Source organism: Erythranthe guttata, chromosome 2, assembly GCF_056151865.1.
Source record: "Erythranthe guttata isolate IM_541 chromosome 2, IM_541, whole genome shotgun sequence".
NCBI classification, from domain to species: Eukaryota; Viridiplantae; Streptophyta; class Magnoliopsida; order Lamiales; family Phrymaceae; genus Erythranthe; species Erythranthe guttata.
Genome location: NC_142534.1, coordinates 5,422,566 through 5,494,654, shown reverse-complemented (window position 1 = coordinate 5,494,654; position 72,089 = coordinate 5,422,566). Strand labels below are relative to the sequence as shown.

Here is a 72,089-nt window from a genome sequence, read left to right as displayed (position 1 = left end):
ACATTCTTGAAATCTGCCTTTAGAATATTCGAACATATTACTCCCATATAAATTAATATTTTGACGTGCCGTAAGAATAATTTCATTATTGCCTCTTCACTCTTGACTAATTATATAAGTAATCATGTAGAATCATATCAATTTTATTTAATCCCATCTGTTTTTTTCTCCCCAATTTTCATCAACAGTTGATTCATTAATTTAATTTCATTCATATAATCCTCCACATGAGATATGGCCTCTAAACTTTTGAATCATATGATAGGTGATGGTGATAAACATAAAAACATACTGATACGATCTCTTGTGTATCATAAGATTTCTTTACTGAACGTAAGAAAACTATTCTTTATTATTTCTCTTTTCATAATAAAACCCTAGCATAAGACGACTATTTAAAGATAATAAAACCCTAGAATCCTGATCTAACTAGAAAAGATAATTACCTATACTAATTAAATACCTAATAATCTCCTAACCACTACTAACTCACGGCTATATTCAATCTAATTATACTATGCTAATTAATTAATAATAAAATACTAACTAAACAATTAATTAAATAATATATTAAATTGTATGTCGTATCAAACCACCCCTCTTGAAATGAACCTTGTCCTCAAGGTTCGAGTCAATTTGCGTTTCCACCTATGTTTGACTTCATCGACTTGCTTCCCGATTGACTCCGACTCTGACTCCGAAAAACATGATGAACGATCAAGATCTTTACCACACTGTTTATGTTGATCGAACGAACTCCTAAAGGCTTTTGGAAAGATTCTCAATATTTTTCCCGATAAATAAGCCTCTTCAATTACCTTTTCAGATTCCGGTTCATTCACAATCACCAATTCTTGTTCGTCTTTTTTCCTTTCAACATCATGGAAATCTCTCAATATCCATTGTAGTTCTTCATTCTCATCTTTGGTTAATTCCTCATCTTCGTCCCAAATTACCTCAGTTAAGACGAGTGATTCTTCGTTCTCCTCCTTGGTTGGTTTCTCGTCTTCATCCCAAATTACTTCAACTGAATCCAATAATTCTTCTTTCGGCGAACTTACAAAAAATTGGGGCTCTTCGAAAAAGTCATCGTCTTCTTCCTCTCCCTCCGACGATAGGCTTGGCAGTGGCGGTGGTGGCGATGGCCGTGGCGGTGACGGGCAGCGGTCCCTTCGGCAGCGGTCCCTTCGGCTTTTGTGATGGCGTTGACGTCGTCCTTGACTTTGTTCGAGCAATTTCTGAAAATTAATGCGTAATTTCTCTACGGATTTCTCCAATCGCTCTAACCGTCTTGTTTCTGACATCGTGATTTTCACAAAGTTTTGATGTGATCTCAACTTTGCTCCAGCGTAGCTTTGATGTAATCGCTGCCTTGCTAACGAAGCGTTGGTGTTAATCGCAACTTCGCTCTGATACCAATTGATGCGATCTCTTGTGTATCATAAGATTTCTTTACTGAACGTAAGAAAACTATTCTTTATTATTTCTCTTTTCATAATAAAACCCTAGCATAAGACGACTATTTAAAGATAATAAAACCCTAGAATCCTGATCTAACTAGAAAAGATAATTACCTATACTAATTAAATACCTAATAATCTCCTAACCACTACTAACTCACGGCTATATTCAATCTAATTATACTATGCTAATTAATTAATAATAAAATACTAAATAAATAATTAATTAAATAATATATTAAATTGTATGTCGTATCACATACGTCGTTACCGCCCAAACAAAGATAGACCACTAATTCTCCGATATTTTTGTTCTTCTAATCATCTGAAAATTTCCATCATCCATGGGGAAATTGAAAGGGAGTGCAAAGTGAATGGCCTTAAGTCCGTAAAAACGGCTTATTTTGTCGGTTGTTGCGGTTCAGATGCCTTGTTTACGTCCGAAAACCCTTCACATCGACACATTGTTGTCAATGCTTCGTCGCTTTCGTCAAACAATCCACTGATGCAAATAGACGATGCTTTTAAGGGAGGTGACCTATGTGGGTTTTTCTATCATCCTTTGGCAAAAGAAAGCAGGATTCTTAATGTTCGAAAAATAGAAAATAATAAATACGAGTACCGCATTTACCTATTTAACAGACGGACTTGGCGAAGAACCTTAACTCCCTATTTTTCATTCCAACCTACACGCCGTGTGAGAAGTTTCAACAATGAATGTCCTCCTCGAGAAAGAGTTTGTGGTAATCCAGCAATCGCGAATAATGCTCTGCATTGGGACATAGGTCGAATTATGGTGTTTGACATGGTTACTGAAGCGTTCTCGATCAAATGCCTTCCTTTTATAGAAGGCTACAGTGGAAGTTGTCGTATGCGGCATCTTTTGGCGATAGAGGACAACTTATGTTTTTGCTATATGGGTTATGAAGAGCCGTTGATGGATATATGGGTTTTGGGGAACTATCAGAAGTGGACTTGGGTTAAAAGGTACACTGTTAATCTCGATTGGGATATGAAAAAGTATCCCATGGAAGAAGGTTTCAAATTTGAAACATTATTGGAAATAATGGGTTATATAAGAGTTATCGGCATCCAGAATGGTGAGTTGGTATTGTTTTGGAAACATAGAGGAATGTTTTGCTATCATTTAGGGTTTGGTACTTTGGAGAAAATTAATGTGAAGAAGTCTGAAATGGACAATGGTATTCATGACAATTATGATTGGTTATGTGGTTTTGAGGCTTATGATGCAGCTTCGTTTTTTTAAGCAATTCGTTAGTAGTTTGTATTTTTTCTAAATAAATTATGTTATGTAGGGTTGGCCTAAACTACATAGAGATAATTGTGTTTCATAGTTTTGTTGGTTAAATTACAACCACCATTTGATGTATGGTTAATTTAAGAAAAAATCCCTCTTGTTTGGATAATTACATTTACCCCGTCAATTATGTTTTTTTCTTGCACCTCCACCTTTATGGTGTCAAATTCAACATAATTATCTAGATTTCATGGAATGTGCTCTAGTTTGTACTCGTTTTGTGTAAAAATACAGTGTATGATGCACCACAATCTGTTATATACGGTCAACGACGGTGACGGAAGAAATTGTCCATAAAAATGTGTTTTGGGTCAAAATTGAATAATTTGTGAAATTTGGGGTCAAATTGAGGTTAGATTAAATTAAAGGATGAAATTGGAGCATATGAAAGTATAAAGAGCTATTTTAGTCTTTTACAAACATCTGTATCATGTGTGTATTTTTTTTAAAAGATTTTTTTATCTGAACCCCTTTATGAATATATACCCATTCATAGACTTATTTGTAAAGTGCACACATATATATATATATATATATATATATATATATATATATATATATATATATATATATATATATATATATATATATATATATATATATATATATATATATATATATATATATATATATATATATATATATATATATATATATGACTTTTTACAAATAAGCCCATCGTTGGGTACTTATTCGTAAAGGGATCCAGACAATATACTTTTGGGTAAATTCATTTTGCACCCCTGTACTATGTGAAATGTATTATTTACCCTACTAATGTATAGAAAACATCAAACATCCCCTATTTTTTACGGTCAATGGTCAAATTTTTAACGGTGCTAAATGTTGAGTGAGCAATGACTCTTTTACCCTATTTTTATGTTTGATATAATTCCTAATTTTTTCTAGGCATGTTTTTTTGGGATTGTTGACGATTTCTAGCGTTCGTTCAAAATAGGGCTTTTTGTCGATTTTAGAATTTGATTTTATTTTTGGTTTTCTTTTTCGAGGATTTTTCCATTATAGTATGAAAAGCTTTGTTTTTCATTTGCAATTCTTTCATATAGGTTTGATTCCAATTTTAGGATTTCTTTTAGATTTCAGGACTTTTAGTTTTCCTTTTTTGGGTTTTACATTCATAATCTGCAAAGCTTCATTCTTATTTATCGACTATTCAGCTTTTTTATAAGAAAAATGGCTGAAAATGTTAAAAAAAATGATTGAAAAAAGTGAAAAAAGAAAGGGCGGAAAAAGTGAAAAATCCGGTGAACATTTGTCAAAACGAAGCATCCTATATATAGAAATTTTTGGGGTATTTTCGTTAAAAAAATAAAGCCAACATTTCTTTGCAATAGTCGGTCAAAGGGTTTGACTAACGGAATTAGAAAAAAAACTAACGGCAGGGGGGTGTTTGATGTTTTCTATACTTCAGGGGGGTAAATGATACATTTCGCATAGTACATGGGTGCAAAATGAATTTTTCCCTATACTTTTTTACAAAAACAACCACACATTGTCCAGATGTTTGTAAAAGCCTAAAATAGCCCATCATATTTTAATATGCTCCAATTACATCATTTAATTTAATATAACCTCAATTTGACCACAAATTTCACAATTTATTCAATTTTGACTCAAAACACAATTTTATAGACAATTTCGTCCGTCACCGCCGTTGACCGCCGGACCGACGTTGGCTTATTCGATTTTTTTTCTCTTCCTGGTTTTTAATATTAGGATTACGGTCAACGTTTAGAGGCGGGCGAAAAAAAATCAATAAGTCAACGCCGAAAACCGGCAGCAAAAGATAATTCTAAAAAAATGTTTTTTTTAAAAAAGAATCAAAATTAGATTTTTGTTGTCAAAATTGATTAAATTGGGGTTATAATTAAGAATTAGGTGTAAAGGATTGGGGGTAATTTTGTCATATAGATTAATTTTTCATTTATTTATAATACATATTAAAATAATGGGTTTATTGACGAAAGAAATATAGCCCATGATACTAGAATAATAAGATGACTGGTCAGGAACTTATGCACGAAAACTCCTTAAAGGTTCAACTCAATGTACGATTCTTTTCATCCTCAAATCCCTTCTTTTAAGTAGTAATGAATAAGGCAGGTAAATGGAGAAATGAATTCCACACATTTACGCATGCTTTCAATTAATTATTCGATATATTGTACATTCTTGAAATCTGCCTTTAGAATATTCGAACATATTACTCCCATATAAATTAATATTTTGACGTGCCGTAAGAATAATTTCATTATTGCCTCTTCACTCTTGACTAATTATATAAGTAATCATGTAGAATCATATCAATTTTATTTAATCCCATCTGTTTTTTTCTCCCCAATTTTCATCAACAGTTGATTCATTAATTTAATTTCATTCATATAATCCTCCACATGAGATATGGCCTCTAAACTTTTGAATCATATGATAGGTGATGGTGATAAACATAAAAACATACGTCGTTACCGCCCAAACAAAGATAGACCACTAATTCTCCGATATTTTTGTTCTTCTAATCATCTGAAAATTTCCATCATCCATGGGGAAATTGAAAGGGAGTGCAAAGTGAATGGCCTTAAGTCCGTAAAAACGGCTTATTTTGTCGGTTGTTGCGGTTCAGATGCCTTGTTTACGTCCGAAAACCCTTCACATCGACACATTGTTGTCAATGCTTCGTCGCTTTCGTCAAACAATCCACTGATGCAAATAGACGATGCTTTTAAGGGAGGTGACCTATGTGGGTTTTTCTATCATCCTTTGGCAAAAGAAAGCAGGATTCTTAATGTTCGAAAAATAGAAAATAATAAATACGAGTACCGCATTTACCTATTTAACAGACGGACTTGGCGAAGAACCTTAACTCCCTATTTTTCATTCCAACCTACACGCCGTGTGAGAAGTTTCAACAATGAATGTCCTCCTCGAGAAAGAGTTTGTGGTAATCCAGCAATCGCGAATAATGCTCTGCATTGGGACATAGGTCGAATTATGGTGTTTGACATGGTTACTGAAGCGTTCTCGATCAAATGCCTTCCTTTTATAGAAGGCTACAGTGGAAGTTGTCGTATGCGGCATCTTTTGGCGATAGAGGACAACTTATGTTTTTGCTATATGGGTTATGAAGAGCCGTTGATGGATATATGGGTTTTGGGGAACTATCAGAAGTGGACTTGGGTTAAAAGGTACACTGTTAATCTCGATTGGGATATGAAAAAGTATCCCATGGAAGAAGGTTTCAAATTTGAAACATTATTGGAAATAATGGGTTATATAAGAGTTATCGGCATCCAGAATGGTGAGTTGGTATTGTTTTGGAAACATAGAGGAATGTTTTGCTATCATTTAGGGTTTGGTACTTTGGAGAAAATTAATGTGAAGAAGTCTGAAATGGACAATGGTATTCATGACAATTATGATTGGTTATGTGGTTTTGAGGCTTATGATGCAGCTTCGTTTTTTTAAGCAATTCGTTAGTAGTTTGTATTTTTTCTAAATAAATTATGTTATGTAGGGTTGGCCTAAACTACATAGAGATAATTGTGTTTCATAGTTTTGTTGGTTAAATTACAACCACCATTTGATGTATGGTTAATTTAAGAAAAAATCCCTCTTGTTTGGATAATTACATTTACCCCGTCAATTATGTTTTTTTCTTGCACCTCCACCTTTATGGTGTCAAATTCAACATAATTATCTAGATTTCATGGAATGTGCTCTAGTTTGTACTCGTTTTGTGTAAAAATACAGTGTATGATGCACCACAATCTGTTATATACGGTCAACGACGGTGACGGAAGAAATTGTCCATAAAAATGTGTTTTGGGTCAAAATTGAATAATTTGTGAAATTTGGGGTCAAATTGAGGTTAGATTAAATTAAAGGATGAAATTGGAGCATATGAAAGTATAAAGAGCTATTTTAGTCTTTTACAAACATCTGTATCATGTGTGTATTTTTTTTAAAAGATTTTTTTATCTGAACCCCTTTATGAATATATACCCATTCATAGACTTATTTGTAAAGTGCACACATATATATATATATATATATATATATATATATATATATATATATATATATATATATATATATATATATATATATATGACTTTTTACAAATAAGCCCATCGTTGGGTACTTATTCGTAAAGGGATCCAGACAATATACTTTTGGGTAAATTCATTTTGCACCCCTGTACTATGTGAAATGTATTATTTACCCTACTAATGTATAGAAAACATCAAACATCCCCTATTTTTTACGGTCAATGGTCAAATTTTTAACGGTGCTAAATGTTGAGTGAGCAATGACTCTTTTACCCTATTTTTATGTTTGATATAATTCCTAATTTTTTCTAGGCATGTTTTTTTGGGATTGTTGACGATTTCTAGCGTTCGTTCAAAATAGGGCTTTTTGTCGATTTTAGAATTTGATTTTATTTTTGGTTTTCTTTTTCGAGGATTTTTCCATTATAATATGAAAAGCTTTGTTTTTCATTTGCAATTCTTTCATATAGGTTTGATTCCAATTTTAGGGTTTCTTTTAGATTTCAGGACTTTTAGTTTTCCTTTTTTGGGTTTTACATTCATAATCTGCAAAGCTTCATTCTTATTTATCGACTATTCAGCTTTTTTATAAGAAAAATGGCTGAAAATGTTAAAAAAAATGATTGAAAAAAGTGAAAAAAGAAAGGGCGGAAAAAGTGAAAAATCCGGTGAACATTTGTCAAAACGAAGCATCCTATATATAGAAATTTTTGGGGTATTTTCATTAAAAAAATAAAGCCAACATTTCTTTGCAATAGTCGGTCAAAGGGTTTGACTAACGGAATTAGAAAAAAAACTAACGGCAGGGGGGTGTTTGATGTTTTCTATACTTCAGGGGGGTAAATGATACATTTCGCATAGTACATGGGTGCAAAATGAATTTTTCCCTATACTTTTTTACAAAAACAACCACACATTGTCCAGATGTTTGTAAAAGCCTAAAATAGCCCATCATATTTTAATATGCTCCAATTACATCATTTAATTTAATATAACCTCAATTTGACCACAAATTTCACAATTTATTCAATTTTGACTCAAAACACAATTTTATAGACAATTTCGTCCGTCACCGACGTTGACCGCCGGACCGACGTTGGCTTATTCGATTTTTTTTCTCTTCCTGGTTTTTAATATTAGGATTACGGTCAACGTTTAGAGGCGGGCGAAAAAAAATCAATAAGTCAACGCCGAAAACCGGCAGCAAAACATAATTCTAAAAAAAGTGATAATATTCCATATAATCTCAAAGATTCCACTAAATTTGAAACTGCAAGGGGGACGTGTAAGAAGTTTTATAGCTGAAGGGTGGTGGTAATTACTCAAACAAAAGGGGATTTTTCGTAATTTGACCCTACCTCATGGTTGGTTGTAATTTACCCTAGTTTTGTTTACTGCGGAAATTTGCTAAACGTACCGTACTACAAATTTATGTTGTTACAAGGTGAATCGTCCTTTTTTTCCTTTGCTAGAAATATTTGTTTTCCATTGCAGGGTCTTTCTTAAGGGTGAAACTCGGATGGATCATATCGGAATTAGTCTTTTCGGAAATTTTTCAAAAAAAAAACTCGGAAGTACAATATCAATTCCAATTCCAATTTCAAAATTTTCAGAATCTAAAAATTCATTCAAATTCCAAAAGGCCCGGAAATTTCAAAATTTCGGAAAAAAATCAGAAATCACATAAGCTTTAAAAATTCAAAACTTAGTGAAAATTTTCGAAAATGTTCATAATTTTTAAAAAATATGAACATCCACGTCGATAAAAGTAAAACTAATAATTACTAAATTTCAGTTAAAAAAATAAATAAAAATAAACAGAGCATAATATCGGGATAATTACAGTTTTGGTCCCCTAAATTTGCACGTTTTTCACTTTTTGTCCCCCATTTACCGTCGTCAACAAAATACACACTAATGTTGTCACATTTTAACACATTTAGTCCCTCTGTCTGTTTGACCGTTAAGAAGTAACGATCAACGGTTGAATGTTGGGTTTTTCTTTGAGAAATTTGCAATAAGACCCCTGTATTCTTTCAAAATATTCTAAAACCCCTAAAGTTTTATCCAATCATAATTTAACCCCAATTTCATCAATTAAACAATTTTAACCAATGACCCCGATTTTTCAAAATCGGGTAATCCGACGTTGACTTTCTTTTTAACTCGGTTGACTCTTTTTTCGATTGATCTTTTTTCCCGTTGTTGACCGATGTTGAATATCGGGTTAACAACGTTGACATTTTTTTATTGATTTTCATTTAAATTGTTGAGTAGTGGGAAAAATATAATTTACAAGAGAAAGTCAAAGTTGATAATCGACGAGAAAAGTAATATCATAAAAGAAGCCAAAATAAAATAAAAAGGGAAAATTTCAATGCAGGTCAATGACAGAAATTTTTTAAAACAAATAAAAAAAGATAATAATTAACGGCCGGTGTTAACCCTATAAACCGTTGTACTAGAGTGGTTATCTCATTTCCAAATTACTTCACACATGCCTAATTCATCTTCTTCATATTTTTCTGAGAATAATTTTGGGATGCATTGGCGGTTCCACGAAAAAAAAATGAGGGGAAGATATTACGGATTTCAGATTTTTTTTAAATTGTATTTAGGCCCCAAAATTCTAGATAAAAACATTGTTAAAAGTTTGTAATATTAATATTACGATACTAGATATTAATATAATATTATTATTGAAACACGTGGATTATTTCCACATTTTGTTTTTAACTTTCTTATTTTCTAAACTAAATTTTAGTTACGGAATTAATAGTGCTTAGTGGGTTAAGTATAGTGCTTAGTGGGTTAAGTATAATGCTTAGTGGACTAAGTATATTACTTAGTGGGCTAAGTAGTGCTTAGTGGGATTAATTATGGATATTATTCTAACTCCTTAAACTAACCCACTAACCCATTTTCTTGAGTGCTCTTGTGGTTGGTTTTCTTGCAGATCATGGGCTGAGTAGTGGAAGCTTGGAAAGTCTATAAATACCAAACTCAAGACTCCAGAAATTAATCGATTCTACAAAATAAAAAACCGAGAGCTGAAAAGAATACATGAGTGTTTTAGAGTGGTTTTAGAATCGGTCGTTTGTACTCCTCATGAGTACAATCTTTACGTACTCCTTATGAGTACATTCTTTACGTACTTCTCATAAGTACATTCTTTGTAGTCTAGATTGTTTAGTATATATGTTTCTAGACTTGGTTGTAAGAATGATCAAGATAGTGATTCATTCATAAGTTCTTTACGTACTCCTCACGAGTACATCTTTGAAATCTAGAATTTTTAATATTTTTCTTTTTGTATCTAGATTTGAATGTAAGAATGATCATGAGAATGATTCATTCATAAGGAAGAAGCTTTCGCACCTCTTCTGTTTGTATTCTTGGAATACTGAATTTAATATATTTTTCCGTCCTGTAAAGGGCAAGTTCACAAGTCTTTACTTGTGAACATTTTTAATTCTGAGTATTGTTCTTTTATCTTTATATTTCCGCTGCATGTTTGTTCAAGTGTCATAACACTTAAGATAACACCTCTGTATTAAACGAATTCGGGACCATAAATTCTTTCAATTGGTATCAGAGCCAACACTTGACGTATACTAAGTGTTTGTTTCTATTTTTTCAGAAACGAATTCGTGATGGATACTCAGATGACTGCTTCTATGCGACCTCCTGTACTTGATGGCACAAACTACACCTACTGGAAAATCAAGATGAGGGCGTACATCAAAGCCATTGATGAGAAAGCCTGGAGATCTATTCTTACTGGATGGAAGCCACCAACTACCACAGATGCGGATGGGGATGTATTTCCAACACCAGAATTATGGTGGACAGTAGACGATCTATCAAATGCACTCCAGGCAGAACTAGAAAAGGAAGAAGTTGCTACGGTATATGATGATGATGCAGAGGAATGTCTCAACAATGTTGCATTCCAAATTCAGAAATTCAATAGGGCATACAGGCGAAGTGGAATCAAGCCCAGACAATTATTTCCAGATGGCTCTCCACAAAATCGACAAACTCAGCCCCGGAACAGATCTATTCCACAGAGAACATTTCCTCAAACATCTTCTCAAACCACTTTAAAAAATTCTTCATTTATTCGTTCAAATCCTGAACCACCTAACTTGGATCATATTAAATGCATGGCCTGTTCAGAATTTGGACATTATGCTAATGAATGTGCAAATACCTTGAGAAGAAGAGGAATAAGTTTGATTTGTGCTGTCAGTATTGAGGAGGAAGAGCAACCTGAACAGACAGAGGATCAGCAATCCACTAAACAAGCTCTTTCTGTCAGATATATCACTGAAAGTGCTTCTGAAACAGAATCACAAGGGGTTTCTCCAGATGCTGCAACACTTTCTGAAACACTTTCAGTGACTGAAATTTCTGAGTTAAATAATGATCATTATACATGTTTAAACTCTATTTCTTTGAATGCAGCAGAATCCAGTAAAGAAGCAGTTAGTGATGAGGAAAAAATGTGTTAGAGATTGTTCAGTGACTTGGAGAAGAAGACTCAAGCTATAGATGCAGCCAACAAGGAAAATTCTTCCCTTAAAGAAACAATCACACATTTGGAGGTTGGTATCACCAAGAAGGATCTTGAACTGGCAAAGGTGAAAGATGAACTCAAAGAGATTGTGTCACTAGAGAAGTACAACAAGAATGAAGGTCTAGGGTTCAACAAACAAGTGAAGAAACACAATCCAGTAAAGAAGAAAGAAATTGTCTTTGTAAAAGAGAAGGGTTCAAATGGAAAACAATGCAGGAATTCCACAGTCACCACTCCAGAGTCCAGAATAAGGGAATACATTTGTCATTACTGTTTCTCACCAGGACATATTCGTCCATTTTGTGAAAAACACAGTAGTGATAAAATGTTGTACAGAATGAGTCACATCACTCCAGGCAACACCTCAAAGAAAAAGGTAGAATTTACCAAAAAGTAGTGGAGAATATGGACTCCCAAAGGTAAACTTATGTGCAAAGCAGTATACACTTCTTTAAATGCTAACATTTCAGGTTCATGGTACTTTGATAGTGGATGCTCTAGGCACATAACTGGAACAAAAGAATTTCTATCAAACTACCATACACTCAATGGAGGACGTGTAACCTATGGAGGAGGAGCTAAAGGCAAAGTGGTTGGACGTGGAACACTCAGTATTGAGGGACTTCCAAAACTTTCAAATGTTTTACATGTTGAAGGATTGGGGTCAAATCTCATCAGTTCCAGGTCAATGGATAATTGTTATCAAACAGGTGATACCATCTCATGCAAGAGCTCAAGAGTAAGTGAAGTAGAGCTGTGGCACCAGAAACTAGGGCACACAAACTTCAAAAATCTGAAGCTGCTCAACAAGTACAATTCCATAAGAGGAATTCCAGATCTCAAGATCAAGGATATTCCTATATGTGGAATGTGCCAGAAAGGAAAGCAAACTAGAGTGCCACACAAAGTGTTACAACACGTTGGTACCACCGTTTGTTTTGAACTTGCACATATGGATCTTATGGGTCCTATAGAGATAGAAAGCCTAGGTGGTAAAAAATATGTATTTGTGTGTGTTGATGATTTTTCGATATATATTTTGGTGTATTTTTTAAGAGAAAAATCTGATCTAGAATACATGCATGTGTTTGGATGTGTTTGCTATGTCCTAAATGACAGAGATCATCTAGCTAAATTTGATTCAAAAAGTGATTTGAGTTTATTTGTGGGATACTCTAATAACAGTCATGCATATAGAGTATATAACTTAAGAACTCGAACCACTATTGAAACTGTAAATGTGGTATTTGATGATTTTGCTGATCTCCGCAGTAAAACAGCTGAAGATTTATGGATTTTGCTTTTGCTAACTGTGACGCTGATAGTAAAATAAGATGTCCTTGTAAGGATTGTAAGTGTCGTAAGTGGGGGGATCGTGAATTTGTGTATAAACATTTACTTTGGAGGGGTTGGAATAAACTTTATGAGCAACGCCGATGGACTCTGCATCAAGAGTCTTAAGAAGATTACAATGACGATGAAATGAACAGTACTAATGTTGTATAAGTTCCCGAAGTTGCAGTTCTAAATGAATATGACGGTGTTTGTGTTGATGTTGTTCATGAACATGGAAGATGTATTGCATGCATGCATGGGAAACCAAACCAAATGTTATTCTCTATAAATAGAAAAATGATATCGAGCCAAAGTGCAAGGGGGCAAATCGATGCAGTTGAGAGTAGAAGGGGGTAATGTGATATCGAACAAAAGTACAAGGGGGCAAATCGATGCGATTGAGAGTAGAAATGGGGTAAAGGGATACCGAGTCAAAGTACAAGGAGGAAAATCGATGCAATTGAGAGTAGAAGGGGGTAAAGTGATATCAAGTCAAAGTAAAGGGGGAAGTGAAATTCACCATTTTTTTAATATATGTCCCACATGGAAAAAAAAACATTTTTTTTAATTTTTAATAAAAAAAAAATAAATGTTTCAAGCAACAAAAATAAATACTACAAAAATATAAATTTGATATTCTTAATTTTTTTTGATTAATTTACCTTGCGGTAACTTTAGGTTAGAGTCTCTATATACTATGAGAAAAGACATGAATTTGGCTTGGGGTAATTTTTTTGATTTATTTATCTTTTATAACGTAAAAAAAGACATGAATTTGGCATATATAATTATGAGAAATGGATGATTTATTTGTGCCTCGTCTCAATTTCACTATAAGGTTTTGTACACTTTGTCACGACTATCCCAAATATCAAGATGTTAAAAGACAACAGAGCAATAGATGGGAAGTAATGATATGTTGGTTTCGACAAGCTATGGAGCCTTGATTTGATTGCTAAAGTCGTGAAAACTATTGTTAACTACATTGATCAAGTTTTCAATATTATTTATCAATCTATTACTATTTTCCCAATATGGGATGTGTTTATTTAACTTTAGTACATTCCTCATATTGAGTTTCAAATAATTATTTTCTTTTGTTTTGTAATAGTATCGCCTGCAATGCACCCACATGGTTACTAATTATTTTAAAATCAAACTCTTATAGTTCTAATTATCAGATTATTAGTTATTTATGTTTTTTTTTTAATTTACAAATTTTGTGAGTTTCGAGTGTCTTCATTTATTGAGGGTTGAATGTAACTTTTTTTTTGTTTAGATTGTATCATAAGCTACATTTTCAAACACCATAAAAATAATTTTTAAAATGAGATCTAACAGCTTATTAGCTCCTAAACATCTTATCAGATGTAGGAGTTTATAAGATGTTTTAAATAAGTTTAGTCAAACAGACTCTAAGTTAGAAATAATAATAATACAAATGATTTAAAAACAAAAGGATGAATAATAATGGGCCAACATTACTATTGATGTCATCTTTTTAAAAGAATTACGAGAAACCTCCGAGGTAAGATTTAATTACCAAATCTCCACATTTTTGCATGAATATGAAATTTTCTTAAGGTATGTTGTCGTCTTACACAATTCCCCTATGGTGTTGCTTTTGACAGAGTATTTATTTATTACATAGAATATTCCTCTGAAAATGTCATTTTTGCCACTGGGGATAATTGTAAGCATAAGCATATTAATTCCATAAGGGTGAATTGTAATATAATAGAAAAAAATTAGTTATTTTAATTTTTAAAACTATAACGTGTTTCTTCATTTTATAATAATAAACAATAGAATATATATATATATATATATATATATATATATATATATATATATATATATATATATATATATATATATATATATATATGTATATATATATATATATGTATATATATATATATATATATATATATATATATATATAAGGCCTAAACAATCTTGTAACATTAAAGCTTTTTATTTTATTTTTATTTTTTTGTTTATATTTACATAAGTGTTTATTCAATAAATCAATTTCACATAGTTTGAAAATATTCTCGTATTTCTTATTTTAGGTTACAAATATTTTCATTATGTTTTAATAAATTTTTAATTATATTTCAATTTTAAACAAGCCAAAATGCAAAAAGTATACATTAGACAATAAATAAATCATAAAAAAATGTCCAATTCCATCATATCAGAGAAATCAAAGTTTTTACTTCTTTCATCCGAGGGATTTATATATTTTGGTAATTTTCCATGTATATTTTTTTCCGTCAAAGTAACACATTAGGGGGCCTGTGTAAGACCACAACATAGTTTAGAGGAATTTTCGTAATCACGCAAACATGGGAGGATATTTATAATTAGGCCTTACCTCTCGTAATTTACCCTTTATTTTTTTCCCAAATAAATAGAAGTGTAAATGGACAAACAAACATTTTTTGTGAATTTAAATGGTCAAACACTGATCAGAATGGGGATTTTGGTAATTACACAGATATGAAAGGGATTTTGTAATTAAGGGTTACCTCAGGATTTTTTTTTTTTTTTTTTTTTAACAATTTGTCCTAATTTTATTCATCACCCAATACCCATATTGATACATAACTATGAAAATATTTTTTTTGTAATTACTTAATTCTAATCAACTTTTATTTATTTGCAAGGTATAATTTTTAATTTCAGTCAAATTAAAGCAAAATCATACATAATCAGGTGCAAAACAACCGATTTAAGCGAGTAGCATTAAAATTTTAACTCCATGTACGATTATTTTCACTGACGGTACTTGCAAGGGGCAGGGGAGGCTTTTGACCCTCCAAGATTAAAAAAAAAAAAAGTATTTGCCATTGTATTTTTTAATATTATTTTTGCCCCCCCTAAAGTTTTTGTAAATATGTGTCTTAACCTTTTATTTTTTAATTTCTTCTCCATAATCTTATATAAATTATAGAGAAATATATCACATTTAATATAAAATATAAAATAAAATAGTTAAAACTTGTATTATTTTAATTAAAATTTATGAATATTACTTATTTTTGAATTTTTTTATCAATGCCATTAAAAACATAATATGAGATCGTGTCATGAATACCCGAAATATTAGAATAACTTGAATTAATTTAGATTTTTTTTTATGATGATTAAAATATAATATAATTATAATATATATGAAATTTTAAATAAAAAAAATAGTAATATAAACTTGTTTTTTTCATGTATTAGTTAGCCCCCTACTTTTTTTTTGTCCTGGTTCCACCCCCGATTCTTTTCATCCTAACATCCCTTCTCTAAGTAGAAATGAACAAGGCAAGTAATTGGAGAAATGAATTCCATATATTTCCGCATGCTTTCAATTAATTATTCGATATATTATACGTTCTTGAAATCTGCCTTTAGAATATTCACTAATGAATATGATGAAATTATTACTCCCATATAAATTAATATTTTGGCATGCCATAAAAATAATTTCATTATTGCCTTTTTCACTCTTGACTAATTATAAAAGTAATCGTGTAGAATCATATCAATTTATAATCCTCAATTAAATAGACAACCGATTTAATTTAATCCCATCTTTTTTTTTTCTCCCCAATTTTCATCTACAATTGATACATTAATTTACTTCATTGATATAATCTTGCACATGAGATATGGCCTCTAAACTTTTGAAGCAACTCATCATAGGTGATGGTGATAAACATGAAAACATACTTGGATACTGCCCAAACAAAGATAGACCACTAATTCTCCGATATTTTTGTTCTTCTAATCATCTGAAAATTTCCATCATCCATGGGGAAATTGAAAGAGAGTGCAAGGTGAACGGCCTCAAGTCCTTAAAAAGGGCTTATTTTGTCGGTTGTTGCGGTTCGCATGCCTTGTTTACGTCCGACAACCCTTCACATCGACACATTGTTGTCGATGCTTCGTCGCTTTCGTCAAACAGACAAGTGATGCAAATAGAGGATGCTTTTAAGGGAGGTGACCTATGTGGGTTTTTCTATCATCCTTTGGCAAAAGAAAGTAGGATTCTTAATGTTCGAAAAATAGAAAATAATAAATATGAGTATTGCATTTACCTATTTAACACACGGACTTGGCGGAGAACCTTAACTCCCTATTTCTCTTTCCAACCTACACGCCGTGTGAGAAGTTTCAACAACGACTGTTGTCCTCGAGAGAGAGTTTGTGGTAATCCAGCAATCGCAAATAATGCTCTGCATTGGGACATAGGTTGGATTATGGTGTTTGACATGGTTACTGAAGAATTCTCGATCAAATGCCTTCCTTTTATAGAAGGCTACAGTGGAAGTTGTCGTATGCGGCATCTTTTGGCAATAGAGAACAAGTTATGTGTTTGCTACATGGGTTATGAAGAGCCGTTGATGGATATATGGGTTTTGGGGAACTATCAGAAGTGGACTTGGGTTAAAAGGTACACAGTTAATCTCGATTGGGATATGAAAATGTATCCCATGGAAAAAGGTTTCCGATTTGAAACATTATTGGAAATAATGGGTTATATAAGAGTTATCGGCATTCAGAATGGTGAGTTGGTATTGTTTTGGAAACATAGGGGAATATTTTGCTATCATTTAGGATTTGGTACTTTGAAGAAAATTAATGTGAAGAAATCTGAAATGGACAATGATATTCATGACAATTATGATTGGTTATGTGGTTTTGAGGCTTATGATGCAGCTTCGTTTTTTTGAAGCAATTCGTTAGTAGTTTGTATTTCTCAAATAAATTATGTTATGTAAGGTTAACCTAAACTATATAGAGATAATTGTGTTTCATAGTTTTTGTTTAGTGGGAAAATTTGCTAAATGCACCGTACTATAAATTTGTGTTGTTACAAAGTGAATCGTTCTTTTTTTTCTTCGCTAGAAATATTTGTTTTTCAATGCAGGGTCTTTCTCCTTCCTTCTAGCATCTACGGATATATATGTACACACAAACACAGAAATACGATAAAATGTAAAAACACACACACAAGCATGGACCAAAAGTACTCACACAAAACGAACACACGAAAATAATTTTATCCCAAATTTCATCAATTAAACAATTTTAACCAATGACCCCGATTTTTCAAAATCGGGTAATCCGACGTTGACTTTCTTTTTAACTCGGTTGACTCTTTTTTCGATTGATCTTTTTTCCCGTTGTTGACCGATGTTGAATATCGGGTTAACAACGTTGACATTTTTTTTTATTGATTTTCATTTAAATTGTTGAGTAGTGGGAAAAATATAATTTAAAAGAGAAAGTCAAAGTTGATAATCGACGAGAAAAGTAATATCATAAAAGAAGCCAAAATAAAATAAAAAGGGAAAATTTCAATGCAGGTCAATGACGGAAATTTTTTAAAACAAATAAAAAAAGATAATAATTAACGGCCGGTGTTAACCCTATAAACCGTTGTACTAGAGTGGTTATCTCATTTCCAAATTACTTCACACATGCCTAATTCATCTTCTTCATATTTTTCTGAGAATAATTTTGGGATGCATTGGCGGTTCCACGAAAAAAAAAATGAGGGGAAGATATTACGGATTTCAGATTTTTTTTAAATTGTATTTAGGCCCCAAAATTCGAGATAAAAACATTGTTAAAAGTTTGTAATATTAATATTATGATACTAGATATTAATATAATATTATTATTGTGTTATACAATAATAATATTGTGTTGATCGAAAAAAAAAAGTCACAGGAAAAAATAAAAAAGTGAACATTGTTAACCGAGAATACAATGTCGGTGAACGACGTCAAAAATAGTATTAAAAATAAGTCAATGCCAAAACAAAAGGTTAAAAAAAAAAAAAAATCAACGGCGGTCAACAGTCAACAGTCAGCGGTAATGGAGGTAAAAATGGGGGTCGTTTGTCAAAATTGATTAAATGATGAAATTGGGGTTAAATTATGGTTGAAAAATATTTTAGGGGTTCTTAGAATATTTTGAAAGAATACAGAGGTTTTATTGCAATTTTCTCAAAAAAAAACCCAAATTTAACCGTTGACCGTTACTTCTTAACGGTCAACCAGACGGATGGACTAAATGTTTAAAATGTGACAACATTAGTGTGTATTTTGTTGACGACGGTAAATGGAGGACCAAAAGTGAAAAACGTGCAAATTTGGGGGACCAAAACTGCAATTATCCCCATAATATCCAATAAAACTTCTAACAACAATCTATTATCTCAAAATCCTAAAACAAAACTTATAGGTGTATTTTTCGGAAAAATAAGTATTATATAATATATATTATTTGTGGGTGTATTTTTTGGGAAATATCGGAATTTTTCAGAATTAATTTCGGAAATTAAATCGGATGCGGAAATCGAAAATTCCAAATTTATTTTATATAATTCCAATTCCACTTCAAAAAAATCGGAAAAACTCGGAAATCAGAATTTCGGAAGTCTGAATGAAAAAAGTTGTTTCAAAATCAAAACTTTTCGGATCGAAATCGGCGGAAATTGGAATTTCCATTGCACCCCTAGTCACAAAAACACAGAAATACGATAAAATGTAAAAAACAACACACACAAGCACGAACCAAAAGTATTCACACAAAACGAACACACGAAAATATGCATAAATAAACACACAAGAAAATAAGTACTCACACACACGAAGACACACAAAAACAAATGCACAATTAGTAATGCATGTGTCCCCATGTCTATTTTTTTCTTCAATTCATGTTCAAGTTACTCTTATTGTTAGGGTAAAAAATGCACACAATTAAATTTTTGTTCTGACTGTTCGATTTGGTAAAGAAGAGGAGAGAGGATCCCAGGAGACAAATACACGAGTTTTCTGTTTTTTCGTATAAAATAAATGCGATGTGTATATTATATACATATATATCTAATAATTTGTAAAACTTTTGAAATAACTCTGAATATCTGACATTCTATCCACAAACTAAAATCCAATCAAAACTGAAATTTCCAAAAAACATTAAAAAAATCAGTTTAAAGAAATTTTTTTATAGAAAAAATGGAATCGGAGCATTATGGCTCTGTGGTTCATGGATTTCAAAATAAGAAAAATAAAAAATGCAAAGGAAAAGGAAATCAAGGACTTTTGGAATTCCTAATTTTGTTTGGTTCCTAAGAAAAATGGTGATGAAAATAATTTTGAGAAAAATAATTTTCCTTAGTTTTGTTTGGTTCTTGAGGAAAAATAATAGAGAAAAATACCAATAAAATGAAATAAAAATGATTTGTTATTAAAAACTAAGGCTTTCTTTGGACCATTTTTATTTCAAATTAAATTCTAATCCAAAAAGAGATATTTTTTTAATTTTTAAAATAAATTCTAACCCAAAAAAAGTGTCAGATAACGAATAACGCAAAATGTAAGATACGATGGACATTTTATATGTGTAAATATATCTTTTCCTTTCCTTATTAATGCATTTTAATTATAAAAAAAAAAGGAGAGAGACATAAGAGAGAGAAGAGGAGGGGTGACCGAGGAGAGAGAAGAAGAATATCTAGAGAGAGGTAGAATGATACATTTTTCTCATCTTTTTTTAAGGGAAACCCATTTCCCTTGTTTTAGTCCAATTTTTTTTTTCCACATTTTCCATGAAATTGTTTTACATAGTAATTTACTTATTAACCAAACAAGAAAACTATTTTACATCACATTTTCACTATTTTACCTACTATTTTCCTTGAACTAATCATACCCTATAAATCAGAACAAGGAAAAACAAAGCTGGAATTTGGAACATTTTTTCCAATTCGCTCTCGTACATAAGGATACAAAATACTACGAAAATCAAACTCAATCAACATCACATATTCAGAATTACACATGGGATGTGAATTTTTCTATATGTAAATAAATGGCAAAGATCCATCCATTTATTTCACCGGATGTCATATGATCTAATGACTAACACTTGATTGTCTAAATACGTCTGATGTACCTAAATGAGCTTTGGGCCCAACTAAGGGGAAAAATCACTTAGAGTTCAACTTCTCCATTATTGTGCCACATCGATTTTCTACATGGAACAAGCAATCAAGTTCACCTATAAATATGAGGTATTCTCACTTAGTAAACTCACTTTCTTTTTAGTGATATTTAAGCCTTTGCAAAATATCAATCTCAATCTCTGACTTGAGCGTCGCAGTGTAATTGTTGGGCCCCACCTTAGCGAGTCAATTAGTGTCTCAATTTGTTTTGTAGGTTCTTCGGCGGACCCACACCTTAAATTCTTTTGTACACGTGTCAAGGACTCCCGGCATTCTCGATATTGGGTTTGAAGATTCCCAGACTTAAGAGACCAGTGGGCTTCATGACCACCCACCATTTATGAGCAACATCATTTTGGCGCCGTCTGTGGAATGCGTACCAAATCACGTGGCAGGGAAGAAGGTGATCGAGGTGTGACGAACTCCTACACCGAAGAGCGTTAAATATCCAGGGTAGAGCATTATCTAGCAGTAGAGCATTATCTAGCAGCCCAAGAAGAAGAGCCGAACCTGGCGGCCAGCGACCCATCGGTGCCTCCCCCTGACCACCATGTTAAGTTAGTCATAGAGTTTTATGAGTCGGAGAAAGGAGTGCCGAAGAGCATCCGAAGCCTCTCTTCAGAGTGAGCCTCCCAAGGAAATTCCCGCCGCCGTCGTCGTGGCTTAGAAAATCCTTGAAACGGTTCCCCCCGAAAGATGCCCAGCGTCAATCACCTCAACTTAGTCTCTCTCCGGAGCAAGGGCTCTCAAGAAACAAAAGCACAACATCCGTCGCGACTTAGTTTCTCCTCAGACTACCTTGGAAAGGATGATCGTCAGCGACAAGAACCCTCAAGGGAGCTCGAGATGCATAACCGTCAGGCGAAATGTGGCTACAGACGACGCACCCTTCCAACCACCACGGAGGCCGTGATCAAGCTGAAGAGGGTAGTAAAAATTTCTCGGCCCGAGGAATGGAGCATATATCGCTCGAGGATTGGCGACATTAATGCAAGCAACCGTTGGACGGAAACATCCAACTCGTCGCCCAGTGGCGGACCAAAGGCATGCCTTGGGGGACAGCCGCCTCTACAAGGAAAAAAAAAATTAATTTTTATATCAGTAATGATATTACATTCATATTAAATAAAAAAATTCAAATAATTACTTATTCTACAGGTCATTTTCCCAAGTTGTTCTAGGAAAAAAATTCAGGGGCGCTGCCCTCGAACCCCCCATAAATTCTCCGGTAATTGGTTCCAAACTTTCGCATCCCCCTACAAATTGATGCTGGATCCGCGCCCCCGTAGGAGTAACCCCCGGCAAGAATAAGCACGTTTATTTCGGCCATCTTAAAAGTCTTGCCTTTTGGATTTCGACCTTCCATTGGACAATGGGACTGGAGATCCCCATGAACATTTGAACAACTTCTATGCTAATGTCGACCTTTATAGCCTAACACATGCAGCATATGCAAGATCTTCCAGACTACAACGAATGGCCGAGCACTAACCTGGTTCAATATTTTTCGTATTATCCGCTACAGTGATTAATGAAATGTTTTAATCTGCGCATACCGCCCGCTGAACTTTTATTTAATTACTCGTTATTTGTATGTATTTGTTGATCGCATTCATTTTAGTTATTTTTCAAACCACAACCTGTAAAACTACAATTCCTATACTCGATAAAAAATCAAAATTGTATAAGTGGGCTAAAAGGAAAAAGACCGACGGTACAATAAATGGTTTGGTTGGCTCGGACCTCGGTATTTTGCTCCCCGAAGCACCCCAAGGCAATAAAAAGACAGACTTCTCATTAGGCAAAAGCCAACGGATACCGTCTCGCCTAAAAAGATAAGGCATAAGTTCATTCTTTGCAAAATGCGGACTTCAACTAGGCAATAGCCAAGGGATACCATCTTGCCTCAGAATATTTTTAAGACCTTCACAGTTATGATTCTCGAATATGTTTAGAAAGTAAAATTTCTAGATAGATAACACATGATTATTAGGATTACATCCAACAAGTCAACTGAAGAACTATCATGAGTTTGGAAGTGGAACCGTAAATAAAAGAAAATTAACAAATAAAAAAGGTAAGACTAACAAATATATAGAAGATGACAGCACAACGTACACAAACTTATGGTGTGTATTAGACACAGCCACGGGACGGGTCCGAGTCCGACTTTTAGGGGACTCGAAACAGACCCATGGGGAGGCGGGTCCGGGTTCGGGCCGGGTCCACTCGCATCCATCCGGGTCTGGGCCGGGAAAAAAATGTCGGGTCCGGGTCCAAACCGATTTTTCAATTTTTTTTTGTGTTTTTTTTCCCAAATAATTACAAGAAACATAAAAAAAAAACTTCAATCAAAACTTGAGACTAACTTTAAATTCAAAACTACAAAAAAAAAATATATATATATTGAATTTAAACACCAAACAATTTTAGAAAAAAACGAAACGATTAAGACCATGAGACATAAACTAAATAGGGTAAATAACACTTAACCCCCTTGTGGTTTGGACATTTTGCACATGACCCCCTTATGGTATGAATTTAGGCATATAACCCGCTTGTGGTTTTGACATTTTGCACATGACTGACATTTTGCACATGACCCCCTTATGGTATGAAATTAGGCACATAACCCTCTTGTGGTTTTGAAATTTTGCACATGACCCCTTTATGGTATGAAATTAGCACATAACCCCCTTGAATAGAAAACTGGAAAAGACTAAATTACCCCTATCAAGTCAAAAATTCTTGTTTTAATTTATAAATAATTATTCTATAAAATGAAAAGCTTAATATACTTTTTTGTAAAATGAGAAATATATTATATTATTGTCCTTTTTTTTTTAATTTTACAGCACAAAAGGTATATAATACTAGTTATTGTACGATTGACAATTTATTCGATTTTAAAAATCAATTTGAAAATCTGTAACATTATCATTAATTATGATTATTATATTACTATTTTCTATATAATATATTATATTATAGCTGTTATCGAACTTTAATTTTTTTAAGAAACAAATTCTTTATTTTTTTTATTCTTTTGGAAAAATCTGAAAATAACATTTCTCTAAAGTTGAAATGAAAATTAAATTTAAAAAAAAATATTTGTGCGGTAAAATAGAAAAAACACAATAATATATTATATTTCTCATTTTGCAAAAAAGTACATTAAGCTTTTCATTTTATAGAATAATTATTTTTTTAAATTGAAACAAGAACTTTTGACTTGATAGGGGTGATTTAGTCTCTCTTTCCATAAGAATAATCTAATTCCTAAAAATCTTCTTCCAAATTCCTAAAAAATTGCTACCGAATAAAAAAATGATTTTTTTTTATTATTTTCGGATTATTTAGCCATTTTTTATATTTTTTATTTTTAATATTTTTTTAATAAAAATATTTTTTACTTTTTATTTTTTATTTTTTTTAAACAAAAAATTAAAAAAAAATTCTCGACATGTTTACAACTCTGAATAGACATATTCTTTCTTTATATTGCAATTTTTTTACATTTTCAACTTAAAAATTCCAACTGTATAGTATGGTATAGTCATGTTTACCAAATTATATAAAACAACGAAATTTTCCTATTGTTTACGAAAAGAATCCAATCAAAATCCACACAAAAAATAACATTTTGGGATCTAGTTATTAGAAGTCAACTTAAAAACGATAAGATAAAACATATTCGAATATGACAACAACCATATTCAACAATAGTCACATTCGAATATGACTACAGTCATATTCGAAAAATACATATATATGACTATAGTCATATTCGAATATGACTATAGTCATGTTACTGTTGTTCAGAACTAAAACTGTATTTTCAGATTTGAAAAAAAAAATCGAACAATACATAAATAAAGATAAAAAATAACGGGGAGTCGACGACAACGGCGGTGGTGGCGGTGGTGAAGGAAAGAGAGTAAGAGAGGCGGCGACGGTGGTGGTGGTGGTGGTGGACAAATCTGAAGAAAAAAAAAATCGAGAAAGATAACGAAAAGGTGAGAAAGAGCCTTGCATGGAAACAAAGGAGGAGGCGGCAGCAACGAGCGGCTACGGTAATGGTGGTGTACAAATTTATGTGGAGACGATGGTGGTGTAAAGAGAGAGAAATCGAGAGAAACATCGAACACGAAAAAATAATAAATCACTAATCGAGTGAATCAACAATGGTCATATTCGAACCAGAGTAGTCACGTTGATGCTGCTGCTTCAGATCTGGAGAGAAAAAAAAAAAAAGAAAAAAAATCAAAAATAACGAAAGGGATGGAGGGGGAGACGACAACAATGACGGTGCATGAAAGAGAGAGGGGAATGAATTTATAATTTTCTAATTAAGAAGAATAAGAGAAATTGAATTTCGGCCGGCCGGCAGTGACGAGTGCGCGAACAACGGTGGCATCTCCGAGGCGGACGGCTAGGTGTAGTGGGGTGAGCGGCTGTGATCGGTGGCTAGGGTGCGCGGACTACGGCGGTCGTGCGAAGAAGAGGAAGAAGGGCCGGCGGCGGCAGTTGCAGATCTGAGAGAGAGAGAGAGAGAGAGAGAGAGAGAGAGAGAGAGAGAGAGAGAGAGAGAGAGAGAGAGAGAGAGAGAGAGAGAGAGAGATTGAGAACGACAGTAAGAGAGAAGAGAGAGAGAAAGAAAGAGGGAGAGATATACAAGAGTGAGAAATAAAATTATATTACGTTAAGAACCTAACATATGAGCACTTTAGTCTTATCATGTCTGGTCAGGGATCTCACTAATTCAGATTGGGATTTGAATTTTGAAAAAAGTCTTTAAAGTCAATTGAATTTAATTCAAAATATTTTCTAAATGAAGGGTAGTGCATAGTAACCCTATGTAAATAACCCCAAAAAGAAAATATGGCCTCCGTTTTCCTTAAAAACGGCCTCCCCTTATTTTTCCAACAAATCAGCATCCCCAAGACATTCGTTTGCCTGCCCAAGAAAAATTGATATGGTGGCAAAATTCGACTAGCCAATCAATTAAAAAATGGAGAACAAGGCATAAAGGGTAACAACGCCTCACCCTCCACTTGGCATCTGGGTCCGATCAATCGTAACATATTTTTCACTGTTGGTAGCCATAATTTCTCAATTGAAACGTTCTTTCTTTGCGACGACGTAGAGAAAAAGAATGTGCTCAAACAATCCAACATGCCAATTAAGAGAAGTGATCAATTGTGGCGGGCCAGCCGTCCAATCATGTCCCACCGTAGGGGCAAATAGCCACATAGGATTACAATTACTAACGGCGGAAACATGACCCATTATTTTTTAATTAACATTTTTAGAAAAGAAAAAAATCTCCAAATGCATACGGTTCTCTCTTACCCGCAAATCTTCAAGACGATGTATACATACGGTTTTCTATTTATGACCAAATATTCAAATATTTCGCAACAAATGAATTTTCCATAAAACTTTTGCTCATAAAGGGAAGAACATGCTCATATGTATTTACTTAATTTTCTTGAGGTCAGAAAATTAGGTATTTACTTAATTTTCTTGTAATTTATTCATCAATAGAGGGCTATTTCGTACTTTCGTAAGAGTGCATCAAGAATGGATTACACAATCATACCTATAAAGGTGGAACAATTTATCATTCATTTGGATGATTGGATATCGAATCGTTAATCAATAACGTGTTTAAATTATGTATACCAAATACTGGATAAGGGGGACTAAATAGTCTATTACCCCTTATTAATACAAAAACAATCCTTATTTTGCGTAGAAACACCATAGCCTCTTAAAATTGGATTTCTCGAATCTTGGTTTTATAACTCAAGAAATAAAACATTTTGGAAATTCAAATTTATCTGTTGAGCTCCAATTCATTTCTTACTCTTCTGAATTCTTGGAGTTCATAAGAGCTTATCTCTTGAATCTCAGTTTCCATTATTTCGAATTAATTGCTTGAATTATTATTTTCCAAGACCGAGCTTTAATTTATTTTCGGAGCCCGGATTCTTTGTTACGATTACTAGAAGCCAACTACTATTGCCCAATTTTTTTCTTCAGTATCGATTTTTTTTTTTAAGTTCGCATGTGTCTTATGATTATGAATGAATGCTTCACTCTACCTGTACATTTAGTTGCTTCAGTTTTCAGCTTCCGAAATTAAACAACGAATTACTACACGCGCACTACGTAACAGAAACTTGCTCGAGTGATTGTTAAGCATACGACCACCACCACCTCGACCTGTAAACGATGATGAAATTTATAACTATTTATAAATATATATTCCAAAGTCTTATGTACAAATAATCCAATAAATAAATGCAAATGGAAATATATCTACGGCTTTATCTTAGGCAATGATATTTCTCGACTCTGTCATGGCATAAAACGAGAACTGGAAAAACCGTAGCAGTACTATCAAAGTACACGAGAAAGCTAATATATATCCGACCATAATAATTAATTGTCCACAATTTACGAACTTGCATCATAATAAGACGAATATTTTTTAAAATACGAAAGCATAATAAACTTGAGATATCCAAATGCATACCTAAGATATGGAAGTGTACATACGTGGTCCGAGACTTCTTGAAAGATATATGCTAAAGGGCTGCTCGATCGATCGGCAATACATGCATAACAAATTAAAAAAAAAAAAAAAATTGAATATGAAATAGGATGATTAAAATTAAAAAGATTAACATTAGAAAACAATCGAACAAGTTAGTTATACCTTTACGCAAGAACCAGGCCGAAGAAACTATCACCGCAACATATATAAGCGATCCTACAAAAGTCAACACGAAGAATCTCGCATGATTTGTTCCGAAATCCTCGATTTCGCGTACAAGGGTATCCTCAATTTGAACAACTCGAGCTCGAGCGGAATGAATTTCGATAGTGGCTTCACTTGGGCTCATCAGAAATCCGTTATAAGGCTCGCGCAGCTCTTCCCGAAGATCTTCGGCCATCTCCCTCAACGTGATTCTGCGCGTTCTGATTAGGCTTCGACGCGTTCGCATTCTACCTAACTTCAAATAGCAAGCGATTTCCGCTTTAAAAATATCCGAGATAAACGGGACCGACATCGTTATCATTAACAAGAAATACTTGTCTTCGTCGAAAAGAAACAGCCCGACGACGGAAGTTCCTACGGTTATCAAACCACGGAGGGCGATTTTCTTCAGCAGTTTCTTCAATTTCTTGTGTGATTTTTTATTGATCTGCATTTCGACGCAGTAGAGAAGATTCCTGTTCAATTCTAATCTTTCTATTGATCTCTTTTCCGAATTGATGACGCAATCTGCACAACAGCAAACCCTAATTTTATTTTTTAGGGGAAAATCGAGTGATTAATTTTACACACTCTCTGGTATTAATTTTCCGGCTGAGCTACAAATCGTGATTGCCGACAAATTTTAAATGAAGCGGTAAAAAAATTTGATGAAAAGTATTGGCGGTGTAAAATGTTAACTCACGTGTTTCAGTCACCGGCGGCGGAGGGCGGCTGACCGGCAGCGGTGGAAGCGGGTGGAGGTGAAGACGGCGGCGTGGAAGTGCGAGCTCGAGTGACTCCACGAAATCTTGGGAAAAATTACGAAATGATTATCTAAATTAAAAATTATATTTTAGTGTGATTAATTAATTACCTGTATCATCGGAATTCATCGCCATTGCCAACATTTGAAAGATTCGAAACCTCCAAATTCTTCGTCGACAAAATCCCTGGAATACAGCGGTTTTTTCTTTTTTATAATAAGGAATCGAGCGTATGAATCAAACCCGGGTCATCTGTACGGATCGGGTCATTAGTATTGGGTTATTGAGCTAATAAATCGGGCAGGGCCTTTAAATGTTGTAACCCGGTTTAACAACTCTCTCTCCTTTTCGGACCGGCAATTGATCCGGGCCTAACCGAAGCCCGATGGCTCGGCCCGATTATATTTGAGCCGAGCCTATTTTTTAGTGAGCCGGACCGAGTTTGAGCCATTTTACTAAATCCGATTTATTTATGAGCCGAGTTTGAGCCTGCTATGGCTCAACCCGAATAAGGCCCCATCGATTATGATAATAATAAAATATATAATATATTTATTATTTTAATACTATGACTCAAGATACAAGTTATGACCGTATAAGATTATTTGATTTTGCGAAGAAAAAAGTCAAAATAAAAAGAATTAAGTAGTGACCGTGGCAATAAGTTAAATATGAATCAAATGCAACATCTCACCGAGATTTGAGAATATAAAATGTTTCCAATAATAATAGTTACTAATCTTTTTTTACTTCTTTCGGTTTTATTTTCAAGTTTTCCAATAACTTTCAATGATCGTTTAGGGTTTTTTTTTTGTATTAGCTTCAATGGAGGTAAATCTTGTTCATCACTTATTTTCATAAAAAAACTTTACTCATTACAATTATATAGTAATGGGGCCCGATATAAACCCGAAACCCAAAAAAATACATGAGCCGAGCTTGAGCCTATTCTAATGAGGTCCGATGACATGTGAGCTTGAGCCTATAATAACGAGGCCCGATGGTATGTGACCTTGAGCCGACCCAAGCTCGGCTACTTATATGTTAATGTATTAAATAATAAAAATAAGGTACATTTATACAATTAAAAAAAAAATCTTACGAACTTCTTTGATGCCAAACTACAAACAGTATGCTTAACATGTACAACATTTAAATTTTAATAGCTAATGATTTTTATTTATTTCAATACATTAAGATTAATATCAGGTACATAAAATGTAGCGTATTTTATCATTTATCAAATTTGTCGTTAATATTATAATTTACCCGGAAAATTATTGCTTTGAAGTGTTACTCGAATTAAAGAGTAAAGTGAAGATTATACTATTAATTTTATTTTATTTTTACACTTGAAAATTTACAATTTGTACAATGAGAGCTCGTCAATTAAAAGTTACAACTATTAGGTTACATTGACAATAATAGGTACTAGTTAGACGCTCTTTTAACAAAATTCTTGTTAATTTACTCATACAAAGCTAAAGTCCACAATCAAATACTATTATTTCTTTAAATTAGAAGTAGCTCTCTCCTCACATTAATTTTATAGAGGTGAGCAAAGAAAAAACAGTTAATTTTATCCTTAAATTAATGGATAGATTACAAAACTCTCCTGAACTTAGGTTAAATAACAAAAAAGAAAATATCCCCACTTATTCGTAATTATGAAAAAAATCCTGAGGTTTGTTTGTGTCTTACACCAATCCTTTACAATCTGATTTTCACGAACTTTTTTTTTATTCCAAGGAATAGACTTTACGCAATTTCAGATATTTTCTTTTACTTTTCACCTATTTAATAGAAGGTATACTAAATTGTAAGCATTTTCTGTTAAAAACTCGATCAATAGTTAATCAGATGGCGGGGTTTGATTATTATGGATAGGTGGGGGTGTTTTTCGTTATTTAGCCTAAATCTCGGGGTTTCATAATTTACCCCTAAAATAAATTACATCTTATTTATGTTACATAAGAAGTTTTATTGTACAAATCAAATATATATATGAGGCCAGGATTTATAAAATTTAATACAAAATTTACTTGTTTCTCAAAAAAAAAAAAAAAAAAAAAAGATTTAATCTAAGAAACCGACCATTTTGCTAAGTTATTGTTTAGTAAGTGAGTAATAAATATGTTTCTATGGAGGGCATGTAAGAATCTACTGCCAACATGTGTAAATTTGAAGAATCGAAGGGTATTGGATAATAATTGATGTGTGATCTACAACGAATGTGAGAAAGATGTTATCCACAGCTTGTTCTATTGTTCCTTCTCACGTCAATTGTGGGCATTGAGCAGCACCCCTTACTCGATTTATCATACTAACGATACAAATGTGAGTACATGGTTGCAAGGCATCAAAAGAAAAATAGATCGCAAGATTTTTTAAAAGAATGTCATATTATGCTGGGTTATTTGGCATGCTCGAAATAAACAAATCCTTGAAGGGAAAGAAACGAATCCTTGAAGGGAAAGAAACGAGAGTTATAGATATTGTGGCTTTCTCAGACAATTTTTGGAATGAGATCCACGCACCTTTAACTTTAGTGTTGCAGCCATGTGTAAGACGAGATAGAAACTATGTGCGATGGATGCCATCGGATGATAATGTCGTTAAAATTAATTTTGACGCGAGTATAAATAGCTTGGAAGAAATCTGCAGCATTGGAGATTTGGAGTCATTGGAAGATCAAGTTCGTGCATATGTCTAGGATGGAAAACCCGAAGTATCAACCAATCATTGGATCCTACCTCAGCAGTAGCCAAAGCGGCTCTTTTGGCGGTTGAATTATCACGTGATATGGGTTGGAGGAGGGTCGTATTAGAAGGCGATTAGAAAAGTAATTTCGACAGCCATCCAGGAGAATATGAGCTTGCGAGCAGATTTTTGGAACATTATCAAGGGACAAGGATATAAAGAAGATGGGTGAGACATTTGAAGAATTTAGAATCCAACACATTTTTAGAAAAGGTAATCAGGGTTGCTCATGAAATTGAACGTTTGTCTAGGAGCGGTCCTTGTAGTTTGGTTGATATTCCTGTGTTTATCCACTCTGTAATCTCGTTGGAGATGGGTTAAATTAAAAAAAGTTATAGTGTTCTAAAAAAAACAGTTCAATATGTAATCCAAAATAGTCAAATATTTGAAATTGAACGAAGTCCTGATAAATATATTACACTTAGATATAAGCCGTATTTAAGAGGGGAGAAAGGAAACAAATTGATTAACAAGGTAAATTACAGCTGCGCCCCGAGGTAAGGTGTATTTACAAAAAAAACCCTCTTTTCTCATAATTACATCTACCCTTGCAATTTGTAGATTTTTTACATTAGCACCATTTTGTTGGGATGGATGTAAGAAACTTATAAACTACAGGGGATTGTGTGCAATATCTCAAAACAAAAGGGTTTTTTTTGTAATTACACTTTACCTCGGGGAGGTTGTAGTAATTTACCCATTGATTAAACATAGAGTAGACAATCATTGCTCTTTACTGGAGCAATTGACAATCTTGATCTCATCCCTCTTTTTAAGATTCAAAACAATTATACAATTTGTTGCTTCACTCTATTTATATCTGGCATTAATAACACAGCCAAACTAAACCTTATCTACAACCTTTTCGCCGAGTTAGATTCGCAAAGAAAACGAATTACAACTACTCATGTGCATTACGTAACTGAAAATTCTCCGAGCGATTGTTAGGTATACGACCACCGTGACCTGAACCTGGAATCACATAATATAATTTAAGAGCTATCGAATTATATTTAACAGTCTCATATATAAATAAAGCAACAAATAGAAACAACCCAATAAATAAATACTAGTGGAAATATCTACGCCTTTATCTTAGACGATGATATTTCTCGACTCTATATATCATGGGCACAAAAGGAAAAGTGATAGAATTGCAAAAGTCGTCGCGAATATCGCATACAACACCAAATATAAGTTGAGACTTCTTAAACAAATAACGGTTTCCGTTTTGTTCAAAAAGTAAATAAATAACAAGTTTCCTCAAAGCTATCAAGAAATCTTACACCCCTGGCTAATATATTTCTGACCATAATAATTGGCCAAACATCATAAAAAGACGCACAATTTTTTTTTAATACGAAAGCATAATAAACATGAAAATCGAGATATCAAATTGCATACCTAGGATATAGAAGTACATAGGTGGCCGAGACTTCTCGAATAATGCTAAAGGACTGCAACATAGCCAATACATAAGGGAAAAACAAACGAACATGATTAACTAAAAAAGAAAATTCAATAAATGTGCAAAATAGAGAAACGAAAGCAAGTTAATTACCTCTACCCAAGAACCAGCTCGAAGAAAATACGACCACGAGACAGATAACACATGCTAAAAAAGTCAATATCAAGAATCTCGTATGACTCACTTCGAAACGTCCAATTTCACGCACAAGGGTATCCTCAATTCGACCAACTCGAGCTCGAGCCGAATCAATTTCAATAGTGGCGTCGTTTGGGCTCATAAGAAATCCGTTATACGGCTCCCTTAACATATCCTGAAGCTCTCCAACTCTATTCCTCAACACGATTCGACGCATTCTGATTACGCTTCTACGCGGCCGCAACCTCTTTAACGCAAAATAGCAATTGATTTCCTCTCTTATAATCTCCGTAATAAATGTCACGGTCGTACACGCCATTACAGCCGGATGTCTTTCTTCTTTAAAATAACACAGGAAACCCAAAGTTGTTGCCCCCATCATCAAACCATGGCCCCCGATTTTTTTCAACAATTTCATCAACTCCTCGTTGCATTTTCTGTTGACCTGCATTTCAACGCAGTGTACAAGGTTTCTGCTCAATTCTAGGTTTTCTATTGCCCTCTTCTCCGAAGGGGTGACGCAATCTGCACAGCAACAAACCCTAATCTTCTTTTAGGGCAAAATCGAGTATTAATTTACACGCAGAAAAAATCGTGATTACGCGATCATTCACGGATTCACCCAATGTTTGACAAATTTTAGGGCAAACTACGACCACCGCCTGAGGTAAGGTCAAATTACGAAAAAAACCCCTCTTGTTTGGGCAATTACAGTCACCCCTCCTTTTAAATATTTTCAATAAAATTTACGTAATTCGGTGATTTACCCAACCAAATCGTATATTCGGTTCGGTAAATGGTATGAAATGTTGGCGTACCGAAATTTCGGTTCGATTTTTTACCGAATTAACATCCTTAAATTTACTTTCGGAGGAACTTTTTTCGTAAGATAATACACAGTTAAGGAGTTGGCTGTAATTACCCAAAAAAAAAAGAGGTTTTTCGTAATTTGACCATAACTCAGAGTTGGCCGTAATTTGCCCCAAATTTTATATGAATGATAGTGAAGGAATTAACAATATGAATTGTTCACTCACGTGTTTCGGTGGCCGGCGGCGGAGGGAGGCTTACCGGCAGCGGAGGAAGCGGTTGAAGGTGGAGACGAGGTGGAAGTGCTCGCTCAAGTGATTCCCTGAAATCTTTTTAAAAAAAATTAAAAATGATTTATTAAAAAACAAAATTATACTGCACGGTGATTTTGTGAATAAAATATTCAAATCAAGTGAAAAAAGTAAATTTTAATTGTTTACCTTCTTCACTGAAATTCATCTCCACTGGCCACATTCGAAAATGGGAAGCCTCCATTTTTTGTTCGTTGACAAAATCCCTGGAAAAATTATTATTAAATAAGCCGGGTCATCTGTACGGATAACCCTGCCCATGTAGGAAGAATTAGTAATTTAGTATTGGATATTGGGCTGGTAAAATAGGTAGGGCCCTTAGCCTTGTGAATGATATTTTATCCAAACTCAACCCCAGTACACACACTTTTTTTTTTATTTTTTATTTAGCTAAGTTTATAAGCTCCTAAAAATATCTTATAAGTTGTTTAATAGTTTATACGCTGTTAAAAAATATTTGGAAAAAAAAATTAGAAAAAAGTTTATTCTTTTTTCAAAAATAAGCTGTTAGGCAGCTTATAAAATGTTTTTGAAAAAGTAAACACACCCCTACATTTTCTCTTTAAGATCTTATTTGCTTCTTTACTAATAGGGTGTTTGGCTAACCTTATAAGATGTTAAAATGAGCTTATAAGATGTTTTAGAGCTTATAAGCTCTTCCAAAGTGTTTGGTAAATTTTTAGAAAAAGATCTTAATTTTTTTTTAAATAAGCTGTTAGAGAGCAAATAAGATCTTTTTAAATAAGTACATCTACCCCACCTTTTTATTTAAGATCTTTTAATGAGTAAAAATAGGAAATAAGCCCATTATCCAAACACTCTAAAAATTAATCCCAAAATTAAGATGTAACAGCTTATCAGCTCTTAAAACATCTTATCAGACGTAAGAGCTTATCAGCTGTTTAAAATAAGCTTAGCCAAACACCCTCTAAAACACTTAAAATACAAAATTATCATCGAATACTTCATTATATTACATGAATACTAATAACATTTATATTTTATCAAAACAACATATTCTTGTAATCAAGATTAATAATTAGTTAAAATATAATAATCATAATAATTGTAAAAAATAATTATTGACAATTTATATTTTATATGTATATAAAAATACCCAAATATTCTTATTATCTCAATAATAAATTTTATTTTTTTTACCTATAAAAAAAATTACATTTCTTTTACAACCTTTATTTTATATTAATATATTAATTTAATATTATTATTTTTTATTTGAAAAATTAATTTGTAAATATTATAATAATATTTTAGGAACAAAAGTATTTGAGTCAAATAAATTTAGCAGGTATAATGGTGTCATGTATTTTTTGTCATTATAACGATAAACAGACATTTTATTTCCAAACACCTGAACAACTTATAAAAACTAAAAGTAACTTATAAGCTACATATCCAAACACCCTTAAAAAATAATTTCTAAAAATATAACAGCTTATCAGCTCCTGAAACATCTTATTAGATGTATGAGCTTATAACATGTTTTAAATAAGCTTAGCCAAACGGGCTCTCGTATCTAAAAATAATAATGCTAACGATTAGTGTAAAACAGTTGCCGAAAAAAAATTAGTATAAAACATATGGTATTTTGAATACATGCATCTTTATATATATAATAAATAAACGCTAGTGCAACCTAAGAAATTCTAATAATATATTTTTATATAACTTTTTTTTATCTCCTATTTTATAGCTACTTTTTTTATAATTACTTTCATACCAAATTTCTACTAGCACAATCTTAATCCACTATATATATATCTTTTTAATTGTTATTATTATTTTTATCTCTTATTTTTCAGCCTATTTCTCTAATTATTCATTGCTTCATTTATTTAATGATCAATTTCATATTATTTAAGTTATATATATTTTTTTGGAAATGAGTTTGTATTATTAAGTTTGTATAAATATTGATGTTGTTACCGATATGACTAATAAATTTTATTATAATTGTTATTATCGTGTATTAAACTAATTATTATTTTCACTTTTGAAATGCTATTCCGTGCATCGCACGGAAAAAAATGCTAGTTCATATAAACAATGCAATACAATCACTTTTTTCCGAAAATAATATAACAATACATTTTTTTGTAACGAAGGAACTCGCAGTCAACCATATATGTGCATCGAATAAACCTACACTACGCATAATAGATTACAAACCATACTTACTCAAAAAAAAAAGAAGGAAAAAAAAAAAAAAACATACGAGAGACGTGGACGACACTATGCTAACCATATGTGACAAGCTCCACCTAGCTACTGTTGACAAAAGAATTCGAACCTAGATAAAATTACACAGGCTCACTTACTCCAACCGCTATACAATACTTGGATTGTATACTTACAAATCCTAATAAATCAAATTAATCTTATAAGTCATATCAATATACTCAAACGAAACTTTAATTGTAATTATCATGCTAACTAATCTAAGAAACTAAAATTAACTGTGATTATCCTGCCACTAAACATGAAACAGTCAAGTTAATTACTCCACAAAAGCAAAATGGAGCAATTGACAATCTTTATCTCACTTTTCATCCTCCTTTAATATTCAAAAAAAAAATTCCACAATAGTTTTCATGCTAGTTCTCAAGTATATATATAAGCACAGCAACTTCACTCTATTTGGCATTACTTAAACGGCCAAATTAAACCTTCTCTAAAACCGGTTTTTCGAGTTAGATTCACAAAGAAAACGAAATAAAACTACTCATGTGCATTACGTAGCTGAAACCTTCTCCGATTGACTGTTAAGCATACGATACGATACGACCACCATAACCTGAACCTGGAAATATGATAAAAAGTTCAAACTAGTAAACAATAGTTATAAAGTCAGATGCAATAAACGAACAAATGGATGCCTAACGGAAGTATCGTGGTTTAAAAGGAAAACCGGGAAAATTATTCAAGTGCAAGTCTTCACGAAAATCACATAAATTGCATCGAACTGCAATTGTACTACTATATATATGTTGACGAATTACTGAAATCGAACAGAGTAACAAATTTCATACCATAAGAAAATATATACTGGACCGATATATGTGTATGAGCTCTAGTCATTCGTGTCATTAGTACGTGCAGCTTCGATGCATAAATAGTAATATGCTATATATATATATATATATATATATAGCCAAATTACGGCCACTCCCCTGAGTTATGGCCAAATTACGAAAAAACCCTCTTGTTTGGGTAATTACATACACCCCTCCTTTTAAATATTTTTACATAAAAAAATTTATATAATACATAGTTGATGGGTGGCTTTAATTACCCAAACACGAGGAGGGTTTTCGTAATTTGACCATAACTTAGGGGTTTGCCGTAATTTGCCCATTTACATATTATGAATTCAGCATCTTTATGTGAAAGCATAACAAACTTGAGAAATAAAATTGCATACCTAAAAACATGGCCGAGCCTGCTGGAAAGACGCTAAATGAATTCTCCTTAATTAGCCGATACATAAAGAAAGAAGAAACAAATATCAAGAAAAGAAAACATTTAAAAAACATTCGTCGTATGTGCATAACAGAAAGCTATAGAACAAATTACCCGTAATCAAGTACCCGGCCAAGAAACCAATTAGCACAACAAGATAGATAAAAGATCCTACGCCACTCCATTCCGGCAATGCCATATGATTATCTCCCAAACCGATAATGTCACGTGCGAGACTCGAGCTCGAGCAGAACGGATTTCGATGGTGGCATCGCTCGGGCTCATAACAACTCCATTGTAAGGCTCCGTGAGCTGATTACTAAGGTCTCGAGCCGCGTTCCTCAATGTGTTTCTACGGCTTTTGATTGCAGTTTTGTGCTGTCTTATCCTCTTTAAATTTAGAAACGAAGCGAATTCCGAGCTTCGGATCTCTGTAAGAACTGCGACGGCTATACATATGAGTAGAATATAATCTACTTCCACTTCAGAGAGAATAGCTCCGATCGTCGAAAATTGAAGAACTTTTTGAACCTCGAATTACATGTCTTGTCGATCTGCATTTCGTCGGAGTGAAGGAGGTTTCTGTTCAGCTCCAGATTTTCTATTAATCTCTTCTCTGCAATGGTGACGCAATCTGCACAACAACAAACCCTAATTTAATTTTTAGGGGAAAATCAAGTAATTAATTAATTTACACATAATCAGGTACTAAAATTCCCGCTGAACAAAAATCGTTGATGTTGAATTTTGAATGCCTATGGATATCTACTCATCTGTTGAGACATACTACTTGTTACGACATTAGGTGACGTAACAGAATTGTTGTGTTGTCACAGTAATAAATCTACGAAAAGCAGAATAAAGAACACAACAATTTAATGTGGTTCGGATACAAACGTACCCTACATCCACGAGGACTTGCAAAACTAGTTCAGATTTATGTGTACATTAATAGGACTTAATAAAACACTAAAGACTCCCTCTTTATGTGATACGCCGTTCTTGCACACGACTCGAACTTGTTGATAATCAAAGCAATTCCTCCATCCGCACTCTTGGACTTCCTCCAATGTTGAACTTCCTTCAAACGGCGGATCGACCTCTCCCGAGATCTTTTAAGCACTTCTCCCGAAACGCCGATCTTCTTTATGGCCTGGTAGAAGAAACCTGTTCTGTTGCCACACCTGTCGTGCAGACAGGGCTGCAGCACGGGCTGCACCCTTCAAAGCCTTTATGCTGGGATATTTTCGATTAAAGCTCCACCGGACTCATATGAGGTTGAGGGCCTTATATAGGCACGAAATCCACCACCCTAAACCTAACTTGGGCCCTAAGAAATCGATTAACTAGGTAATAGAATCCTAGTCGATTTCTACTTCTATTCTAGATAAGTACAAAAGATACCTAACTAGAATATAATACATGGAAATAAATCTATGTCCTAATAACAATATTACAAAAATAGGACTCTAATTAATTCCAAAATAAACATGGAAAACAAATCTTTGCCAATCTTTAATTTCCACGTATGGCGGATTTCTTCAATCTTCACAAATAGAAATCTCGTGCCAACAGTTGATCACAAAATTATTCACCCAAATGTTCTAAGCACAACGGACTTTTTTTTTTTAAATATTGCGGCGTACAATTGTGAGCTCACGTGTTTCAGTCACCGGCGGCGGAGGGCGGCGGAGCGGCAGCGGTGGAAGCCGCTGAAGGTGAAGACTACGTGGAAATGCTAGCTCGAGTGACGAAATAATTATTTAAATAAAAATTATATTGTACTGAATATTGAAAGAAACCCGGGTCAATCTGTACGGATAACCCTACCAATTTGTATCGGGTTATTGGGCTAATAAATCGGGTAGGGCCTTTAGGCGTTTTCCTTTGGGTTAATTTTAAATTTTTTTTTTTCAAAAAAAAAAAGGGTAAATTGCACCTACACCTCTGAGACCTTTGAGGTATGCTAAAATAACTTTAAGGTCCCTGTAGTATCGATAATTATTTGATTACTTTCATTTTGATCACTAGATTTGTAAAAATAAAATATTTAGAGAAGTATGAATTTAAATATTATTTCTTTTTATCAATTAAAAGCTATGAAATATTAATTAAACATTAGTTACTAAGTAAATGCTTATTTTCTTCATAAATAAATATGATGATATATTTTAAATATGTCAAATATTAAAAAAAAAAAAGTAAATATACAAAATAAATTCGTTAATTTTTTTCCATTATTTTGGTGTCTTTGATATTGAGGATCAAATTTTCTTCCAAAATCAATCAATTCATTAGCTATATCATCTTGTTTATTTTTAGTTTATTTATTTTTATGAATTAAATGTCAATTCATTCAACCAACCATTAGCCATTGCATTCCCTATTATAGCAGGTGATACTTGATAGGACCAAAATTTTCAACTTTTGAAATTTACAGGATTAAAATTCTGATTTTAAAACGTGGCGGACTAAAATTCACAATTACATTCCGGTTCCGGGCCTATCCGGGCCGGTTCCGGGTCGGCCCGGAAAATTATATATATATATATATATATATATATATATATATATATATATATATATATATATATATATATATATATATATATATATATATATATATATATATATATTTCTTTTTGAAAAATACTTTATGGATAAATAAATAAAAAGAATTAATTTTAAATAGGAAAAAAATAAAAGGAAATAAATAAAAGGATTTGAACTTAATTTTATAGGGAAAAATGGGGTGTGACTGTATTTATAGAAAAAAATGGGGGGCGGGGGGAGGGATTCAATAAAGAGTCAATAACGGCCGGTTCAACTTTTTTTTTTTTTTTTTTTTTTAATCCGGGTGAACCGCCGGGCCGGCCCGGCGGTTCACGATTCACCAATTCATAGAACCGGGCCCGTTCACCGGTCAACGGTTTGGGCCGGTTCGTCAACGGGCCGAAAACCGGCCCATGGTCGTGTCTACTTGGAGTTGGAGATGGCCTAAAAGCATTTACAGTGGTAATAGCTAAAACGTGAGTTGGTATACCTATTATAGGTAGTCTATAGTATTTATACTATGTGCAAGGGCAGAATCACGATCTAAACATAGGAGGGTTAATTAAAATTTAAGGGTTCAGGGTAGCGCTCCGGAAAAAAAAATTACGTTCACAAAACATTGCAAAAAATAAGTTTATATTACTAATTTTTAATTAAAATATCATATATATTATAATTATATCATACTTTAATCATCACAGAAAATTCTAAATTAATTCAAATTATTCTAATAATATATTGCACTTAATATTTCGGGGATTCATGGCACGATCTCAAGGTATTGATAAAAAATATTAAAAAATAAGTAGTATTCATAAAGTTTATTAAAATAATACAAATTTTAAGCATCTTATTTTATATTTTATATTAAATGTGATATATTTATCTATAATTTATATAAGATTATGGAGAAGAAACTAAAAAAATAATGGGTTAAGACACATATTTACAAAAACTTTGAGGGATCAAAAATAATATTCAAAAAATAAAATATCAAATATCTAAAAAAAAGAATAATTTCTTGAGGGTTCAACACCCCCTTGCCCCTCGCAGGCACCGCCCCTAACCATATGTGTTTTACAATTTCATTCCAACCATAGCATGTATAGTTTACAATTTTATATTAGTATATTGTCTTTTGAATTATTTTATTGTCATATATATGTACTGTCACTATTTTATCATATAAAAAAGGGAAAGAACTTGAACAGTAAAACCTAATAGCCATTACTTTGACGTTTTCTTGTTTAGCATTTGTGAATACTCACCAGCTATACATATATAGCAGCTGGGAACCAGAATTTAGCTTGCCAGCTAAAATATACATGTCCCGTTAGAGTGATTTTTTGCCTATAAAATGCAATGATTGAAGATGACCTAACAATATAAATTTACATCTTAACAAAAAAAAAAGTATATTAATCAATAAGCATCGTTCATAAACTTGTCACTATCCTCATTAAATTGCACTATAAATCTCAAAGCCACACAACCAATTATACTCATGCATATGCCAATCCATTTCAGATTTCCTCAAAGGAATTTTCTTCACTATATTAAAACCTAAACGACACGAAAACATTCCTCTGCGTTTCCAAAACAACACCAACTCGTTGTTGTGCGTGCCCACAATCGTTACGTAACCCATTATTTCGGACAGTGTCGTAAAACGAAAATCGCTTTCCATCGGATACTTGTTCATGTCGAAATCGAGATCAACCACGTATTTTTTAACCCAAGACCACTTTTCGTAGTCCTCCATAATCCATACATCCATCAACGGTTCTTCACAACCCAAGTGGCAATAACACAAGCGATTTTCGTTCGCCGAGAGATGCCTCGTCACGTAGTTTCTTCCTTTGGTTTCTTTAAAAGGAGCGCTCCTCAACGTGAACTCTTCACTAATCATGTCGAACACCATTATTGCACCTATATCCCAATGCAGAGCATCATTCACAATTGCCGGATTACCGTTAACCGTTTTTTGTCCCTTTTTCCTACGACTCCAGTGGCGTGTAGGTTCGTATTTAAAGTAGGGATCCGGAATTTTCCTCCATTTATTGGTTCCGAATAGGTATACGTGGTACTCGTATTTATCTTTTTCTATTTTCCGCACGTTGAGAATCCTATATTCCTTCGCCGAAGGATGGAAGAAAAAGCCGCACGGATCACCTCCTTTAAAAGGACCGTATATTGTTGCCATATTGCAAGATAAAGGATTGACAACAATGTGCACGCGTGAAGGACAATCCGAGGTAAACAAGGCTAATCCATTACAACAACCGACGAAATAAGCACGTTTTAACGTCTTGAGGACACTTAACTTACATTCTTTTTCGGATTTCCAATCGATAATGGAAATCCTCAGATAATCGGGACAACAAAAGTAGCGAAGAATCATCGGTGTGTCCCGACTTTGGATATCATCGTCACCGTTATTACGATCACCAATTAATTTCTTAAAACGGTGAAGGAACTTCGGATAACATTGAAGCGCCATTACCTCCTGTGGACAAACAAATAAATAATTTTTTTTTTCTTCTAAACATTTAACAATGTTATATACATTTGAGAAAACACGAAAATTTTCAAGAATATTTTTTTTGGTTATAAATATTTTGTTATACCTGACGCTATGAAGATCGATAAATTAAGATGATACGAACGGAACTCGGTCTCGGCGGATCAAAGGAGAAAATGACGTGGTTTCGTAATTTGACATTACTTATGAAACTGAATTAGTGTTAATATATATCTATTGTTAGTTTTTAGGAATTTGACCATTTCTTTATGCCATATTTCGTGGATCATCTTTTATGCCTGCCATATATAAGGGGAAATTGCACTTTACCCCTTCAAATTTTCAGTTTCTGCACTAAAGCAACTGAACATAAAAATAATTGTGCATTCCCTCAATAGGTTATTTAGTTAGGGAACAATTTCATTTTTATACCTCTTCAAATCTAAAATGGTTGCACATTTTCTCCCAATAATGTAAATTATGAAAGAATCATATTAAAATATAGTAATTTTTTTTTTTTAAATTATCGAAGAATTTTTTTTTTATTAAAACACGAACAAGATGTGCATTTTTATCGGAGAAAAACATTTTTTTGTAGAACAAATCAGAAATGCCGTACTGGAATGAATGTGGTTGCAATGCCTTTTTTCCATAACCAAATGTCGTTTAGATTCTCAAATGTCATTTTTTTCGTCATTTGAGGAAGGTTTTAGAAATTCATGTTAATTCATACAAAGACCAACTACGCTACGGGCTGCCCTGAAGTGGCTCGTGAAGGATGTTAATTCATACAAAATTCAGATTAAGATTCCGTGGATTCGTTATTCCATAAATTACAAAATCTATTAGAATCAAGTTTTAACTCGTTTTTTAGTTAAATAATTAGGTTAACGAGTTTTATTAGCACTTCATTACTTTTTAGTATTATAAATAGGTTTGCAATAGCTACAATTAAACTATTTTTGAAATTAATACATTTTCTAGAGATTTTTTCTGTCTTTTCCGGTCGATTACGATTGTTTCTTTGATCGAAAAGAATTAATTCGTAGGAATTAATTGTTTTCACGTTTCCATGTTGCGTTATCTAGTGACGGACATGATCGGAGACTTTTTTGTAAGGTTATATGCATAAATAAAATCAACAAATATCGGCATGTAAGTAATCGACGAAAACAAAGTTCTTCTGGAATCTTAGAATCATTTTGCAATAGATGAATTGTTATTACTTGGCGATTGAATATTTATATGCCGATGATTTCACAAACACAACTCTCCAGCGAAATCGATTCGAAGGTTATTCTAACTTCCGTCCAGTTTATTAAAATGATCTTCCGACTAAATTTCAATGAGCACAAATAAAACACATAAGTTGATCATGTTCATTCACTTAACAACTAACGCCAATTTTTTTTCTACAATATGTGGGCCATTTTTTTTGAAAATAAGGACACATTTTCAGCTTATTTCACTTCTACAATAATGCGTCATTCCAACTCACGCATTTTTTTTCAAGGGTGGGGAGAGAAGCGTTTATCTAAAGCCGGTAAGAGGTGCTAATCAAGTCAGTCCTCCAGGCGATCCCGTCATATGTGATTGGTTGTTTCTTACTTCCAATTGGCCTTGTGAGGGAGCTCGAGGCAACAATCTGTCGGTTTTGGGGGGAAAACGGAACGACTAAAGGGATGCATTGGCTTGCTTGGAAGAAACTGTGCAAATCCAAAGAGAAAGGAGGAATGGGCTTTCAGGACCTTAGATCGTTTAATTTGGCATTAGTGACCAAGCAAGCGTGGAGAATTCTTTCAAATCCAAATCTCTTGTTATCAAAGATTATGGCAGCCCGCTATTTTCCACATGGGAATTTCATAGATGCGGATATAGGATACCGACCCTCGACGACGTGGCGGAGCATTTGGCAGACTCTTCATTTTCTAAAGATGGGCCTCAAGAGACGGATCGGTAATGGGAACGACACTTCTGGCTGGGACGATCCATGACTTCGAGATGGAGGGAACTTTTGAATAATTACCAAGAGACATGTACACTCGGCTTTTCCAAATAAAGTGGCAGATCTAATAGACACTTCGACAAATCAGTGACACTTAGAGACTATACACAAATATTTTTGGCCGGTGGATATTGGTTGTATTTTAGAAATTCCGGTGGGCAGCAGCTTGGCCAGAGACACGTGGGCCTGGAATCCCTCGAATAATGGCAATTCACGGTGCGCTCTTGTTACCACATGATTCTTACGTCTACTCAATCCTCAGATCAACGAAGTAGCGGGGGAAACGGTTCAAACAGTGGTGTTGACTCTTGTAAGTGGAAAATTATTTGGAATCTTGATGTACCACCAAAGGTTAAGGTCTTTTTGTGGAGACTCTGCAACAATATATTTCCTATGAACAAGAGTATTTGTGGTAGAAAGGTAATTCTCTCACCATTTTGTGGGCGGTGTCAACGCGACGAAGAAAGGGCTTTGCACGTAATCATTAATTGCGGTGGAATGAATGACTGTTGGAGGTCTCTTTTACCTGAATATTATCACCATTTCGATCACACCTCTGCATGGAACTGGCTGGCGGGTTTAAAGGAGAATATGGATACAGATCAATTTCTTGTAGCAATGACTTTAGCATGGAAGGCGTGGGAAAAACGAAACAAGGAACATAAAGGGCAAGCGAGCTTAACTCCTCGTGACTTGGTGGACTAGTGCAAAAACTATCTGGCCATATTTCGTTCGGCTCAAACTCACAAGATCTCCCCCAACAGTCTGTCCACAAGAGCACGTGGCATCCTCCGCCAGTTGGTGTTGTTAAATCAATACTGACGCAACAGTTTCTTCGACGAATCTTTTCTTTTCCGTTGGGATGGTAGCGAGGAATGATGAGGGTCAATGCATTTGGTGGAGAGTGATTAAGTTACCCGGCAACTTACAACCTGCAGAATGTGAAGCGACGGTAGCGCTCAAGGTGTTACTCTTGGCGCGGGAAAAAGGGTGGACAAATGTGGTTGTTGAAGGTGACAATCTCCAAGTTATCACAGCTTTACAGCATAGCGAGAGCAATTTGTCTTCCCTCGGTTTATTGCTAGATGAGTGCTTGCGCCTTTCTCTAGATATAGAATATGGTTCTTTTAATTTTGTCAAGCGTACGGGGAATTTGTTAGCCCACGCTATTGCTCATTTTGATTGTAATTTTCTATCGGAGGGTTAGTCTTACCCTCAAACTTGGCTGGTTAGCCGTAATACTAAACCTTTTTTTAAAGAAAAAACTCACGCATTTTAAGAAGCTGTCATGTGTCAAGGTGATATATGGGCCACTTTGTATTTTTCAGGTAAAATATTTGAAAATGGCTGGTGGGTCTCAGTCCATTCTTTTTTTATATTATTGAGAATAATTCAAATTTTCAAAAAATTATAATAATTTCGAAATTTCAATTACTTATTCAAAATAAAATAAAATGAATGCAGAATAAAAAGTACAACAATATAACATTTTTTTTCTACATAATAATAATAATAATTATATTAACAGTAAGTAGTATGTCCAAACCCATTCTTCCAAAGTATTCTTTTTTTTTTTTTTAACACAACTATCCAAACCCATGATTGGGAATGTATGAAGCTTCGTTGCAAAATAAGGAAATTAATGTTAAAAATATTTGAATTAAAGTTATTAGTATAACTAATCTATTTCAAATCAGACCTACACTAAATAACCCCGGTAAGGCTGGAATCGGAGGTATTTTACGAGACGACGACGACAAACGTAGTTTCATATTTTATTACCCGCGCACACCCCTACTAGAAATGATATAATAAACCAAGATTTAGAAACAAATAATTGCTTAAAGCACACACTGTGATACATCCTCTCTTATCTCCTTTGAAAGTTCAACTTGCTAATGCAAAATGCGAAAAGAAAAGCGAAAAAGACAGGGTACAAAAACAACATCACAGCGACTAGAGGTAAACGATCGTGCCGATATCCGAAATAATCTCTCAGAAAGGCCGCCACTGTTTTCGTTTCTCCAAACACTGTAATTGTCTTCTCTATATCACCGAATTGTGACGTAAGCATGCCGTTCAATGACCAAGAAGTCGGAACCAGGTAGTAAAACCAGATCCACCATCTCGGAATTTGCTGTAAATAAAATTATGTAATTTATCAAAAAACAAAATTCATAGTATAGCTATGATGGTTATTCATAAATTTTAGGGTTTATTGCATTAAGCACCCCTGTATTTTTACTAATTGTTAAAATAAAAAACTCTCCATGATATTTTATTGGCAAAGAACCCCCTACGATTCGTTCTTTTTTAGTAGGGGTGGGAATCGGACGGATCGGCGTAGTTCAGAAAATTCCAATTTTTTAGTCACCTAAATTACAAAACACAGAATTTTAGAAATTATTTTCAGAAATTTAAATAGGGAGATCGGAATCTCATATTTATTCTAGTTCCACCCCAAAAAAAATATATTCAGAAATTGGAATTCGGAAGAAATTTATTTTTCCATAATCGAAAATTTTCAAATCAGAATTGGTGAAAATCGAAAAATTTGTTCCAATTTTCACCCCTACTTTTTAGCAAACTATCCATGAAAACAAAGTTTTTAGGGGGCTTTGTGTTAAAAAAATGCTTTTAGGTTTTGCCAATAAAATAAAACAGAGATCAGTTTAATAACAAATCCACATAAAATATGGCTACTAAATGCAAAAAACTTTTGTGCAATGTGTTGGTGAATATGGACTATATATAGTATAAGATGTGCATGCAAAAGAAAGAACTAACCGGGTGAGGAATCAAGAATCCGGCAAAAAGATTGAACATCGTGTAAAATGCCGACTGCGAAATTGCGGCTACCGGAAAATTCGGGGTAATCGAAACAAGCATCATCCCAAGATAAGTGAAGTATAGCAATGTACAGAACATAGTGTAGAAATACCAAAACACCTTATACACCGACCAATAGTATCCAATCATCGGATACGTTATCACCGTGAATGCAATTGCTTGCGCTAAGAGATACGGGATCTCGATTATCACCTATAATAAAATTAAATTAATCAAAGGGGTGAACACTTAATTAAATTGCAAGGAGACAAACATTATTTTGTATCTGAATAGACACCACAGCTCGAAAAAATAATAAATCTCTATATTTCTGAATAGAAACTGACAGCTCGAAAAATAATAAATCTCTATATTTTTTAATAGAAACTGACAGCTCGAAAAATAACAAATCTCTATATATATAAATACCTGTGCGGCCGAATAGGCCCACGAAGCGTACATTCCAGCAAATCTTTCTCTATAGAGAACAGTTCTCTCCGTGCTGACATACGGAAGAACCGAAGACGAATTGTTTATGCCGCAGAATAGAGCTGAGCTGTACATTGCGCCGAGGAGAGTGAACAGGCTTTGTTGATTATTTCTATATCAACGCAGATGTTTCATTAGCAGAAGCAATGCTATTACAGCCAAAGTTAATGTTGTAATAATAATTAACATGCTTACATTTTTTTGCCTTGACCCCAGAAAAGGATGCCGAAGAGAAAAGCCGCGAAAAGCATATGAATCGAACGCATTAAATTATATTTAGGACTTCTCCAGTAAGATAAATGTTGCTTCCAAAGGCAGCTTTTGAATTGTCCCCACCCGTTTTGCGAGTAACGGGTCGGGAAATGCAGGTCTTCTGATCCGGAAGGCGGGACGCTCATCTTTCTCACTAGCTCTTTGTTTTGCCTTTAAATTAATTTGGAGGGAAAAAAAATTAGACAAGATTGACTACCATGTACATGTAATCTTATTCGGTTTAGGACGCGTTTGGTCGGTCAGATTAGCCATGATTAATTAAATGATTGGATTTTACTGAATGTTTGGCTGGTCCAATAACTTTTCGGGCCGGCCCTCAAGTCTAGAAAAAAATGGTTCATCGGAAGATTATTTATTGGACCTCCTATAATTGAACTAAATACTTAAGTTCTTATGTTGGTTAATTTTATTTTAGGAACCAAAAAACGAGGCCTAAGAAGACATCGGAGATAATATGCTTATGACTAACTTAGTACGAGAGAAAACGAAAAAGTTGGTGGCAATCGGACTCACTCGTGCAAAGCGGAATTCTTGTATGTATCGGCAAAGTCTATGGCGAGTTCACCTTCGGAGGAAGCGGAAGTGACTTCCAACATCCATGTAGCCGGATTATAATTATCTCTAATCTTTGGCACGCCGGAGATTGCCTATTTTTATATATATAAATAATAAAACGGTAAACATAATTAAAAAAATATTTCCTCATTAAGAAAAAATACGAAACCCCTAAAAATTTGCGATACGACGAAAGACTTACCTCAAAGTATTCGATTACTTTCGATGAGTTCTCGCCCAACGGCCCACAATATATCATTCGGCCTCCGGCTTTCAATAGTAGTAACTATATATATAGTGACATGGCATGATACATTCTGTTGGAGATATAAATATTAAAAAATAAAATCGTATTGAATATTACCTCATCAAAGGCTTCAAATATGTCGATACTCGGTTGATGAATAGTGCAAACAATTGTTCGACCGGTATTCGCCACGTTCTTCACCGCCCTCATAACAATGGCAGCCGCTCTAGCATCTAATCCAGTCGTGGGCTCGTCCATGAATATGATCGAAGGATTAGCAACGAGCTCCACCGCTATTGTGAGCCGCTTCCTTTGCTCAGTCGACAGGCCATCGACACCTGGCAGTCCCACTAATGCGTCTTTAATGTTGTCTAGCTCAATTGTCTCAAGCACTTCCTTCACAAACTCCTATTAACAAAAAAAAAAATATTGTTACTTAAAATATAATTTGTATTTAAAAAAAACAAATTGGTAATTATCATACGTATTTTGTCTTGGGATCGATATTGGGATCGAGGCGTAGCCAAGCGGAAAAGACTACGGATTCTTCGACGGTGATTTGAGGGGTGTGGATATCGGTTTGTTCGCAGTAACCGGAGACTCTAGCGAATGTGCTTTGGACTTTAGGGTACCCTCCGATTTTAATTTCACCTTCGACAGTGCCGGTTGTTTTTCGACCGGCGAGTACATCGAGGAGTGTTGTTTTGCCGGCCCCACTTACACCCATTAGTGCTGTAAGAACACCTGGCCTGAATGAACCGGTGATGTCGGAAATAAGTTGTAGCTTTTTTTCGGTGAAACCATGCTCCTTCATTGCCTGAAAAAAAAAATTAAAAAAAAAAATCGGAGTTAGTTAATTAGTTATATAGTGTTTAATGATGTAAGAGAACTGTTTAAAATGCGGTGGTTTGCCGAGTTTTAAATTATTTACCACGGGGGTTTCGACGTAATATTGCACATCTTGAAACACTATGCTTAGGGGTTGGAATGGTAAAACCATTTTATCTGCAGCAACATGAAAAACATTATTAAGTATAAGAAAAATAAAAAAATAAACAAAATTACAATAATAAATTACCTTTATTTCTAGGAGGAGAGACTTTCGAACGCTCTTCGGCTGCAGCTTTGTCGTCGGGTTCTTTACTTCCGTGTAGCTTAGCGAGCTGTTCGCTTGAAATGATTGCACGAGAACCGGAAGCTGCGTGCATTTGTTTTTTCCGATATTGATCAAACCATTATTAAGTAGAGTAAGATTAATTAGTGATGTTCTTACGTTTCAAGAAACTTAACGCCAACGTAAATCCAATGTTGAGAAGCAGTGTGAATCCAAACAGGGCGCAAACCGAAACCCAAAAAAGATTCCCGTCGAAGTTGAGTCCGCGGTCTTCAAGTGTTTGATATCCGACCGTTTTATTCCCGGCGAATTCCTTTTTTAACAAATCAAGAAAGTAGGCCTAAAGTAAGCATTCATTTTGTTGATATAAAATCGAAGACGACTTAACGAGCAAACTCACACTTTGCCATCTTGGAGCAAGAAATTCGTTAGCCGAAAGGGCTATCTCCCCGTACGACATCGGCGAAATCCAAAATGCCCATTTTAACCAAACCGGCATTGATGCTGCAAAACCGGAAAAACAAATTAGAAAAATTTAGAAAAGGAAGATCTTCTTGATAAATATTCGACCGTTACAATAAAATTAGAATAAAAAAAACTACTCACGTCGTGGGATCAAAAATCCGCTGAACAACAATATAAACAACATCGCCAAACTGCCGGCTGTCGTGGCTGCAACCACGGTTGTGAAAACAGAAGCCAAGAATCGAAACATAGATATCGAGGCCATGTGCGCAGCAAATATCACTATCATTTGTCGAAAAAACCTTAAAAAAAAAATTATTCCAATCCTTAAAATGATGTTCGACTAATAAAAAAAAACCGAGTTTTAGTTAATTTTTTTTCTTTTCGGTGTTACTACTAACCTTCCGGGCTCGGGGGTATAACCGATAACGTAATAAGTAAGACCGGTCCATACTAAAGCTTCTAATATCGACAACGGAATCTTGAGAATCGTTGCTGGAATCGCGTACGCCCATGCAGGGTAAAAATACAAATCCCTCTGCTTGTAAAAAACCGGAAGTCGGGCTACCGTCATCGAAAGCTCCGGCATTCCGTCGACTAGAAGAATGATGAGAGAGAAAAACAGAGCTCCCAAGTAATTATTCGCGTGCACTATATCAACTCCCATTTGCGTCCTTAGAAATACCGTCATCGTCACCGACGCAATAAAAACGAGCTGCAACAAAAAAAAAAAAAAAAAGAAAAAAAAAAGAAAACGGACGAGTTGAAGTGACTAATGAAAGCAAAAATGCGGAATTGTTCGATATTGCAATTCGGCTTTTAATTAATTACCTGAGCAGTTTTGAATACGTAAATGAAAGAATTCCGTTTCATGAGAAGAAACTCCCTCGACATGCACGCGCGAAAAAGAGTCCATTTCGGGAGTGAGTAGACGCTGAAACTAATGGCATTCTTGTGATTCTTCGACTTATCGAACGCCAATGAGAGTTCCGCGTTCATCTTTTTCCCGTGTGGGGACTCTTTGAATTTCTTCGAAAATTCGTCGATCGATACGTATCTGTACGGCTTGCGGTCCTCGTCCCAGTATTGTTCTTGATCTTTTCTAGATATAACCTGAGAAAAAAAATATATTTAAATTTAGTATTACACGAAAAATAATTATTTTTTTTATGAATTGTTTAGTGTACTTGCCTCTTGGAGAAAATCGGCCACTCCTTTTCTTTCGGGGCATTTGAATCCGCACCCCTTGAAAAAATCCACGACTTCGGTTTGAGGGCCGTGAAAGACGATTTTGCCCTCCCCCATTAAAATTATTTCGTCGAAGAGATCAAATGTTTCGGGTGCAGGCTGAAGAAGTGAGACGAGTATAGTTGCGTCCGTAATATGTGCAAGTTGCTGAAGGCAACAAATTATCTGATAAGTCGTTGAGCTGTCTAATCCGTTCGATATTTCGTCCATAAATAATGCTTTCGTGGGTCCCACAATCATCTCCCCTGTACAAATGTTTATGTATAGTAGTTAAAAAAATATGTATATATGTATTAGAAGTTCCACAAATGAAACTTAATTACCTGTTGTGAGTCTCTTCTTCTGGCCACCGGATATACCTCTCCGCATTGCATCTCCGAAAAGGGTATCGGAGCAAATATCGAGACCGAGAATCTGAAAAATTTGCAGGGGTAAATATGTAATTTTGTCTCGTGATGGATGAGTTACTAATTAAATTTAGTAGGAAATTAAATTATAAAATGTACTTTCAATATGTAGTCTGTCTGAAGAGTGGTCTTTTGTCCTTCCACCGAAATTGCCTGTACGAAAAACGAACTCCGATATTTAATACCCATGTAAAAAAAACGAGAGTCGGAAAATACATAAGGCACGAAAGGGTACGTACCTTCATGTAAGTATCTATATCCGGATCGGGAATAATTTTCGCTTCTTTCTCCCGTCTCGTCACCTCGGCCATAATATCTTTACAATAACCGAACATTATATTTATTATCATTAAACAATAATAAATAAATAAATAAATAAAGATTTTTCGAGTTTACCTGCTCTGCTACCGACACCCTGGCATCGAGACGAAAAATCGAGCGTTTCTCTAACCGTCATTTCAGGTATATGCAGATCATATTGGCTTATGTAAGCTGATGTTTTTTGAGGTACAAACTCATCCAATTTATATCCATTATAAGATATCTCTCCAGTTACCTATTTTAGCAACAAAAATTAAAAATTAAAATTAAAATAAATAAATAAATTAATTATTTAAGTTCAGATAATATAAATATGATTGAAATAAAAAAATAAAATTCACCTGTAGTGATTTATCCAAACTTCCTGATAGAGCTTTCAACAGTGTAGTCTTGCCGCATCCCGGAGGACCGAGTAGTAGAGTCATTCTGCAATTAAAAATAATCGATAACGAGCGATAAATCGGTTTCATTTTCTTCATTTTATAATAAATAATAATGTGACAAAAATAAAAAACGAAAAAGCTTATTACCTCCCGGGTTTAATGATACCACTGACATCTTTAATGATGTCTACATGAGCCTCTTGTGATGGCAAACCAGGCAACCTTGTCATATCCTATCGATATATATAAACGAAAATCGGCATTTTTATTATTTTAGAATTTATGTAGTGCAAATTAAAAAGAAATTGTACGAATATTTTCCATTATGTTTCGGATTTTCCGCCTTTCTTGAAACAGAGATATTTTGCAGAATCAGCCTATAAACTATATACATTATAAACGAACAATGAAAAAAGAAGTCGAATTTTATACGAAACAACGTATAGAAAGCCAGAATAGTGTTTTTTTGGTAAATATTTTATACGAAAAAAAATATTTATTTCAACATTATGTAATTATGTAACATATAGAATGCAGAATCGACACATGTATAAAACAACTCAAACGCAAATACTTACCGAAAGTAAACTTTTCAAAGAATTCCATAGCGTCGGGAGGGGCTTTCCGTAAACAACCTCACACTCTGCATCGACGCACAAATTTGTGTACCGTACCTCAATCGTCGGAAGTTTCACTCCAACTCTGCATATAAAATTAAAATATTAGTTTGACTTATATATACATACATACATATATATGTCTGTGTGTGTATGGATTCTTACTTATCGATTCGTTTCCTCATTTTATGAAGAAGTTTGAGGTTGTCGTGCTCGATGTGTTTGATGAGTTTCTCGATGAACAAATGCCTCTCGGGAGCGCCAATCTTAGTAACATCAACAACAACCCTTTGATCTTCGTTTTCTTGATCGAACAAAGAAGATCTCAGCCGTTCAAACGTTGGGAGGCGATCGATGGCATCCCACTGAGCCACGGTGTCTTCGTCGAGAATACTCTCCGAGCTCAATGCCGAGATGCTCCGGGAACTCTGGCCCCTCCGCCGGAACGACGACCGGAGGCTTCTCCCGAACGACTCGATTTCATCTCTCCCGATAAATTGATCCATTTTTTTTTTTCAAAACAAATGCATTGTGTAGGAAAATTATGTTTGCAAATTTGATATATAATGAAATGTAACTAACTAAAGATAAACAGGCTTTAAATATAGCTTTATATTTCTGGTTTCTGCCTCTGTTTATTTATATAATATTAATTTATTTAATAAAATTAAAGAAAGATTGATGAGGTGAGACAATGCATCATCACTATCAATATTCAGAAGAATTCTCAAGTGGGAAAAAGTCTAAAGGAAAAAAGCCAAGGCTAAATCTTACGCTTTATATATAACATAATTGTTTATATACTTTTTTTAATATATATTACATTATATACGTATTAGTGTTTATAATAATATAATAATACAGGCCATGTTGGAGGGAAATTCTGAATCCCGAGGGGTGGGTGGGGTGGGGTGGGGTGGGGTGGGGTGGGGGTTGATTTCTTGTTACAGGGGCAGAATCTATTGGGTTTCTGGTAAATAAATGCAACTTCCATCGAGGGGTTGACATTTAGACAAAGCATATATGAATTATGAAATAATCGTTTAGCAAAGTTATGTAGGGACGTGAGTTGAATTATTAATCTTGAATTTGGAATAAGTCTTCTGACACAAATTGAAATTACGAAAACCACCTCATGTTTTGATAACTACAACAACTCTTTAACTATGAATCTTCTTACATGTCCAATGGTGTCAAATTTAACATAATCTTGTAGATTCCGTTGAATGATTTGTAGTTTGTACTCGTTTTCTACAAAAATGTAGTTCTGATGCACCACAGTCTGATATATACAAGACAAAAAACATATCTTATGATCATTTTGCTTCAAAATGTAAAGCTCGAATGGATAAAACGGACACAAAATTGAGAATACTCCATACAATCTAGAATATTATCCACTAAATTTGACATTGCAAAAGTGGACTTGTAAGAAAATTCATAGAAAGTGAGCTCCACCTGAAGACTTAACATTACATGAACATATGCACTCCACATATATAGAGATCTTATAATTAGTCATAATTTATCTTTATTAAAGAAAATTATAAAATCAACGTGTCGATTCAATCAGTTAAAATTTATCTTTATTGTAGAAATTTATAAAATCATTGTGTAGATTCAATTAGTCAAAATTCTATAACTAAAAAATTTAAACAATAAAAAGAATTAACTTTCAAAGTCAAAAATAATACTTTAATTTGGCCAAAATACAAATGGCCAAGTGTACCAATCATATGATATAATAAGAAAAAAGTCAACTATATTTTAAGATGTTTGACTGTATATTTGATCTGCTGTTTAGCCACCTCAAATTGTATATATATGATAGCTTCATCATGCACTGAACACATAATTCAAATTACTATGCGTCAGCAGTTACCTAATGGAAAAAATGCATTAGCATAATAAACAAGTCACCAAATATTTACAATAATATTTAATTTGTATTTTGTCAATATTAATTTTATTACATTTTAGATCCAATAGTGGTTCATTTTACTTTTTTATTATCGTCACTATATTGGATTAATGATACAACTGTAATGACAATATTTCCATTTTTCAGCCCAAAATAATTTAAACTTCAATTTTGACCCGAAAAATAGTGGCTATGTTTGTTACCGTTTTCAAATTCTTTCCACACTTTCCCCAAAATGAAAATTATCTTTCTACACTATTTTCAAAAACTTTTCCCAAAACAAATTCAAATATTTATCTCTCTAACAAACATGATTTGACCGCTACAGTGAAAATTGTCTTCACTAAAATACAAAATCAAATCACTTTATCTTTTAAATTCTTCTTCCAAAATACCTTTTTCCAACACCTTTCAGACATGATTTGACTTGCTACAGTACAAATTGTCTCCTCCCAAAACACAAACAAACTTTATTTAATTTTCAAATTCTTCTCCCAAAACATCTTTCCCCAAAATAAAATGGAAATGGAAGCCCAAAAGCTTACCAAACACAGCCAGTGTTTTTCGTTAGATGTGAACTGCCAGATTGACATAGTGGATGAAAATTGTTTAAAGTTGAACCTTGAAGGTGAAATTTTGTTCACTTTGGAACGACGGGGATCAAAAGTGGAATCGGGTGAAATAGAGTGGCGAAAATGTTATTCTTCATATATATATATATATATATATATATATATATATATATATATATATATATATATATATATATATATATATATATAGAGAGAGAGAGAGAGAGAGAGAGAGAGAGAGAGAGAGAGAGAGAGAGAGAGAGAGAGAGAGAGAGAGAGAGAGAGAGAGAGAGAGAGAGAGAGAGAGAGAGAGAGAGATATGCATGTTCTTAGAATGGGTTGTGAACCGGGGCAAGTTAAAAATGAGGTAATGGGACTACACTACAAATACAAAGGCTCAAAATTGAAAGATATATAAATTACTAAATGAGTGGGATAATTAATAATTAATATAGGGAAAATTAATATATACTATTAAGACCGCTGGCATGGCATCATAAAGACACAAACCTTACTAATTTAATATAACAAAATTGAAATTAGTGATAAAATATGTAAATTATAAGTAGCTTCAGAAAACCTAATTGAACCATCTTTCTTGCATCAAAAGGCGAAATCCCTCGCCCCCAGGGCCCCCATCCCTTGGCCCGAGAAGGATTGATGGAGGAATGTAAATCATGTTAACTCAACGGCCCGTTAAGGTAGCAGACCCGGACCTGGTGCCCACAAGGAACCAATCTCATTGGAGTTGAAATTCCCACACTGCGGCTGCCAGGATTCGATCCTAGGACCTTGCACCAACTTACCACCTCCGGAACCAGTTGAGCTACACCCATGCGGGCTTGAACCAATATCTTGTGTTATACGGGGCTTCTTAGAATTTTCGAATGTCCATTATCTTATAAATTTACCGAATTATTAGTTTAGCACGTTGTCACCAGGTTGGGACCCGAGAAAAAAAAAATTATTTAAGCTAGAGATTACTAATTTATTGAGGTTCTATTGTAGACCTCGAATTATTTGTCATTAAAAAAAAATCATATTATTTGACACTTTAGAACTTCAATAATGTACTGTTCGATACTTTTTTTTAACTCTGATTCTTGTCAACATAGTAAGGGTAATTTAGTCTTTATAATTTGTATTTTTTTTATCTTTCTTTTTTCATGTTTTTGTTTTCCCTATTTCTCCTAGTTAACATTCAACTACAGTTAAATAACTTCCTTATTATCCTTAACTATTGTTAAATAACTTGGGTATGGGAGTTTGCTATGTCCAAATCTAAAAAATTATAAGAAGCCAAAACCTGTTGGTTCAGATTTCAGAGCCTCATACCCCATCGGTGTGTGTGATTTGGGGATGTGCTCCATTTTATTTTGTTTTAGTTTATTTTTTACTTTTTTAAATATACAATCACCATTTTATAATATATACCTTGGGAATATATCTATGGTAACAAGGTTTTTTCAGTCAAGTTTGTATTTACAAAACCGAAATGTTAAATCTCACACTAATTTTACTAAATTATACACATGGCTAAAAATATTTATTTCTCTAAAATCTTCTCTTCTCCTTCCCCACCCTTCTTTTTTTTTTCCCTATTTTTTTTCACAAAATTACGCACTAAAAACGTCTCTAGCATTCTCAAGTTCGAATTTGACAAAAATCTTCACATGTTCAAACTAAAATAAAATTGGAATTTGAGAAAAAAAATTCGAATTGATATGAATTTGAATAATTAAATAGGCTTAATGAAATCGAATAAATATTAATTAAAACTGAACTCGTTTTTTATGGTTATTCACGTAAACAAATAATGAATTTTGAGTGAGGATAAAATAATCTTAAAGAGAAGTTACAGTGAATATGAGTAGAGAGATATTTTTTTTTAAATTTATGTGTGGGATTTAGTAAATTTAAGTGTGGGGTTTAGCACAACCCTCTACATAAATAAAATAAAATTTAAGCTTCTACATTTTCCAATTTCTTTTTTTCTTTTGATGAATTAATAAACTGCGTTTAATAAAGAAACTTTATTTAAAAAAGAAGTTATTGAAATCTTTTGACAATCAATTCTATATGTGGGGTACAAAATTATATTGAACGCAATTATCGAATTTTGTAAAATTCGGAAAAAAATAATTTCCTTTTTTTTTTCTCTCTATTCGAATTGGAATATATACGAGTTCTGAATTTCTCGTCATTAGAAACATAACTTACATTTAATTCTAAATTTTAAGTTTAAACGTATTGCCATCTAGTATTTTCGATCGAATGCTAAAATGCATTTTAAACGCAAGACTTTAGAGAATATCGTAACTCAGATTTATTTTCATTTCCATCAATATATATCCTTTGATATCACATATTTCAGCCGTATGAACACAAAAATATCTAGTTCTTTTTAATTGCATAAAACAAAATTTGGTAAGTTTTAAAAAAAACACAGGAAAACGAGTTTAAAAATAAAACGAAGGGCTTGATATAGTATATAAATGAATGATCATATTTTCAAAAATCCATTTAATTAATATTTACAAATTACTAAACTAATGTATTTTCGTACGAAAAAAATAAAAATCAGTGTGTGAATATAGTTGGTCAAAATTTTACTATTCGTAAACCCAAAAATGCTTTTTCCACAACAAATTAACCGTCGAAGTCCACCGACCACATATACTAGTACTTTGGCAAAACAGATTTGTTCGACCCTACACCCGGTGAAAAATACTGGGTGGGTCTTCTGCTGGCACGTGTCTCTTTTTTGTATTTTATAATAGATTCCCCGCTAGGGTTTACCTTTAAGGGTTGTAGAAAAAAAAAAAAAAAAAGAACACGTGGCAGCAAAAGACCCATCCGGTGTTTTTCACCGGGTGTAGGGTCGAAGGAACCGGCAAAACATAAATGAAAATTAATATTCCACGTGTACATTGATATACCAAATAATCCCTAAAAAGGGGCAAATACTGATAAATCCCTAAACCCAAACATAAAGTGCGGGTCAGTCCCCAACAACATTTTTTTAAGCATATTGGACCCTAAATCAAACATAAATATGCACTTAACTCCCTAACTGGTGTGCAAAGACCGAAAAACCCTTCACTTTATTTTGAAATTACCTGCAAATTCTGACTGCAAATTCTGACACAACTTTTCACCTACTTCACGCGCCGGTTGAGAATCACGCTCCATACCTTTCAACTATCCGTTGTCATTCAATTTTCGAACCATTTCCTCAGCGGTTTCTTGCAGTTTTTCTTCGTGCAGCGATTCTTCAGGTTTTTCGGTTTTTGTTTGCTTGTATAAACAAGGCGGAAAGTAGACAGGAAACTAAAGTAATAATATTCGAAGTAGAAGAATGGTGAAGACAAACAAGGGGAAGGAGAAGCAAGGTTTTTTTTTTTTTTTTTTTCAGGAATCGATAATGAAATTTGTTGTTGTTTTTTGTTGCTGTTAGCAAAAAACAAACTGCATGTTCTCATATTGAATGATTTTGAACATTTCCAGTAGTGGGTAGTATCCAACGGCGAGATTGGGGTTTTCTGAAATAAAAAAATCGAACAACTGGTTCCAATAAAATGTTGTTTTCTTGTTTATGGTTGCAAAAAATTGTTCATTTTCTGTGGAATTGCATGATTTTGAACACTTTCGCTCTTGGGTATCATTCGTCTGAAATATTAGTATTTTCCCAAATCACTTTTTGTCATAACAAGGGTTTGATTTTGGGCATTAGATGTGTTTAAATAATATAAGTCTTACTACACAACGGTAGTGCTATTGTAGTTAGAAGGTATAAAAAAAGGTAATGGCAGTTCTTCTGATGTAATTAAATAGTATATGTCGTATTGCCCAACAATATAAGTACTGTAGGTGTATGGTATTGATACAATATAGTGACGGTATAATTACAATACCTACATAGTACCATTGTTATTTTACAATTGTATTTTTTCTGATTATTGTTTTTCCTTTATAATCGTAATACACTTGCAGATGATGACGCCCAACAAGCATGCAGGTGCTCTCCTAGCGCCTTCAAAGAACAAATGGACATAATTAAACCTATGATGACGGCCAGACACTATGCTGCATTGGAGGAAAATCCTTTCGGGCATTTCTTAAACATGCCTAAGATATACCATAGTTTCTTAAAGGTGTCTGTTCTGTTGAAGAGGACATACAACGTGGAGACACGTACGTTCTGGTTTGGAGGTAAAACTATCCCTGTCGTCTTTGATCCTAGGGAGTTCTACATCATGATGGGACTACAGTTTAAGGGGATACCCATCGATAAAAACCTGGAAATAGAAACTCCTTTCATTAGACGTGTTTTTGGGGGTAAATTGACCCAAGTAAAGCGTCATCAAATTGCTGAAAAATTGGAAGAGTATGCTGTTAGGACCGACCAACAATCAATTGAGGATTTTTGTAGGTTGTACATTATTTTCGCTTGCAATACTTTCTTATTGCCAAAGGGCAACTTTCAACTGCCGAGGTACGTTTATCCACATGTTGACAAATTGGAGCGCGTAGGAGATTTTGCGTGGGGAAAATTGGTGTATGATGTGCTCATTGAAAATATTGAGGCACACTTGGCTGGGGCAGGAGGGTATTTTGATGGTTGCACCATTGGGTTGTTGGCATGGGTGAGTGAAAGGATCACTTCTCTGGGATTCGCAACAAGCGTTTTCGAATACCCAAGATTTTTTCGATGGTCCGACTCTAAAATACCAGCCGACGAACGTCAGGCTAAACATCTTTTTAGAGAACTCACACCAGACAAGGTAACAATTTTGATTTATGCATTTTCATTGTGTTATTTGCTTACGTAATAAACTAATGCACAATTTGTCTATATGTTTATTAGGTGATATCATTCTCCGTGCACAAAGAAGAGAGAAAGTTTTTGGTTTCACCTGTGGAAGAACTATCTGGTCCTGTGGAGGTCGGTGGAAAAGTCGAAGTCAGGCGTGTAAGTGAAGAGTACTATTAATGAGATGGACATGTCCCATTTGTAAACCAACGTGATGTTGTTGTATTACACTAATCATTGTTTATTTTATGTGAACTGCAGCAGCATTTTGGAAATGCACAACAAGTGAAGAGGAAGAATGTGAGATTGGAAGAGACAGAGGGGAAGAAGAAGAGAAGAAGAGCTCTTATTTTTGAAGAGGAAGAGGAAGAGGAAGAGGAGCAAGATGAAGGGAAAAAAGAAGTGGAGGAGGAAGATAAATTTTTTAATGCTGTTGAAGAACTTGGAGATGAGGAAAAAAAAGAGAAAGAAGGAGAACAACAAGAAGAAGATGAAGAAGAAACCTTGATAAAAGTACTGAACATGGAGAGGGAGAGAAGGTCGAAGGCAAGAGAAGACAATCGAAGAAGAAAGAGTCGATGACAAGAAATCAGCGTAGTCTCTGCTAAACTGCCCACAACAGTAATTATTCCTTATAATTTAATAATAACTATTATTATTATTATTATTATTATTATTATTATTATTATTGTTATTACTATTATCACTAATGATTCTTTTGGATATAGGTTGTCGTAGATAATTCTACGTACCAGGGGAGAACAGACTATGTATGCCGAGATGAGCTTACTGATGTAGAGAGGGCAGTACTTGATGGGTACCTCGTTGATGTTGATTTGAGGTAAAATCACTAACTTACTGAACATTTGGTATATAATAACTTCTTATGTAGTATCGGCGTACTTAACAAATAGTGCATGTTTATTTCTATTGTAGTGCAACTGTGATCGAAAGAGGCCCCAACGTATTGACTGGAAAGCATATGTGCGATCTTTTGTTTGATCAGCATCTGAGTGGGGAGCACATCGACATATACATGAGCCTGTTAAATTCCGAAGCGATCATGGAGGAACATGGGCATGAGATTGATTATCTCGAGACCCCTGCCCAGGTATATATTGGTTTAACAAAGATGTTGCATTCTGTGTATACTGGTTTATCTTATATTTTTTTTATTATGTTTCGTAGTATGAGATACTGGCACGAGATCGAATGGACTTCAGAAAGATGGGTGATACAGAGTTGGATACCTTTTTAAAGAGCTTAACATATTTTGGATCTACCGCAGTTGAGAAGCTTGGAATAGCACGTCTCTACAGCAAAAAATATGTTCTGATACCTATAAATCCCAAAGATCACTGGTTCTTGCTTGTGTTGGACCCAAACGAAAAAGTTTTTCGGCATTGGAACTCCCTAGCCCATTCTCCGACGAGCCCAGGAATTGCAGATTATATCGTAAGTCCTTAAATCGATTATTACTTCTTTAATTTATATATTGGGGAATGTGGTATATGTTTTATTAATCCATAGTTTGGGTACTGTGATTGAACGGTGCTGCAATATGGTAATGAAAATACATGTATACTAATATAATAGTATATTTTTGTAGGCGAGTTATTATAGCAGGGTGATTGAAAATAAAACCGCGTTGGATATACCTTCACATGTCGAATGGGTAGAAGGATGCAGACAACAGGAAGGGAATGATGATTGCGGGATTTTTGTCTGCATGTGGGCATATTGCCATGCTAGAGATGACGCTGAGACTTGGGAAAAGGCGAAAACTTGCTTGATCAAAAAACTCCGTCCAAAACTAGCACTTGTCTTCTTAAAGCACCAGGGCGTGGATAGAGAGGCAGTAGATGCTGATGCTTTGAACATATTTTGAACAATTTTTAAAATTATTTTTGAACAATCTGTTTTATGGGTGTTTTTGGGTTGTGATTGTCACGAACAATATGCTTTTGACTGTCTTTGCATGAACAAGTACTTTTAGATTAGTGTTTTCGTGCGATGATGGTTTTAAAACTTGTCCCATTTTTGTGGTGTTGTGACACCTATTTTGAACAGTGTAAGTGTTTTGCAAATTAGTTTTTAATACTATGTTAGTTTCTTGTCGATGCGTATAACCTACCCCATCTATACCATTACCTAAAATGAGGAATACCATAATGTTGATAACTTGAATTGCTCAAATTTGTTTTGCACATTTGTGATCCATAAGTTTGGGAAAGACATTAAATATGTTTTAAATTAAGGTTGTAAGGTTTTTTTATGTTAGTTTTAACTTTGGGGTTCAAAATGGAACAAATGTATCGAATTCCTTACAAGATACACTACTAATGTGCAAGGCTTCTATGTATAAGTGATTGTTTTCATCACAAGTGACCATATTCAACAACTATCAACTCCCAAGTTGTTTCAATTCTTGTAAATGAGTCACAAAATGAATAAATGAGGGATGAGATGGTTTTCTATGGTTGTATTGACCCCAAATGATACTATAACAAGGGTACTATTAGTACAGTACATAAGTACTCTACCGTTGGGACACGGATACCAAACAACGGTTCCGTCCATCCATATACACGCCACCGAATATACTAGTCGTTAGACCAATCAATACCATAATAGTGATGACTTGAATTGCTCGATTTTTTTTTATTTATCTGTGATCCATAAGTGTGGGAAAGACATTAAATATGTTTTCAATTAAGGTTGTAAGGTTTTTTTATGTTAGTTTTAACTTTGGGGTTCAAAATGGAACAAATGTATCGAATTCCTTACAAGATACACTACTAATGTGCAAGGCTTCTATGTATAAGTGATTGTTTTCATCACAAGTGACCATATTCAACAACTATCAACTCCCAAGTTGTCTCAATTCTTTTAAATGAGTCACAAAATGAATAAATGAGGAATGAGATGGTTTTATATGGTCGTGTTGACCCCAAATGGTACTATAACAAGGGTACCATTAGTACAGTACAGAAGTACTATATTGTAGGAACTATAATACGTAGATATTGTACGATCCATGCGTGAATTGTGAACGTGATATACAGAACAGTAGTAGAACAATATTTATCACTATATTGTACGAGTACATTTATTACGAACAACAACAATTGATTCATCGATAGAGTTAATTTATTTGTAAGTACCCAAAGTACTTACACATTGACATTACAATACGATTAACGAGCTACAATACACGACACTAACTTTTAACTCGTATTGTTACGGTGATTAGTTAAGAAACAATACATAGGTTTGACAAATCATGTAAACTGCAAATATTACTAGGTTTAACACTATCAAACTTTGAATTACTCCAGCTTCATCTCTGGAATTCTTCACTTTACTTTCGCGATGAACTTGGTTCGTCGATCCACTCGTAGCTTCACTTTCTTCATATCGAGAATAGTTGTGGGGGAAAGTTTGCCCAATTTCAAATGGCTCACACCAATGAGAATAGCCATGGTCTGGGCAACAATAAAATAGCCTCCCTGGATTCAAACTTGTCTCCGAAACCATGATTATTGTTTTTTTCCCACAATCACGACGCTTGCAGTTATCTTTTTTATATTTTAAGCTACTCTTTTGAGAGTTGCTACTGGAAGAAGCCATGAATGAGAAGCAGACGAACATAATTACGTGCTTTTTATAAGTTCTGACGACAAAAATAACGGCTATATTATTGTAACGGTCATAAAATTCAAATCGATTCACTTATTATTCTTCTGTGAACCATATTAGGTTGTACGTTATACCATATCAACGTAATAACAATACTATTATAACCAAAACAGTGCGCTCTATTGTAACTAAAACAGTCATATCACGGTACATACAAATGGATAAATAGTACGAAGTACACGTCAACAAAGTACAAACAACATAAAAAGAAAGTAGAAACAGAGTAGTGCTACGGGACTGGTTGTTTGCACGTACGGCGATTATGTCCAGGTTTACCACACCGTGCACACTTCGTAGCACGGGTTTCGACTTGCGATGGAATTCTTTTCGTCCTTCTACGGCCTGGTAGAGCTTTCGATGCAGGTGGATTAATAAATACATCTTCCGGGCCATGATTTGTTTGTGCATTGTACAAATCAAAGTCCTCATCAAAAGAAGGAATTGGATTAATTGTGTACTTGTATACTTCTTTGTACAAATCAACCCGGAAGCAAGGATCAACAAATTCAAATACCGAATATCCTTTCGACTCAATACCTGCACATGCATGTTTGCACGGAAGTTTATCCAACTGCCAAGATTTGCAAGTACAGGTCCTAGTCTCTAAATCAACACCATACGACTTATCCTCTTCATACACCTCATAACGCGTACCACTGGATCTGGTATATTTTAATAAGCGAGAGGCCGTATAGTTGATTAATAATCTCTTTTCAACTCTTGGACACACTGTACCAGTCATGACTAAAGAATCTTCTCGTCGATTACCTATCATCTTCATTATTTTGATTCGTATCATATCAATCATGGATGGAACTGGCAAAGATCGTTCATCTTTAACCCAACCATTCCAACATTCAACTTGGTTACTGTTCATTATTCCCCATCTATCCCCAGAAAAGTATGCATTGGCCCAACGATTGGGATCAGAGTCTCGGATAAATGATTCCGCACGAGGCATTGATTGAACTATATGAGATACATGTTCCTCAAACTCTTGCCGAGTAGGAGCAATTGCAGCCTTATGTAGAACACTCACCCAATATGCTTTGTTGTGCAATGGATACGATCTTAGAACCTTTGTTCTAAAGTTATCCTCCAAATGTCGCAAACAATAAGCATGGTTGCTACCAGGAAATACCAGTGGAATGGCTTTAATAAGCCCCGAATGACGATCAGAGAAAATTGTGTAATTTTTCAATAAACCCCCATTGTGATAAACAAGAATCTCTTTCAGCTTATTACAAAACCACTCCCAATTCCTGTCATTCTCGGCATCAACAATTGCATAGGCCAATGTGTATAACTCATCATTTGGATCTTTGGACACAGCAGAAAGTAAACAACCTTTGTACTTATTTTTAATATGAGTCCCATCCAAACATATCATTTGCCTACACCCACGGTGGAAACCCAAAATAGAATTTCCAAAACTAATAAAGATCCGAAGAAACTTTTGAGTTTGAGGGTCAATCTCATAATCGGCACAACTACCAGGGTTATTCTGTTTTAGTGCACGACAATAACGTCTCAGTTTATCATAACAGCTCGACTCATCCCCATGAATGTCATACATTGCTTTTTCCTTACCTCTCCACGCCGTATAGTACTTAAGCTCCACACCATACTTTCTTTGGACCTCATTCAAAATAGCAATTGGTTTGTAACCTGGCTCATCTCTCAATTTTTGTTTCATAAGTTGCGAAATCCACGTAGCATCGGCTTTGGGATGACCCCTTGTACGAAGAGTAGCATCACCACAACTGTGCTCAAGAATACATTTGCGAATGCCGAATAACTTGTCTGATTTATGAACTGATGCATAAACCCTCCATTTGCAATTTTCAACAATGCATACGGCTATGATCTTTTGTTGATCATTTTTCTTGTACTTAAAGGTTCGATTGTTAGCAATGCAGTAATTTTTTAACATAAACCTAAAATCATTAGCATCTTTGAAAATTTGATTCTCCCCGCGTATGCAATGTCTCCATGCATCAATTGAATCTCCAACCGGATTGTACTCAATTTGCAACGGACTGTTGGAACTAACAGACTCACTGGAAAATGCAAAAACAATGAAACAAATTGGATTATTACAGTGGACTACAAATAAATTGTAACAATTGAAATAAGTACTTTGAGTGGAATGCTTGCATACGAGAACTCAATTTATAAGATACTTGATATACAATCATTCAATACTATTAGTAGCCTTATATGATACTACGAGCTTAGTTATTCTACACTATCACTATAGTAACACGATACTATGTAGTATTATATTCTATGCTATGATTACATAAACAAATTGCAAATGCATACAAAACAGAATGGCTGCATACCCGTTGCTGGGGGTCCTCCTTCTACGCCCATCAAGTTCATCAGTGCGGCTCACCATAATGTCGACCACACTCATGTGCATTACCAAATGCAATGTAACCATATTCACCACGTCTTCGTCAGAAGTCAGTGTGACGAACATTCTTTCACGGGGAGCCAAGTATTGGAGCACCAATTTGTCGGGATGTATATCGTTCCACTTCATTAAGATAGATTCATAGATCTCCTTTAAAGTCGAATCATTCTTAATGGAAATGATGTGCAGAGAATCATTGTACCGACAACTTCCAATAATACCAGCGGCGATGGGGTTTGATTCACCATTTGCTGCCATTGTGGGAAATTACAGTTTTTTTTTCGCGGTCGGAAAACAAAAAGTTGTAACAGAGAATATGAGGAAACGAAGAGGAGAGAGAAGCAGAAGAGAAAAAATGGAAGAAAAAGGAGAGATGAGAGAGAGTGTAGAAGAAAGAGGAGAGAGGAGAGAGAGTGTAGAAGAAATAGAAGAAAGAGGAGAGAGGAGAGATGAGAGAGAGTGTATAAAGTGGAAAAAAGTGGGGTCAAGGACTGAACTGCATGTTTATGTTTGCTGTAGGGTCTGACCCGCTAGTGAAACATTACTGGGGACTGACCCGTATGTTAGTTTTTGAGTTGGGGATTTATCTGTACTTGTCCCTAATAAAAATAACTTGAGTTGGATAAGATTAAAACAATCAAAGTAATACAATAAAAATTACGCAACAACTCCATGACTTAGGTTGCAAGATAAATCATGACCACATTAATTAATACTATATAGTTCACCAATGTAAACAAAATCAACTCCTACGTTTTAAAATATTATTATTATTTTGAAATTAAACCTTCATGCCTAATTTAGATTAATTAATATCCAACCCCTTCAAACTAGACACGGCCACGGGCCGGTTTTGGGCCCGGAACCGGCCCGAACCGGCCCGTTGACGGCCCAAACCGGCCCGTTGATCGAGTGAACCGGCCCGGACCCGTGAACCGGCCCGTCGTACCCGGGACGGGCCCGGTTCTCAGAAATGGTGAACCGTGAACCGCCGGGCCGGCCCGGCGGTTCACCCGGATTTAAAAAAAAAAAATTCAAAAAAAAAAGCAAATAACGGCTAGTGAACCGGCCCGAACCGGCCCGGGTGAACCGGCCGTTATTTATTTTTTTTTGATTTGTTTTTCCCCCCCAATTTTTCCTATAAATACCCTCACACCCCAATTTTGCTTTTTTTTGATTTTTTTTTGCCCCCCAATTTTTCCTATAAATATCCTCACACCCCAATTTTTCCTATAATTTACTTATTCATCAAATATTTCAAACTTGTGCTTCTAAATTGACTTTTCATGTATTTCCTTTTCCCTTTTCTATTTAAAAGTACTTCTTTTAATTTACTTATTCATCAAATATTTCAAAAAAAAAAAAAAAATTCAAAATTTCCGGGCCGACCCGGATAGGCCCGGAACCGGCCCGAACCGGCGGGCCGACCCGGCCCGCTGAACCGTCCATACTACGGGCCGGTTCCGGTTCCGGAAAATGTGAACCGTGAACCGGTTTGAACCGGCCCGGAACCGGCCCGTGGCCGTGTCTACTTCAAACCGTAAAAAAAGTTTTCAGTTACTTAGGTGGTGTTTGCAAAAGCTAATTTAAAAGTAGAAGTTAGTGATTGTGGATTAAGGTGGTGTTTTGCAAATGATTATTTAAAAGTAGAAGTTAGTGATTGTGATTTAAGTTAGTTTTAAGTGCTTATTTCTAAAAGTTGGGGGTGTTTGCAAATATTTCGGAAAATGAACTAAAATTGAAAAAACAGGGTTAGGGGTGCTTTTAAAAAAATAGCTTAAAGCAGATTATTTTAAGAGAAGCAAAAGCAAAAGTTGATTTTGCAAACACCTAAAAACAGATTATGAACAAAAAAAACCGCATAATCACTTTCAAAAAGCATTTGCAAACACCACCTAAGTTGGAATTAAGTGATTATTCCTAAAAATTGGGGGTGTTTGCAAATTAGCTAGAAAATCAATTAAAATAGAAAAAGTAGGTACATGGGTGCTTTTAAAATTATAGCTTAAATCAACTTATTTTAAAAGAAGCAAAAGAAAAAGTTTGTTTTACAAACACCTAAAAACAAATTATGTGCAACAAAAAAAACTCATAATCTATTTCTAAAAGCATTTGCAAATACCACCTTAATTATATAAGCAAAAACGACAAATTTAATTATCTTTAAGATTTCGGGATAACTAACTGCGATTGTTAAATGATATTTCACTAATTGTTATTGAAACAAATTTTTTGGTGAAATAAAATAATTACATAGTAAAGTTACTTTGAATTTGTAGTTAAAATTAAATAATAATGAAATTTTTTGTAATGTTTTCCGAATAAAAGAGAGTTAATATGTAATTTGATCTAACTTTGAGAAAGAAAAATATAATTTAGTTAATGGTAAAAAAGGAAATTTTGCAATTAGTAAATGGACGAATTCGAACCTCAATTGATTATGCAACTTTTCCACACTCACAATTACTCTAGTTGTATTGCTGAGCCATAATTTTAAGTTCGGAGGGCCGAATGTGTTCAGAATTTTTTTTTAGGGGAGATTGTTGATGCTATTGTACACGATGTTTTTTATATTTTTATATAAATTAATAGCGATTTAAGAAAATGTTGGGGGCAATGGCTTCACCTAGCCATATGCTGACTGCACCACTGTTTAGTTGTAATTATACTTAATATCGGATAGAGTAAATAGAATTTACCATATTCTATATGAGATTGAGTTATGATATTTCGACCTTACAACATCAAATAACAACTACAACAACTACATATTGATTAGGATTAAGATTAATAACAATGTTTTCAGAACCGGACCGGACACAAAACCGGCTATACATTTTGGTCACGGTTGGACCGGTTCAACCGGGGTCGACCCGGATTTTTTGATTTTAAATTATTTATTTATAATTTTAAATTGATTATCTTAATATAAATTAAAACATATTCTGATCCTTAACTATCAACATAAAATTAATTCTTTATTTTATTTATTAATTATATAATCATATTTGAAACACAAAGAAAATTAATTCTACAATATAAATGATAATTAATTATTTAAAAATAGAATCAATATAAATTACTAACCCAAACCCTAATTTAGTTCTTTGTGCCGTCTCTTCATTTTTTGCCTCTTTTTCATTCCATTCAACAATGGTGCTTCCCCTTCCCAACTAAATACACATAATCAAATCTTTCACTAAATCTGCAGCAAATCGGAAAACCAAACATTATTCCCCCTCCGTTTCATGTGTTCCCTTTATGTTTTGATATTGAATCCGGTTTAACCCGGTTTTCAACTGGTTCAACCGGCGGTTTTCGCGGTTCAACCGGCGGTTTTTCGCGGTTCAACCGGCTCCTTTCCAGGTCCAAATTAACAGACCCCGGTTTTTGACTTTTCCGGTTCTGAGTGTCGAACCGGACCGCGCCATCACCGTGTCCCGGTTGAACCGGTCGGACCGGCCGGTCCGGTCCGGTTCCAACAACATTGATTAATAAGATTACACAACAACTTCATGTCTTAATTAAGTGGCAGGATAAATGAGATGAGTGCATTAAATTTATAGTTGACCAACGGTTTTTTTTTTCTTCCTGTAAGTTGACCAATGTTTTCTTCTTCTTTTTTTTGGAAAAAGAGAATATTATTAGGCACTCATTGCCAAATGAGGAGGGAGATAATTTTCTTCCAAAGAGTCTGAAACAGATAAAGACACTAAAACATGAGTGTTGGGGCTAAATACCTAACACGCAAGTGCACGTATCGCAAACAAGTAGTAAAAATGGACTCGTGAGAATCGGATGTCGATCCCACAAGGAATACTCAAATTATCTAATCATAAGTACCAAATTCTAACAATTATCTATTTTATTTATCATAAGAATTACGAGTAGCTAAGCTTTTAATCTAGGATTTTGTTGGAACCCTATGTGGGGATGGTGAACCCGTTTTCTTGAGATTATGCAATTATGATTTTATGATTATTTCTTCTACTTGTTATGCTTGTTAGTGCATGAACCTGATCAATTTATGTGCTTTATCTGTGATTATTGGGATTGACTTGACAGAGCTATTTTGATAATTAGACGGTAAGTATAAGAACCTTCGAGTAGTTTTCACCGGATGAGTGTGTCAATTGCATGTGGAGTCGTAGACATACATATATCACCTTAGGTAGCCAATTACGAGACTTGTTAACCTAGGTCCGTTTTATTGATATTTTCTTGTGTTTATTAGCTTTCATAATTAGTTTAATTGTTTAATTGATTTAATTTGACAAACTTGCGTAGGCTGGATAAAAATCATAGTTGTTAGAATTTGGAACTTAGGATTAGATAATTTGAGTATTCCCTGTGGGATCGACATCCGACTCTCACGAGTCCACTTTTACTACTTGTTTGTGATACGTGCACTTGCGTGTTAGGTATTTAGCCCCAACAAGTTTTTGGCGCCGCTGCCGGGGAATACGGCTAAATTATCTATTTATTCTAATATCAAATTTGAGCAATTTTTCTTACTTCAGCCATTTAATTTTTATTTTAATTTTAATTTTTAATTTTTATTTTTTGTTGTTTTTGTTTCATGTCTTGTTACATTGTTCGGGCACCTCAAATGGGATATGAATGGCTTCCATCTGACGAATACCTCCAAAACACCTATGATATCCCTTTGTTTTGTTCAGCATGTGGTGGAAATCATTATTCCGATCAATGTTGGGGATCACCAACAGCGACGAATTTCGACGAAACTACCAACGGAGGTTATTGGAACACTTACACCAACAACACATACGAGCAAAGCTTTCAAGACCAAGATTTGAACGATTTTCAACATAGAGAGCCACAATTTGATGATTTTCAAAATTATTATCCAATGCAGCAGCAGCAGACCACTGATGAACAAGTTGATTTGGTATCCCTCATTGCCGAATTCATGAAGTCCACTCAAGCATCATTTCGAAACATGGAGATACAATTGGAAGAGATGATGCTCAAATTAAAATCAGAGTCTCTTGAAGATATTTCAGAAGAAATCGACAATGGTTTTATCAAAGAAAATTCGGGTGAAGCCGGCGGTGAGAGAAATCTTCTATGTCTAGAAAATAGTGTCGATGAAAAGGTAAAAGAACTTACGAAGACGCTTAAGGATGATAAATGTGAGAATGCAATTGAGCTAAACTCCAAAGATATCTCCGAACAAGAGAAGAAGGAGATGGATGTGGTTAGTGCAAATATTCAAATTGAGGATATTATTGTTGTTCATGGCGTGGCTTTGAAGGCATCAATAGAGGTTGATGAGAAGACGAATGTGTTTGAAGTGGAGGTTATACGCGGACGTGAGGTTTTTGTGTACCGATTTGAGGGAGCG

At 34.2% G+C, this 72,089-nt stretch overlaps 6 protein-coding genes and 1 long non-coding RNA gene across 9 annotated transcripts; 2 read left to right on the top strand and 5 right to left on the bottom strand.

Moving 5' to 3' along the window:
- Positions 1-26,509: 26,509 nt before the first annotated feature.
- Positions 26,510-28,532, bottom strand: LOC148772190 (uncharacterized). Its single transcript, XM_088814905.1, has 5 exons — positions 28,417-28,532; positions 28,246-28,350; positions 27,501-28,070; positions 27,318-27,377; positions 26,510-27,004 (listed from the first exon to the last, which is right to left on the bottom strand). The coding sequence occupies exons 1-4, from the start codon at positions 28,448-28,450 to the stop codon at positions 27,370-27,372; spliced, it is 717 nt and encodes a 238-aa protein (XP_088671031.1). The 5' UTR covers positions 28,451-28,532; the 3' UTR covers positions 26,510-27,004; positions 27,318-27,369.
- Positions 28,533-31,430: 2,898 nt separating this feature from the next.
- Positions 31,431-34,050, bottom strand: LOC105948594 (uncharacterized). 3 transcript variants are annotated; one of them, XR_016034656.1, is made up of 5 exons: positions 33,923-34,050; positions 33,710-33,811; positions 32,628-33,222; positions 32,471-32,523; positions 31,431-32,038 (listed from the first exon to the last, which is right to left on the bottom strand). XR_016034656.1 is itself a non-coding variant. In XM_088826282.1 (5 exons), the coding sequence occupies exons 1-4, from the start codon at positions 33,975-33,977 to the stop codon at positions 32,516-32,518; spliced, it is 735 nt and encodes a 244-aa protein (XP_088682408.1). In that variant the 5' UTR covers positions 33,978-34,050; the 3' UTR covers positions 31,431-32,038; positions 32,471-32,515. The 3 variants fall into 3 exon arrangements, 1 of the variants encoding a protein (XP_088682408.1); XR_016034657.1 differs by having other exon boundaries at positions 32,628-33,219; XM_088826282.1 differs by having other exon boundaries at positions 32,628-33,197.
- A 7,166-nt stretch (positions 34,051-41,216) lies between these two features.
- On the bottom strand, positions 41,217-42,591 carry LOC105978132 (hypothetical protein). Its single transcript, XM_013003548.2, has 2 exons — positions 42,454-42,591; positions 41,217-42,332 (listed from the first exon to the last, which is right to left on the bottom strand). Exon 2 carries the CDS (start codon positions 42,324-42,326, stop codon positions 41,286-41,288), a length of 1,041 nt encoding a protein of 346 aa, XP_012859002.2. The 5' UTR covers positions 42,327-42,332; positions 42,454-42,591; the 3' UTR covers positions 41,217-41,285.
- Positions 42,592-45,214: 2,623 nt separating this feature from the next.
- LOC148772189 (uncharacterized) lies at positions 45,215-45,559 on the top strand. Its single transcript, XM_088814880.1, has one exon. The coding sequence runs from the start codon at positions 45,215-45,217 to the stop codon at positions 45,557-45,559; it is 345 nt and encodes a 114-aa protein (XP_088671006.1).
- A 615-nt stretch (positions 45,560-46,174) lies between these two features.
- Positions 46,175-53,909, bottom strand: LOC105978184 (pleiotropic drug resistance protein 3). Its single transcript, XM_013003625.2, has 24 exons — positions 53,466-53,909; positions 53,262-53,385; positions 52,831-52,916; positions 52,642-52,726; positions 52,376-52,535; positions 52,219-52,295; positions 52,079-52,132; positions 51,896-51,986; positions 51,516-51,817; positions 51,156-51,437; positions 50,726-51,039; positions 50,466-50,626; positions 50,260-50,363; positions 50,019-50,172; positions 49,824-49,943; positions 49,677-49,750; positions 49,230-49,562; positions 48,863-49,153; positions 48,701-48,784; positions 48,457-48,590; positions 47,866-48,093; positions 47,611-47,782; positions 47,140-47,394; positions 46,175-46,489 (listed from the first exon to the last, which is right to left on the bottom strand). The coding sequence occupies exons 1-24, from the start codon at positions 53,804-53,806 to the stop codon at positions 46,223-46,225; spliced, it is 4,293 nt and encodes a 1,430-aa protein (XP_012859079.2). The 5' UTR covers positions 53,807-53,909; the 3' UTR covers positions 46,175-46,222.
- A 6,104-nt stretch (positions 53,910-60,013) lies between these two features.
- Positions 60,014-61,166, top strand: LOC148772188 (uncharacterized). The gene is made up of 2 exons (XR_016034654.1): positions 60,014-60,765; positions 60,868-61,166. It is a non-coding gene; the product is annotated as an uncharacterized LOC148772188 (long non-coding RNA).
- Positions 61,167-63,499: 2,333 nt separating this feature from the next.
- On the bottom strand, positions 63,500-67,179 carry LOC105966916 (uncharacterized). Its single transcript, XM_088826267.1, has 2 exons — positions 66,651-67,179; positions 63,500-66,365 (listed from the first exon to the last, which is right to left on the bottom strand). The coding sequence occupies exons 1-2, from the start codon at positions 66,980-66,982 to the stop codon at positions 64,535-64,537; spliced, it is 2,163 nt and encodes a 720-aa protein (XP_088682393.1). The 5' UTR covers positions 66,983-67,179; the 3' UTR covers positions 63,500-64,534.
- Positions 67,180-72,089: the final 4,910 nt, after the last annotated feature.

Coding starts and splice junctions, on each gene's coding strand:
- LOC148772190 (XM_088814905.1), bottom strand. CDS start 28,450: ATGTTGGCAATGGCGATGAATTCCGATGATACAG. Junction 28,351..28,416: donor GATGAATTCCGATGATACAG/GTAATTAATTAA, acceptor ATTTTTCCCAAG/ATTTCGTGGAGTCACTCGAG. Junction 28,071..28,245: donor GCCGCCGGTGACTGAAACAC/GTGAGTTAACAT, acceptor GCTGTTGTGCAG/ATTGCGTCATCAATTCGGAA.
- LOC148772189 (XM_088814880.1), top strand. CDS start 45,215: ATGGTAGCGAGGAATGATGAGGGTCAATGCATTTGGTGGAGAGTGATT.
- LOC105978184 (XM_013003625.2), bottom strand. CDS start 53,806: ATGGATCAATTTATCGGGAGAGATGAAATCGAGTCGTTCGGGAGAAGC. Junction 52,536..52,641: donor GTTTGGATAAATCACTACAG/GTGAATTTTATT, acceptor TTGCTAAAATAG/GTAACTGGAGAGATATCTTA. Junction 50,364..50,465: donor CGGATTTTTGATCCCACGAC/GTGAGTAGTTTT, acceptor CCGGTTTTGCAG/CATCAATGCCGGTTTGGTTA.
- LOC105948594 (XM_088826282.1), bottom strand. CDS start 33,977: ATGGAGGCTTCCCATTTTCGAATGTGGCCAGTGGAGATGAATTTCAGT. Junction 33,812..33,922: donor GATGAATTTCAGTGAAGAAG/GTAAACAATTAA, acceptor TTTTTTAAAAAG/ATTTCAGGGAATCACTTGAG. Junction 33,198..33,709: donor GCCGCCGGCCACCGAAACAC/GTGAGTGAACAA, acceptor GTTGCTGTGCAG/ATTGCGTCACCCCTTCGGAG.
- LOC105966916 (XM_088826267.1), bottom strand. CDS start 66,982: ATGGCAGCAAATGGTGAATCAAACCCCATCGCCGCTGGTATTATTGGA. Junction 66,366..66,650: donor AGGAGGACCCCCAGCAACGG/GTATGCAGCCAT, acceptor TGCATTTTCCAG/TGAGTCTGTTAGTTCCAACA.
- LOC105978132 (XM_013003548.2), bottom strand. CDS start 42,326: ATGGCGCTTCAATGTTATCCGAAGTTCCTTCACCGTTTTAAGAAATTA.